Here is a 69,151-nt window from a genome sequence, read left to right as displayed (position 1 = left end):
AGCTCGTTCCAGGTGCCCAGAGGATGGTAGGAGGAATTCTGACTCTGGTCGTTTTGATTTTGTTGCCTTTAAGTTTGTATCCATTCTCGGGTGGGCTCTTGCTATGACGTGGTCCCTGGTAGCAACCTGCTCAGCCAGCCTCTTCCCCAAGAGTCCCAGCAGAAATCTTCAGGCTGGCTCACCACCGAGTCAGCCCTGTGTGGAGAGGTCTAGAAGACAGGTACTGAGCCCTCCCGAGTCCCTGGCTGCTGCTGTAGAGGGGTCCACAAGCCAGGTGGATACCAAGCGGAACTCTGGAGACTGAGGGGCAAGCACAGGGGTGTGAGTGGGTAGGCCGGGGTCACAGCTGCCCTCTGGAGCACGAGGCGGTTGTCAGTGCCACGCCAGCTCTGAGCTGCAGCAGAAATGCATGGGGGTCCCTTAACATGGCTTCTGCAGGTGTGCTGAGCCCTGGGGTTTTATGGAGAACAGTCAGAAGGGGAAGTGAGGTGTGGCGGGTACCAATGGCTTTGCAGTAATACAGGCCTGGAATCAAAGATGCACAGCAGGGAGAGAGAAAGCACATGCCCAAGACAGAGCCACTCGGCCACACTCAGGGGGCACCCATGTCACACTCTTGCCCCAGAGACTCAGGTCTCTCTCCTTCTGACCAGGCAGGGCTGGTCTAAACCTGAGTCCCCAAGGGCATCACCCTACAAACCATGTGATTCTCAGCCCTGCTCCAGGTCTCTCCCTTAAGGAGGACATTTTGCACCAATTGGCCGCACAAGCTGGTTTTACCTTCCCTTTCTGGCAGCTGAGGAGTAGAGAAGAGACAGAGAGAAGGGCTGGGAGATGGCCGCCGATAAAGTGTTTGCCATGCAGACTCGAGGACCTGAGTTTGGAGACCTGAATTTGGATCCCCAGGACCGACATACAAAAAGCCAGATGGCGCTTATGCCTATAATGCCAGCACTGTGGAGGGCCTGAGACGGGGTGTCTCCAGCCCGTCTAGCAGAATCGCTGAGCTAGACAAATAAAGTGGAGAGCGATTGAGGAAGATACCTGATGTCAACATCTGGCCTCTGTGTGCATACGAATAGAAAAAAAATAGGAAGAAATGAGGCGTAAAATCAAGGCTGCCCACGTTCTGGATCACTCTGCCTGGTTGGCCTCAGTTGTGTGAAGACCAGGGTGCTTGTCAATCAAACAGGAGTGCAGTGGGGTTGTATGAGACCTGGGGCTTCTGGGAGATGAAGGGGACAGCCCTGACCCAGTGGTTCAGGATCTTATACTACCCACGCAGAGAAATGTGGGGATTGGGGGAGAGGGGCAGTGAAGTGGAGGGGCATGGCAGGCTGGCCCTCATCCATCCAGAAGGTTCTCTGGAGCACTCACGCTCAGTGGCAGAGTGCTTGCCCTTGCACGGGGAGGAGGGGAGGTAGGGACAGGTCGGGTGGGCAGGTTTCCAGTGGAATGTGGAGCAAGCTATTCCAGGCAGGGAACAGCCGGGAACCAGGCTGGGGAATGCAGCGCGTGGCTGGGTGCAGTTCAGTCCTAGGGCAGGGCTGGAGGAGGGAGATGGGAGCTATTGAGGAATTTGGAGCTGGAGAGGAAGCTCTTTGTTGTTGTTGTTTTGTTTTGTTTGTTTCCTGGTTTTGTGAGACTGGGTTTCTTCACATAGTCTGGGCTGTCCTGGAATTCACTCTGTAGACCAGGCTAGCCTAGAACTCACAGAGATCCCCCTGCCTCTGCCTCTGCCTCTGCCTCTGCTTCTCAAGGACTAGGACTAAAGGTCTGCGTCACCATGCCCAGCTGACCACACCTGGTTTATGCAGAGTCAGGGGTATTGAACCCAGGGCCTGGTGAATGTTGAGCAATCGCTCTACCTAGTGAGTGGTATACTGAGCTCCTTCATGGTGTTCTTGAGATAGGGTCTCACAATGTAGCCCAGGCTGGCCTCAAACTCCACACCTGCCTTTCACACGGTCCTTCAGTTTGACTCCAGTAGACAAGATCCCTCTGTGGACTTGGACATAAGACTCTGAGAGGTATAATTCATGAACCACAGAATTGGGCCATTTTCAGCGTCCGGCGAAGGCCTGGGTTCCAGCTCCAGGATTGCAAAATAAATCACGATGCGTGGCATCCAGTTAATTTCTAGGAAGCAGGCCTTTAGATAAGAAAGTGTACAGGGCCAGGCATGGTGGTGCATGCCTGAAGCCCCAGCACTTGGATGATGGATGGTGTTCGAGGCCATCCTCAGCTACATTTCTAATTTGAGGCCAGCCTGGGCTACATAGGGGACTGTCTCATAACAACAGCAAAGGCAGAATCCCACAGTACCCTAAGAACCTGGTAGCTGGGTTGAGCCAGGGTTTAGATCCTGGGTCCTGGGTCCAGGCTCCGGTGATCCCGCGGAGGAGACTTCCCAGGAGGCCAGGCCTCAGGCTAGAGGCCCAGACTGCTGATGTGGCTCCTGGGGCCTCCAGGCATCTCCTGGCACCTATGCCCAGAGAGCCCCCAGGGAGCGGTTTATCTGAGATAACCCGAGCCACCCTACAGTCCCTTGTGGGATGAGTCTAGAAGGCCCTCTGATTGGCTTGATGACCCTAGTGGAAGGAACTGCTTCAAGCTTTCCAGCTGGGACGGGCCTTGCTCGGGCGGGCTGCCTACAGACCGGAGTCATGGCTGATAGAAACCCAGTTCTTCCCACTCTCCAGGTATGAATACTCAGAGGCAAAGCTGCCGCACACTTGCCTAAGACTCGCCTAAGCTCTAGGGGGATTAATGCTCACTACCACAAAAGAGCCGACCCTGCTCCAGGCCAGAGGAACCTCTCTACGATTTTTTTTCCCTTAAAATAGTTATTTATTTATTTATTTATTTATTTATTTACTATGTGTGGCTGTTTTTGTCTGCATGTGTCTATGCACACCGGAAGAGGGTATCAGATCCCATGGGACTACAGTTATAGACACTTGTGAGCTGCCATGTTGGGTGCTGGGAATTGAACCCAGGACCTCTAGGAAAACAACCCGTGTTTTTAACTTCTAAGCCATCTCTCTCCAGCCCTAGTTTTCTGTGTCTTGGCTGAACACAGCCACTGCTGGGGAGCCAGGGGGACCCTTCGTGTCAAGGTGGGTTTGCAGGGGGTGAGGGAATGCCTTTAATCCCAGCATTGAGATGGCAGAGGCAGGTGGATCACTGTGAGTTCGAGGCCAGCTGGATCTACGGAGCGAGATCCAAGACAGCCAGGGCTACTCGAGAAACTCTATCATGAAAAACCAAACCGAACAGAAACAAGCAAAAAAGAACTATCACTAGGTTCACTGGGGCGTGATAGTATACACTTGTAAACCTCGCACGGGGGGGCTGAGGCAGGAGGGTGTGGAATTGGAGTCTCCAGATCTTAAGACAGTTGACAGCTAATTCGGTAGGTTTTATGGCATAGCAGGGGTCTAAACAAATGTGGGGTACACTGTGTGGCCCTCGGGACTCTAGTTTGCAACCTTTGGTCCATGCCACTGATGCTGAGAGTTGGTGGAAAACTCCTACACATGCACCAGCACCCCATGCATAGGGAGCATGCCTCCAGGAACCCCTCCAGGATCCTCACTTATTGGTGTATTCGTGTGTCTCTCTCTTGATCCTGCTGTTCCCAGTTCTGAGTTTGAACTCAGACAGCAAGGCACGGAGTGCTTAGTAAAATGCTGGATGCCCTTTAATGGAGGACACTGTCTGGGGAGGTGGCCGGCCCTGGATGGTGTGGCCTCGGTAGAATATTACGCAACCAGGAAAAGGAATGAGGCTTTGACACAGGCTGTAAGAGGCTGGGCCAAGAAGTCAAACCCTGTGGGGTAGCCTCGCTGGGAAGGCGGTCTGCAGATGCTGAGTGGCCTGCAGGGACACAGGAGTCCTGTTTCTTCTCCTGCTGCCCACCAGTGGCTCTGACTCCAACCATGGGTGTGGGCAGAGCCCTCCCCTCCCACCTCGACCTTCCCCGTAGCTCAGCTGACCTGCCCGGCAGGCGGTGGTGTCTCCTTTCATCTGTCCCTTCCCCAGAACAGCCTGTCCAGGACAAGAATCAGCTCAGCTCAGCCTCCTGGAGCCCTTGGCCTCTCGGCCAAGAGCCACTGCCCTGTCTAGAGTCCCCTTCTCCCTGTGGGGTTGACGGGCTGGGGAGGGGTGTGCTGCCCAACTCTTGGCTTCTCATTCTAGAGCATCCTGGCTTCGGTGTACACGGACACTGGATGGCCTTGAAGAAATGGACGGCTTGGGATTTGGCTTGCTGGTTTGAGGGGGGCGGGGGCGGGGGGCGGGGGCAGTTCCGCTGTGTGGCTTGTGTTGGTACGTGCAAGGTCCAAATATCCCAAGTATTAGGAAACAGGAGGGGAGGGAGAGAAAGGACTGTTCAGTGGCACACACCTGTCACCCCAGCATTCCAGAGGCTGAGGCAGGAAGATTGACGTGGGTTCCAGCCAGCCTGGGCTGCAGAATGAGAACCTGTCTCTAAAAAGGAAATAGGGGCCCGGCCTCTTAGTTGGGGTTACTGTTGCTGTGATGAAACACTATGACCAAAGGCAAGTTGAGGAGGAAAAGGTTTATTTGGCTTACACTTCCATATCACCGTTCATCACTGAAGGAAGTCGGGACAGGAACCTGGAGGCAGGAGCTGACGCAGAGGCCGCTGACTGGCTTGCTCCCCATGGCTTGCTCAGCCTGCTTTCTTACAGAACCCAGGGATAGCCCCACCCACAATGGGCTGGGCTCCGCCCCCCCGCCCCCCCCCCACATCAATCACTAATTAAGCAAATGCCCTACGGCTGGATCTTTTGGAGGCATTTTCTCAACTGAGGTTCCCTCCTTTCAGATGACTCTAGCTTGTGTCAAGTTGACATAAAACTAGTCTGCATAACTGGCAATATGGCTCGGCAGGCGAAGGGGCTTGCTGCCAAGCATGACCACGGGGCTTGATACGCAGGACCCACGTGGTCAGGAGAAAGAACTGACTCCCGAAAGTTGCCCTTTCACAGCCATGCTCTCTGTAGAACGCTCATAGGCCCACACAATAAACAGGGGAGTAAACAAACCAATGCCAAGTGATAAGTATGGTGTGGAATATGGAGAACTGGGCCCCTTGGTGTGGCTGGTGGGAGCAGAAAACAGTGCATCCGCCGTGGGAAGCACTCTGGTGTAGAAAAGAGAATTCAGACAGTTATACCGAGTCTCCATGACACACAGCTGTTCACACACCTGGGCATATTGCTCAAGGATGGAAGACAGGTGCCCCCCCCACCAGGCTGGCTTCAAGTCTCTATGTAGCCCAGGCTGGCCTCATGCTCACTATGTAGCCCAGGTTGGCCTTGAACTCCAGGTACCCTTCCTGCCTCAGCCTCCCACGTGACAGGATTGGAGCCATGGACCGCCACACGCAGCTAATATACTTTAAAATGCTAAACTGCGGGTTTCATGTGTCTTACCACAATTTCTTTGGAAGACTGTCCGGCTCAGGAAGGAGGTGGGAAGAGTAAGTTTGTGATCGGAGCCAGGGCAGGTGACTCAGAACCGCACTGGGGTCGGTCTGTGTGACTCGCATTACAGACAGCTGTATCCCTTGCCCGGCTCTGAACTCCAGCAAGATGCCAGGAGCCCCTGGGGAAGAAGGGATTTGACTGGAGGGGTCTTTCTGTCACGGAAAGTGACGTGACTTCTTGTTAAATGAAAAAAAAAACAAAACAAAAAACGGTACCAAGAACAAGGTGCTTCCACACACCTTGACCGGATTAGCAGAGGTCTAAGTGAGACCATGGGAGGGGATCCCGGGGGAGAAAGAGCAACAGATGGCAGTCAGAGGCACCGTGGGAGGCACTCTGCTTGTTTGTAATAGCATCCTGAGTGGAGTGGGAGTCCGGGATGCAGGGCTCGCTCAGTGAAGGCGCTCGCCGAACAGGTGGCTGGCTTCCACCTCCAGAGGGAAGCATTATGGAAGATGTGCGGAGGCTGCTGCCCGGGGACCGAAAATAGTGACCTGAGCAGGCCGCCTACCTTAGGGAGGTGGAGAATTCTAGCATCCGAGGGGGGCGGGGAGGGGGGGGCTGTCAGGAGTCCCTTGACGGCGCATGTCTGCCTTCCTCAGGTACAGCTGCAGCCGGATGGAGAGCAGTGCATCTCGGACTCCGAGAAGGCTGCCCTGGACCTCAAGGACCCCAATCGCCCTCGGTTCACACTGCAGGAGCTGCGGGATGTACTGCATGAGAGGAATGAGCTTAAGTCCAAGGTGTTCCTGCTGCAAGAGGAGCTGGCCTACTATAAGAGGTGAGAGGGCAGGCCCCATGAAACAGACTAACTCTGGCCTGACCTCAGTGGCCACACCCAAACCCAGGCGCCCTGGTACTGGTGCAGCAGAGTCAAGCCTTCCTACAGATGGCCTAAAGGTCACACAGTCTCCGAGCGGGCCATTGCACAGCTTGCTGAGCGAGTTACCAGATGTCTGTCAGAGGGGCTGAGGAGACAGAAGGCTCCGTCAGGGAAGAGTTTACATTGCAAGCAGGAGGACCTGAATTTAGGTCCCCAGACATTTGCTGTGGTTCCCACCTGTTCTCCCAGCCCTGGAGAGGTGGGGACAAGTGGGTCCCTGGTGTAGGCAGGCAACCAGCCTAGCCAAATCACTGAGCTCTGGCGTCGGTGAGAGACCCTGTCTCGAAAAACAAAAGAGGGCACGGAGAGATGGCTCCGTGGGTAAGATCGCTCCGACAGAGGATCCAGGTTCAGTTCCTGGCACCTGCACCAGGCACCTCACCAGGCACCTCACAACCACCTGTGTGTAACTCCAGCTCAGAAAAATCTGTTGCCCTCTTGCACCTGCACACACATACACACACACACACACACACACACGCACGCACGCACACACACAAACACACACACAAACACGCACACGCACACACACAAACACACACGCACACACACAAACACACGCGCACGCACACACACACACGCGTGCGCGCACACACAAACACACACGCGCGCACACACACACACAAACACACACGCACACACACAAACACGCGCACACGCACACACACGTGCACACGCACACACGCACATACACAAATAAGAATACTAAGCCAGGGGCTGGAGAGATGGCTCAGAGGTTAAGAGCACGAACTGCTCTTCCAAAGGTCCTGAGTTCAATTCCCAGCAACCACATGGTGGCTCACAACCATCTGTAATGACATCTGGTGCCCTCTTCTGGCCTGCAGTCATACATGCTGTATACGTAATAAATAAATCTTAAAAAAAAAAAAAAAAGAATACTAAGCCAGAGGCCAGGCAGTGGTGGCGCACACCTTTAACCCCAGCATCAGGAGACAGGGGCAGGCAGAACTCTGTGAGTTCAAGGCCAGCCTGGTCTACAGAGTGAGTTCCAGGAAAGCAAGGCTACACACACACACACACACACACACACACACACACACACACACACACAAAAGACCTGTCTCGAAAAACAAACAAAGAATAAGAATAATAAAGAAAATAAACACTGGGTGAAGGGAAAGCCGGGAGAATGACCAGTGTGCTAGACGCAGCTCCAGCTCAGCTGGGGACAATGTGATACACAGAAAAGTAGGGCCACGGATGTTCATGGCTACTGCTAGCCCCCTGTGGGCCTGGTGCAGGTAGAGAGAAGGGGAGAGACGGATCTGGAGAACAGGAGGAGCTAGAGGGCTTCATGGCGGAGGAGGCCTTCCTTCCAGGTGGTCTAGAGCTCCAGTGTGGGGGTCATCGAGGGTCAGCTGCTTCCTGCAGAGGGGAGAAATCAAGGCACAGAATCAGCAGCATTTTGTGAAGACAGGAAGTGGGGGATGTTCTGCTGGGCTGAAACATCTGAAAATAGAGCGCAGTGGCACACATAGGTCATCCTAGTGCTCGGGTGACTAAGACAGGAGGATGGCCAGTTTGAGGTCAGTCTAGGCTACATAACAAGACACAATCTCAAAGGATTGGGTATGTTGGGACACACCTAAAATCCCAGAATCTGGGTGGTGGAGACTAGAGCAGTGGTTCTCAACCTGTGGGTCTCGACCCCTTGGCAAACCTCTAGCTCCAAAAATATTTACATTACAATTCATAACGGTAGCAAAGTCATAGTTATGAAGTAGCAACAGAAATACTTTATGGTTGATGGTGTCACCACAACGAGAGGAACTGTGTTAAAAGGTTGCAGCATTAGGAAGGTTGAGAACCATTGATCTAGAGGATGGGAAGATCTTCACCATTTTCTCCTGCATCTGGAGTTCAAAGCCCACGTGGGATACATGAGATCTTGTCTCAGAAAATCAAACCCAAAAAAGGACAGATGAAGGGCCGGAGATAGTGGAGGCCCCAGCGTGAATTCAGGACTCAGATCTTCAGAAGCCATGTAAATGCTGGGATAGGATATAGCCCCCCCTGTCATTCCAGCAGACCCCCAGAGCGTGATGGCTAGCAGGACGAACTTTAGCTGAGAGCTCTGGGTTTGAGTGAGATGACCCACCTCAAAGAATAAGGTGCGGGAGTAGAGGATGATTCCCCATCAACCTTGGGCCTACACACACACACACACACACACACACACACACACACACACACACATCTGTAGAACATGTCTGTAGACGTGCATACAAGCACACATACCATGCACATCGAAAGGAGGGGGTAAAAGAGAGAGGAGGAAAAGAGGACCTAGTACTTATCTTGAAACACCTCCCCTGGGCCAGAGGGACCACAGACTTACCCTCCCAGACCCCCAGGCAAAGTATGCCAGGAGAGACCCCGGTTGTCATCTTCCTAGGTCCCTTACACCCCATCGAGAAACTTTGCACCATATCAAACGATTCTGTCCACTTCTGGAATGTTCCAGTTCTCACAGAATCATTTTGACTTCTCTATTACATGCCTTCAGTGAAGAAATAGAAGAGGAGACTCGAATACCCCAACCTCCGCCCATCATACACCCAAGAACGTCCCCCCAGCAGGAGTCTGGGATCAAGCGACTGTAAGTGTTGGGCTTCCCACGTGACTGTGCCACCCGTGGCTCATCTGGGTTCCTGAGACCTCTGATTCCAGGTCTGGGCACCTTCTCAGGGTTGTACCTAACCACAGTGGCTGAGACCAGCTTCTCTGACCATTGTGACCTGGCCTCCCAGTTGTGGTTATCTCCCTGCTTGGACTGGACCGCCAGTTCTTGGGGAGAAATTTCAGGAGCACCTGGGAAGCTGGGAGGGGCTGGGGTCTGTGGCTGGTGCTCAGAGCTTGCTTGGGTGTACAAGGTGCATGGGATGTGGCTCTGGGTTTGGTACAGTGAATAATTTGGGGGGTGCTGAGAGGCTCAGGCATTTTCAGAGCTTGAGATGTCAGCTTTAAGTAGCTAGGTGGAGGGGCCCGTGCTTGAATCCCAGCATTTAGGAGGTAGAGACAGGAGGATCAGAAGTTCAAGGTCATCCTTGGCTACATAGTAAGTAGCTAAGAATAGCCTGAGCTATGCAAGATCTTAAAAACAAACAGTCCAGTCCAGAGGGCCTAGGTCCACCCCTTTTTGGGTTTTGTGATGATAAATCCCCTGAGCTATTATGTCTACATTGGTACATTGGTGCCACGTATATGCAGACTCAGGCCCTGGTTGGTATGAGACACATGCTAAAGGCAGCAGGTAGCTCCTGTGATCAGCTGGACCTTAAAACCCATCCAGGAGGACCTGGCGTTGTAGATCTCCTGGGTCCTCCTGGAAGTTTGCAGACATTTTCCTTGGAAAAGAACAGAGGGTCTTGGAATGGTGTCCAATTTAGAAGATCTGTGGGCCCTGAAGCCTGTCAGAGGAAGGGCTGAGTTCTTGTCCAGCCTTGTCAGGTGCCATTTTGTGCCCATCAGGAGGCTGCTGCGGGCAACTCCCGTCCCTCAGGTGGCCTTGTGGGGCCTCCCTCTGGTGCTAGTATGTGGAAGACTGTCATTTTCACGGGACCCTGGAGGCAACTGAGGTGTCTGAATGTGGCCATGCCGCTGTTAAGAGGCAGAGCCCTGCTGAGGTAGTACCTCAGAGTACTGTATTCAGGCCTTCTATAGACCTACCTCGAGGGTCAGGGGTGTCACAGCCTGGAAGGGTCTCCCTGGACCTGGGCCTTTGGGCTATTCTTACAGAAGAGGCCTGGGGCCTCTCCCCCAAACCCAGTAGAAGCTTTAAAAGAGCAGGCAGCATGGGGGTGGGGAGGAAGTGGGTGTTCGCCATACATTCTACCTTTTAAACTCCGGTGACCATGCTGGGAAATTGTTGGCTAGTTCTGAGCAGATGGAGTGTGGGCTGGTTTGTGTGATGGGCCCACTCCCTTGGCATCCCACTCACACTGGGCCCTGGGCCCTCCAACACTGAGGTAGCTTCCTGGAGCGCTGTTGTAGACAACGATGCTCCTCTAAGCTGGCCAGCCTGGCCCTACACCCCTGCTGGGTTTTGGAGTTCTTCTAAGAGAGATATAAATACTTCTGAGGCACAGAATCCGAAAAGCTCCCCGCTCAAGTCCCAGCACTGTTTTGACCGTGGGTCTGTTTTCCATCTGCCATCAAAACTCCACTCCGATGACTGGAGAGAAGAAATTGTCGGAGTCCAGGCTCTCCAGCCTGGTCCCGCATCGGGTGTGGCTGTCTCCTGGCTCCCTGTGCGTGGGCTCCGTCCCTCGCCATGCGCCTGCAAACTCAGACCCTGGACTTGGGTGGGCAGCCACCACCAGCCTTGGATTCTGTCTTCAGTAGGTGTGGTAGCTCACACCTGTAACGCCGGCACTTGGGAGGCTGAGGCAGAACAGCCACTGGTTTGAGAGACACCCAGACTACAGATGGGGACCATGTCCAAAAAAAAAAAAAAACCAAAAAACAAAAACGAGATTCCTTTTTCTCTCTGAAGGTCTAGAAAAAATGGAAGAGCGGGTGACGTTTGAGCCTGTTGTCCTGGCAACGATGCTGTATGGGACACTCACAGAAGGCGGGGCAATTGCGAACTGGAGGCCAATAGAACTTGGGGTTAGAGAAAAACGAAACAGAGGCCAGTGAGGTGGGTTAGCGGATAGAACACAAGCCTGAGGACCTAAGTTCGATTCCCCAGAACCCACATAAAAGTGGACAGAAGAACTGCTCACATCACACACACACACACACACACACACACACACACACACACACACACACACACACAAATTTTTCCCCCCAAGACAAGGTTTCTCTGTGTAGCCCTGGCTGTCCTGGAGCTCGCTCTGTAGAGCAGGCTGGCCTCGAACCCACAAAGATCCTCCTGCCTCTGCCTTCTGGGTGCTGGGATTAAAGGCGTGCACCACCACTGCCCAGCACAAATAGTTTTTTGAAAGTTGTTTTTTTTTCCAGTGTCAAGTTGGGTAAAATCTAGAATGCAGTGACCCTGCTTCAGCACACGAGCAGGCCTCAGCGTCTGCCACGCTCTCCCAGGTGGCTGTATTCCAGACCTCCTCTCCTCTTTAGCTTTGCCTCAGGTTGCTCCACAACACCTGGTATTCGTGAGCCCGACAGGGTTGTCAGCTCCAGAGACGGGAACGGAGACAGAGCGAGGCCGCACTTCCGGTCCATGCTGCACAGGTGGCCAGTTCTGTGGCAGCCAGCTTTCTAGGGGGGGCTGACAGGGGCAGCCATGGGGCACAAAGGGCTTTTGACCAGCACAGGGGACAACACTGGTAGCCTTTGTCCTCCTCGGCTGCTGACCAGGATCTGTGGCCTTTGACAACTTTCATTGGCGGGCTCTGCTAGAGCCCTTCTTCTCCATATTGTGACTTCTGTCCCTTTCTTCTTCTTTGGACTGTGTTTGACCTACAGCTGTGGACCCTTGATCCCAGCCCACACCTCTGTCACCCAACAGGTAATAAAGAACCACCAGGCACAGTGGAAGGGGGTAAGAGTCACGGAGCTGGGACAGTTATCCCCATTTCTCAGATGTGGAAACTGAGGCCCAGGGATGCCACAGACTCCATTCAAATCTGTCCAATTAGGAAGGACTCAAAGCTGGGCTTCTGAAGTAGGTCTTTTGTCCATACAACGTCCCCCTCCCTACCTCTCTCTTCCTCTCTCACATCCTCATGTCCCAGCTAGTGGCTGACTGCCCAGGGCCCCTTATCTCTCAAATGCACCCTGAGTCCAAGCCGTCAGACTTGACATTTCTGGGCTGGGCACAACAAGGGAACCAGAACCTCCCACTGCCAGTCAAAACAGCGCGCCTGAAGACGGTCCAAGAATAGCTTGTGACTGTGAGGCCACTGGCCTGAGAGGACAGGTTGGCACAGCCCAGGGAGGTCACAAGGGAGCCTCAAGTGACTCCAGCCTTGTCCCCAGCAAACCCTAAACACCAGTGTCCCTCTTGTGTGGTCCCCACTTCAGAGTCGATCCCACACATGCACGGGACGGCTTTTTCCGCTGGGCAGAGCCGAGAGGGGGTAGTCTGGAGGGGGACAGGAAGGCAGCAGCTGGCCTTAGGGACCGGAAAGGCTGGCCTTGGAGTATGCTCCGCCTCTGTCTGCAACAGTAAGGACGACAGTGTGTTCCGTGCCTGACCTTCTACCCCCACACCCCTCCTTAGCCAGGAATAGTTTCTTCGAAGCCGCCCATGAAATGCCAGGAGTTAACACTTCATTTGGTTTGAACCCTCCAAAAATACTCAGCAGGGATGGAGGCATTAAAACCATGTCCACCATAATTAAGATGCGCAAAGTTTGGCCTGACAGTCACAGGAGCAGCTGTCCCTCTCTTACTGATCCTGCGGGTCATAGTCGGTAAAGAAGCCAGATTCAGCCACCTGTCTGGAGTAAGCCAATGATAAGAACCAAGTTAATAATGAAAAGCAGAAAAAGAAGATTTATTCAATGTGGCCACATTGAGATGTACACACACACACACACACACACACACACACACACACACACACACACATCCATCTTCAGGGTCCTGAAATCAGGGTGAGGTTTAATTAGAAGGCAACAGATAGGCACATCTAAGCAGTCCCAGCCAAGGTGTGGTCCACCCCCATCACTGGCCCATCCTGCACTTGGGTTTCACCCTATGAGGTGGTCAGCTTTGTAAGTCTCTGGAGACAAGTACTTGCTTCCTGGGGAAATTCCCATTCCTTGTTTTCAGAGGCTGATGGTCAGAGTGAAAGACTGAAGTGTCTCTTTAAAATATCTTCATTATGGGGTTGGAGGGATGGCTCAGTGGCTAAGAACACTGGCTGCTCTTCCAGAGGACCCGGGTTCAATTCCCAGCGCCCACATGACAGCTCACACCTGTCTGTAACTCCAGTTCCAGGGCTTCTGGAACTATCCTCATACAGATATACGTGTCGGCAAAACACCAATGTGTATAGAAACTTTTTAAAAATTATATATTTAAGAAAAGTGTGTTCTACCACACCTCATTTAAAAAAAAAAAAAAAAAAGAATATCTTCATTTCTGTTACACCTCTATAGAAGTCGGGCTTGTCCAGGTGACCCGGAAGCAGTAAAAGGGACCATCTGTCTGGGATGCTCCAGATGACTCAGGTCTTCTTGCCATCAGTATGGCCCCTGTATGTGTAGGTGGGCAGACACCTCTCTAAGCAGAGTGATACATGGAGTCTAGGCTTCCTGCTTTGCAGAGACAGCGTTTGAGGAGCAGGGGCTCTGAGTGGGTGTCCCGGAAAAAGTGGGTGCAAAGTAGTGTGGCTTGGAACCCCCAAAGCCTCTTGTGCCCAGCAGCTAGCAGGAAAAAAAAAGTGCCCTTCCTTCTCAGTGTCAGTGTGAGTGGCCGTCTGGGTGGACCGCGGCTCCCAGCTCCTCTGTGATGGACAGTGAGATGGTGTAGATACAGGGAGGGACTCACAGACTTCATCTGAGTGTGTCTTGGTGATGACACTCAGTTGGCTGCACTTGTGAATGATGTTCTGGATCCCATCACCAGCACCGAATAAGATCTGGCGTGGTAGTCATGGTTATGCCTGTAAGCCCAGCCCCCAGGGAGGTGTAGAGGCACAAGGATCAGGAGTTCAAGCTAGCGTCAGTGGCATAGTAAGTCTGAGGCCAGCTTAGCATAAAGACTATCTCTACAGGCTGTGGTGGTGCACGCCTCTAATCCCAGCACTCCGGAGGTAGAGGCCGGGGGATCTCTGAGTTCGAGGCCAGCCTGGTCTACAGAGTGAGTTCCAGGATGGCCAAGCCAGGCCTACACAGAGAAACCCTGTCTTGAAAAGCTACAATAATAATAGCTCGGTTGAGAGAACACTCGCCTAGTGTACGTAAAACCTTGGGCTCAGTTTCAGTACATGAGCCTATAAATCCAGCCCCTGGGAGGTGGCAGCCTAGATATCATAAGTTCACTGTCATTCTTAGCTATGTAGTGAGATGGAAGCCAGCCTGAGATACAGGCCACTCTGTGTTGTCCCCACCCATGGGGAAAAGAAAGAGCCTGGAACGACACACCTCAGTATCTCAGTGTTTAGCCAGAATCCACCAGGCCCTGGATTTCACCCCCAATATATATACTAACAATAGTAAGACGGGTGCTTTTCAGCATGATTGGTTCCTTGAGAGAGAGACTGTCCCAGGTGGCTCGTCCTCTTGGGGTTAGTGACCTTTGGGCTTCCTTCGCCTATAGGAACATCACTCACCCATCTCTGCCTCTGTCCACAAGTCTGTGTCCAGATTTCTCCTCCTATACAAGGTCATCATCAATCCTTTTGAGACCGGGCCCTCTCCCGCACTGTGCCCTCCTCCAGCAGGGCCCTGTGTCTTCATGGGTCACATTCTGAGGAGGGAACATGGCGGGGCATGTCTCTGCCTGTCACACAGACCGTATGTGTAGCTCTCGGCGGCGGGATCTTCCTCTGGGGGGCGGGTTTCGTGGTCACACTGCCCTCTTTTTATCTGCTCTGTCTATCTGCTTCTGGAAGCAGGCTCTTTACAGCCGTCATGCCCATGGTGGCAGCTGGATTGATCCTTGATGACCCCACGTTGCAGCCTGTGCGAAGACTCGTGTCCCTCGTAGGCACTGTCTGTGTTTGGGGGTGTTTTTCTGGGTTTTTGTTTTGCTGTGCCTTTAGAGTGGCTGTGGTGCCTTCCGCCAGCCTGTCCCTTGTGGCCACTTCAGTTGCATGGCCCGTCACCTGCTTGTTGGCATCTCAAGTGGGTGTGGAAGTGTGATCGCCACTGTTGCTCTTGACCTCCACGAGTGCAGCCGGGAATGTCACCGATAATTCTTTCTGTCTCTTCTGTTTTGGCTCTAAAAAAACCACCTTGTCCATGATCCAGTAAAGAAGGTCCTTTAAGTGACGGGTCAGTAATCGATGCCCCCGCCCCCGCCCCCACCCCCCACCCTCGGGATCCAAGAGTGACACTAACTGCTTTCTCCCTCTCCGTGCTGAAGCTTTCTAAACAGCTTTGTCTTGGCAGCTGTTCGGTTTTGGTGCAGAAAAGTGGGGGCAGGGGGGTTGGTATCTGCAGGTGGCTTTCCTACGTCAGGCTGAGACGCCACAGGGAGGAGGCTGCAGTCGTGGGCTAGCTAACTCCGCGGCTGCTCTGTGTCAGAAAGAGCCCCCCTGTTCAGTGTGAACCCTCGCCTCGCCTTGCCGGCTCACACTCGCCCTTCAAAGCCCTAGAGAATTTCCCCAGGTGAACTTGGCTTAAGGATGAAAGAACATTCTATTCCTGCTGGAAAGGGAGTGTGGCTCCAGTAGCCCCGGAAGGGGAACATCCTCTTCACTAGACATGATTGTAACAAAACCCCCAGGACTTGGAAGTCAGCAAATGTGAGGAGCTGAGTTCGGATCTCCGGGACCCATGTCAAGTCAGATCCCGGAGCTCCTATACTCCCAGCTCTCCTATTGAGGGCAGAGCAGAGAGGAGATGGCAGTCGGTGAACGAGAGACCCTGACTCAAACAAAGTTTAGGGGTCTGCAGAGGGCTCAGCAGGCAAATGTGCTTGCTGCCAAGCATGACCCCCCGAGGTTGAGGCAGGAGGATCACAAGTGAAAAGCTAGCCTGGGCGATTTGTAGAGTCTTGTAAGATGACTGTCAGTGGGCGGAGGGTTGGTGAGATGGCTGATGGAGTAAACATGCATGCAGCTAAGCCTGTGGACCTGCGTTCAATACCTGGCACCTAAGATGGAGTGGATGGAGAGAACTGATTTCCTCAAGCTGACTTTAGACCTACACACATACACACACACTCACACACTCACTCTCACTCATACACATACACTCTCACACACACTCATACACACTCACTCACACACATACATGCTTACACACAGTCTCACATACTCACTCTCACACACAAACACATACACACAAGTGCATTCACACACTCACTGGAATTGTGGTTCAGTGGTAGAACACGTACGTACCTAGCATGTGTGGCTATGAGGGCTGGCAAGATGGCTCCGTGGATTGAGGTCCAGACCAGCAAGGCTGAGAACCCGAGATCAACCCCAGGCACCCACACAGTGGAAGAAGAGAACTGACTCCACTGTTTGTCCTCTGATGTCCATACAGGAACCATGTCACTTGACTGCCCACACACTCATACATACACATGAATGAATGAATGAATGAATGAATGAATATTAAGAATGGGTTTGCCTCAGAATCATCTCCTCACAACTTTCAGGTTCTTTCAAAGAGTCATTAGATTTATTAGAGAAATTTCTAGGCTGGGGCTGGGGCTCAGTAGGTAGAGTGCCTGCCTAGCATGCACAAGGCCCTGGGTTCGATCTCCTGCATCCCATAAACCTAAGCATGGTGACTCATGCCTGTAATCCCAGCACTTGGGAAGTAGAGACAGAAGGAGTTCAGAGTCATCCTCAGCTATGTAATGAGTTTGGAGACCAGCTTAAGGTACCTAAGACCCTATCTCTAAAAATGAGGGGGAAAAAAAAATTCCTGGGCTGAGTGTGTAGCTGAGCATAGGGCCCTTATACCTGGCCTTTGTGAGGACCTGAGTTGTGTCAATTTGTTTCGGGGTTTTTGATCCCCCAGTAGTAGCCAGGTGGAAGGTCCTGCCCACCCCCACCCCCCATCACATACATGCAAACTGCTCATTCTGTGTGAGCGCAAAGGATCTGGGACTGAATGACACCCAGAAGCCCCGGTGCTTTCTAGACTGCCGCTGACTGCATCCCCATACTGAGAATGGATCTCTTCCCTCAGTGTCTGCTCCTGTGTGTCCTAGCATTGAAAGAAGGGGGTAGTTAGAGCAGCAGCCAGCAAGTGCTTATTCCCATCTTTGTTTTTCTCTCCCCCTTCCCAAAGGTTTAGCTTTTTCTCCCGGGACAAGAAGCGCCTAGCCAACGCGCAGAGACCCATGCACATCCACGAGTCCTTTGGCCAGTGGGCGAACACCCACCGAGATGACGGGTACACAGAACAGGGGCAGGAAGCGCTACAGCACCTGTGACCGTGCCCGCCTCCTGGACCGCCCACCGCCGCCTGCCCCGGGTGGCTGCCTCGACATCGACCCCTCAAACGAACTGTCTGCTTTGAGGAGGGATGATGAGAAACTGATGCCAGATTCTAAAGAAGTGTTTATTTATCTGCAGGGCTACCCAGTTTATACGCAACGCCTCTGACCCCTTAGCACCTATATTTAATAAGACAAGGATCTGAAGCGAGACCTCGTTAATTTTAGTAACAAGCTTCCCGTGCTGAACACATCACTTACCACCTACCATGGCTGTCTGACTCCTAGGTTTAGTTGTTCTGTTTTCTTATGGCCTTTGTCATGTTAGCGAGAAGCCGTGGAAGGAGAGTTTTATATCATGAAGTTGCCCTGGTGGTAGCAGGTTGTACAGGATGTATGGATCGGACAGGCGGAGCCTCTAGTCCTGGGATGAGCCGCCCAACTTGGATGGGACACAAGAGAAAATCATCACAGTCCTCCCGGCCACCGGCTGGAAACAAACCTTGGGATTGTCACTTGCTGCTCGTGGTAAGGCTTAGAGGCCCAAGCAGCCTGTCCGAAGTGGTGTGCCTTGGAATCTGCTATGGGCTGCTACACAGTACTAACCAAACAAAGTTGTTTAGGATGAGACATCAGCGTGTTTCCTGTGTGTTTTTCCTGTCATCTTTTCTTCATGTTCCTTGTGTGACATACTGGGTCCTATGCAAAGAAGACAATGCCTTAAAGTGGGTTGGGTGATACGCTATGGCGGATGAGAAAGACTGGTATGGGTGGAAGGGCATCGGACAGGCAGGGGCTTGGGGATCACACGCCTAGCTCACCCACGGTTGCCATGGCTATCGGAAGACCTGGAAGCTGGCCCGTGTGCTTTCTGCTGATGCGCAGAGCAATCAGGGTTCAAGGCGTCAGACTTTAGCACTTCCTAAGATCATGGGATGGATGGGACCGTACCCAGTGCATTGTACTATTTTTGCTAAGACAGGGGGTAGAAAATTCGATAACAACTCATTTTTTTTTTTTTTTTTTAAAGCAAGGATCTTTTTATATGGCCCTAGCTGGCCTCAGACTCTTAACCGTCCTGTGTCTCCCAAGTGCAGGGTTGACAGGCTTGTGCCACCATGCCAGGCTCGGCTCCGGTAGCCACTTTTACTATTGTATCTGTGATGTGTGCGCCATGGTGCTCACGTGGAGCTCACATGACAACCCACAGAGGTCGGGTCTACCAACTGTGGGTTCTGGGGATTCAGTTAGGCTGTGTGACCTTTTTTTTTTTTTTAAGAGATCTGACTATATTGTATGTGTTTCTATGAATGCCTCCATGTGTCTGTATGTGACACAGGTACCTAGTGCCTGAGGCCAGAAGAGGGCATCAGATCAGATCCCCTGGAACTGGGATTACAGTCATGTATCAGCCACTGTGTGGTACTGGGAACCAACCCCAGGTCCTCTGCAAGAACAGCAAGTGCTCTCAGATGCTGAGCCGTCTCTCCAGTCCATGTAGCATGGACTTTTATGCTCTGAGCCAGCTTGCTAGCTCTCCAGTGGCAATTTTCAAGTCTTGAGAGCAGTCTTTGAGTTCACAGCACCTCAGCGGCCCAGCAGACCCGAATCCAGATAGTCAGAAGAAGGGAACACTGACCCTTCAGACCAGCTCCGGGTAGTCCAGGACCGTGGCCCTCCCATTCTGTCCTCTCCCTCCTGCTGAGGTCTCTTTTCAGAGGGCTGGAAGCCGTAGGCTACAGCTCACCGCCCTGCGAGACTGCTCTGCACCATAAATGCCAGCCAGGGGAAAGCAGGCCGTCAGCATTTCTGCAGGGAGCGGGTGATGCCCACTTGGGAGCCGCTGCCTGCTGACCCAGATGCCCAGCCTGCTGCTGGCTGGTTATCGCGGGCTGGACAGTTCTCCCGGTACGTGGCTTTTCTAGCCTGTTTTTATTTCAATTCAGCAAAGCCTAAACACGAAGATGGGAAAGACAAGGCACCCCAGGAGTCAATGTCGGTGTTACATCCAGTTCTTGTAGGTTATTGAGACGGGGTCTTGTTTTGTAACCCAGGCTGGATTCAAACTCGCTGTCCTCCTGCCTCAGCCTCCCCGGTGCTAGGATGAGGGTGTGTGCCACCGCTAGGCTATTTGAGGGCTGTAAGGCACTATCCCCTCTGCAACATTGAACCCCACCTCGAAGGGTGTGAGAAAGAAGACACACTCTTGATTATCCCGTCTTTCTCTGTTTTGACACCTGTTTCCACCGCCCCGGTGCTGGGAGGGCAAGCATGTGAAAGCATGTATTTCCACAGGGGACGGGTGACTTCTCATACAGCGGTTTCCCCTGTGGCCCTGTAGTGGAGCACTGCCCAGCATGCCATGCTCTCCGGTTCAAGCCTCAACACCGCAAAAGCACAGGCGCTTAGGTCCGCCTGAGCCTGGGTTCCGTACTGGAAAGGGAACTGGCCCAGCCTGATGGCCGGAGCCTCTGGGTAGTCTCCGAGCCTGACGCTGGCTCTACTTGCTCCTGTCCCTCTTGTCCCTGCCTTTGGCCCTGTCCTCCCTGAACTCCCTCTCGCGTTCCCAATCATTCTCGGGCCACACCCTGGCCAGCTCCCTCTCCGGCCAGCGCTTCTCTCGGCCCCTGTCATGGTCCCGCTCCCTGGGCCTGGGGTCCCAGTGTCTGTCCCGGGATCGAGATCGCCCCCTCCTTGCTCTTTTTCCTTCTCTGTGCGGCTCGTTCTTGACAACGGGCAGGTTGATGGGTTTCCGGAAAGGCCGGTCCCGGCCCCCGAACCTCAGCTGTCCAGATTCCTTTTTCCCACCCAGCCCACCGCCCAGCCGCCGAGGGATCCAGCCACGGAGGGTGCGCTCCAGCTCGTAGTCCACGAAGATCTCGTGCTGGTCGATGACCAGGCCGTCAGCGTCACGGTAGGCCTTCAGCAGGGCCCGCTCCTCCTTGTACTCGATGAAGGCGTAGCCCTTGGAGAAGCCGGTCACCAGGTCCCGAACTAGCCGCAGGCGCCGGATGTCACCATAGCGGGAGAAGACTTCCTTTAACTTCTCCTCTTTGGTTTGCAGGTTCAGTCGTGCCACAAACAGGGTAAGGAGGGGGTCTCCGGTAACGCCTTTGTTGGGTACGTAGCGGGCCAGCATGGCCCTCCACACAGCACGGTCATGAGGGTCTTCATCTGTACCATCAATGCTGCCAGCTTTAAGTGGGTCATATTCCTTGGCAATGGGCATCCAGTCGCTCATGTTCTAGAACAGTAACAGCAAGCAGGCATGAAGCTCCTAGGCTTCTCCAGCCTCACCACGGCTGTGGAAAGTCGTCAGTCACCCCGTTTTGTGGAGGGTGACTCTCACTATATAAGGCCTCCTTTATAGCCCCAAGCTGGCCCTGAACCCCGCATCTTCCTGCCTCACCCTCCCGAGTGCTGGGATTACAGGCACATGCCACCAACTTCACTGCCCATGATGAGGACAGTGGGCTCAGGACCAGGGTCTTTCTTCTCAGCTCCCGACAGGGTGAACCCATTCATGCTGACCAGGAGAATAAGTGAGCCCCACTGGAGCTCATTCCTCCTGACACATGATAGTTAAGTCACACTCCAGAAAGCTGCTGACTGCCCACTAACCCTTCAGACCCGATGCTGAAATCTGCTTACAACTGGGAGTCTCAGAAACACTTGGAGGCAGCTCCTTCCTAACAGCATCTTTCCGTGTCCCTAAAAATGGTATTAATACCTGGCCATGATAGTGTGCACATGTAGTCCCAGCACTCAGGAGGCTGAGGCAGGAGGATTACCAAAATTTGAGGCCAGTCTGGGCTACCTGTCTCAAAAAAACAAAACAAAACAAAACAAAACAAAACAAAACAAAACAAACAAAAAACCAAAGAGCTAGAGGCAGGTGAGATGGCTCGGCAGTTAAGAGGCAGTTCTTGCAGAGGACCCAGGTTCGGTTCCCAGCACCCATATGGGAGGCTCACAACGGTCTGTAATTCCAGTTCCAGGAGATCTGAAACCCTCTTCTGACGTCTGTGAATACCAGACGTGCATATGGTACACAAATATACATACAGACAAAATACCCATACACACAAAAATAAAGTTTAAAACAAAACAAAAATAAAAAAGTGGGCATGATAGCACACACCTGTCATCTCAACACTTAAGGAGTAGAGGCAAAAACACCAAGGTCATCCTGGGCTAGTTCAAAGCTGAACATCACACAGCCTTCTACTGAGTCGAAAAAGGAGGATAATACCAACTTGTCACTGACAACAAAGCGGCAGATAATACCAACTTGTCACTGACAACAAAGCGGCGGCCCTGGTGCCCTGGTCAGTGAAAGGATGGCACACATCCAGACAACAGCAGGACCACAAGTCAGGCTTCCCTGCGCTCTGGCTCTAACCCTTTGCTCTTTTTTCTCCCTGATGCATGGAATTCCTCCAGGTGAAAACCAGAACAGGCTGTTGTTAGGACCACCTCTCCCTGCTCTGGAATTCTCTGGACATTCCTTTGTGCTGAGCCATCAACTCTTGGGAGGAGAATGAGCTCTCTCATTCCATTGTAGGGTAGCTGTTAAAACACTGGAAATCCAGCAGCTTGGACCCAGCGCGCAGGTGGCGCCAATTGGTTGTGCTGAACTCCTGACTCCTCCCACCTGCCAGCAACACAAAGTCAAGATGGAGTGCGGCCGCTGTCACTTCGGCCCGGTTTTTATTTTTATTTTTTTTATTTATTTATTTTTCTTTAAACTCAAAACTGTTCTGGAATTTAAAATGAAAGAGAGACCAGGTCTCACACACCCCAGGCTAGCTTTGACATTCCTATCTAGTCAAGAATCCTTAACTTCTGATCCTCCTCGCCTCTACCTCCATGTGCCAATACTTGAAGTTTAGTGGGAGCCGGAGCTGGAACCCAGCGCTTCTTGCACGCTAGAAAACCGCTCTACCAAATGAGCCCCAGTCCCAGCCCTTCACTGAGTTTTGAGGTGGCCTCTCTTATTTGTGAGTAATTATAGCACAAATAAACTTCCGGGGTTATTTTATACTGTTTTCTGAGACAGGGTCTCACTATGGAGTCCTGGTGTCCTGGAACTCACGATATGCACCAGGCTGGCCTCCAACTCCGAGAAACCGGCCTGCCTCTGCCTCTCAAATGCTGGAATTAAAGGCGGGTGTTTTGTTGTCTTGTTTCGTTTTGTTTTGTTTTTTCTTTCGAGATGAGGTCTAAAGTAGACCCGGCTGGCAGGGCGTGGTGGCGCCACGTCTGTAATCCCAGTACTAGAGAGACTGCTCTGGGGTTCAGGTCACCTAATGAGTTGGGATACATGAGCTCTCCATCTCTAAAATAATAATAATAGTAGTAGTAGTAGTAGTAATAATAATAATAATAATAATAATAATAATAATAATAATAATAATAATAAAATAATAAGCCGGGCGGTGGTGGCGCACGCCTTTAATCCCAGCACTCGGGAGACAGAGGCAGGCGGATCTCTGTGAGTTTGAGGCCAGCCTGGACTACCAAGCGAGTTCCAGGACAGGCGCAAAGCTACACAGAGAAACCCTGTCTCAAAAAAACAAAAATAATAATAAACAAATAAATAAGTAAATACATAGACTGTCCTCACCGAAGGTGGGGAGGTCTCAGGAATTTGAGAAACAGGCAAGCGCAGCAAAAACCGAAAAGAACCACCCACCCCGGGCATGCGCAGTGGCGCCGAGGAAGCGAAGGCGGAAGTGCCGGTAGGAAGCGGGTTCCTCGGTCCCCGGGCCGGCCCGGCCCTGACGAGCGCAGGAAGCTGGTTCCGCGGTCCCTCACCCGGGGCCCGACTTCCCACCCAAGCCTCAGCCCCACTCCCTCCTCCCGGCCTCTGCCTCTGCCAGGCTTCAACATGGCGCCGGCCACGCGCGGACGTGGCGCCCTCCCGACCCCCGGGCCTGCGGGGCCACCCCCTCCGCCTTGACCCTGTTCCCGCCGAGCTTCCTTCCACTCACCTCAGCAAGTCCCGGGTTCTTCCCGCGCCGAGACGGAGGCCGTTTGCAACGCCCGTTTGCCAGCGACTGAGGACTTCTCACGCCGACCTCCGCCGGAACTCGTTATTGGCAGCAGCAGATTCGCCACAGAGAGCTGCTCTTTTTTTTTTTTTTTTTTTTTTTTTTTGCCTTCAGAGACAGGGGCTCACTATGTAGCTTTGTAGACCAGGCTGGCCTCGAACTCACAAAGATCCACCTGCCTCTGCCTCCTGAGTGCTGGGATTAAAGGCGTGAGCCCTTCTCCCGTCTCTTGAATTACTTGAAGGAAAAAAAATTGATTATATACATTCAGCAATCGGAAGTGGATATTTTAAGGATAAAGAGACTTCGAGTTGTTTTTCATAATAATAAGAACTTTTAAATTGTTTAGTTGGTGTACTACCGAATGCACAGTTCGTTTTCCGAGACCGGTTTATCTTGCGAATCTGGCTACACTGAATTCTCTCCTAGAAAACGTTGGTGATCTTAATGTGAAGATTTTCCGTACATTTCCCACAGTTGTACCACGCTCTAGACTTTAGAACTTCACCTTTAGTATTGGGCGAGGTGGGCACGCCTGTAATCTCAGCACTTGAGAGTTTGAGGCAGGAGGATGGCCAGTTACAGTCCATGCAGTGAAACCCGTCTCAAAGACGATGGTTCCAGGGATCAAGAGCGCTGGCTGCTGTTACAGAGGACCTGGGTTCGGTTCCCAGCACCCGCATAGTCGCTGACAGCACTCTGTAATTTCAGTCCCAGACGATCTAACGCCCTCTTCTGGTTCCCCCGAGCACTGCAGGCATGAGTTCTGCAACCAACCAACCGATACACATGAAATAAATGAATCAATAACTGTTAAAGGGGGAAAAAAAGAACAATTAAACTTAAAAAGAATCTTTCAACCGCCTTCCCTCCCTTTTTCCTGGGCAATCCTCCTGCTTACGAGTCCTAGGAATCCAGGCCTACAATTTTGAGTGGTTGACCTGAGCATTTTTGTTTGTTTGTCTTATGGAGACGGGTTTTTTTTTGTGTGTGTGTACCCCTGCCTGTCCTGGAACTCACTCTGTAGCCCAGGCTGGCCTCGAACTCACATAGATCCACCTGCCACTGCCTCCCCAGTGCTGGGATTAAAGGCACAGCCTGGTCTACAGACTAAGTTCTAGGACAGCCAGGGCTACAGAGAGAGACCCTGCCTTGGAAAAGAACAGAAAAATCGAAAGACAAAAAGTCCGTTACTGCTGATGCACACAGGCTCAAACAAGTGCTCCAGACACCACTCTTCCTGCACACGGCACCTGATCCTTCCCCTAAGAGTTTAAAGATGGACTCCTCAGTCTAGGTCAGCTCCAGAATAATGGCTGTTTCCCTGAATGAATGAACACGATGTCTAGAACCCAGAAAAGGGGCTGGAGAGATGGCTCAGAGGTTAAGAGCCAGGCTGCTCTTCATGAGGTCCTGAGTTCAATTCCCAGCACCCGTATGATGGCTCACAACCATCTGTAATGAGATCTGGTGCCCTCTTCTGGCCTGCAGGGATACGTGCAGACAGAACACTGTGTACATAATAAATAAATAAAATATTTAAAATAAAATAGAACCCAGCAAAGCCACCCCGAAGGAACCACTCAGGCAACAGCTGGTGTCACAGGGAGTCAGGGGACCAGGACGATTTGCCCACTGCTGGTGGAACATTCCTGTTTGTGGGTGTCAGCCCCCAACACTTCCAGTTCCGCTTTGATTCTGTGTGACCCCTCACCCACTTACTTGTGTTTTCTGTTTCCACTGTTTTCTTGTCCGACTTAACTCTCAAGGGAATCGTAGTTTTAAAGAAGAAGAAAAAAAAAGCGAAGTTACCAAGTTTCTGAAGAACCGTAGAGTATGTGGGGAGAGGAAAGAGAGCAGATTGAGTTGGGAAAGGAACGTACATCCAAGGCTTGGTGTGGACTTCTCAAAAGGGAGGGTTGCCTTGAAATTACTTTCTTTTGTTTGTTTCATTTTATTTATTTGTTTCTGAGACAGGATCTTTCTGTATAGCCCTAGTCCCATATTTCTTGGAACTCACTGTATAGATGAGGCCTTGAACTCAGATCCACCTGCCTCTGCCTCCTGAGTGCTAGAATTAAAGGTGTGCACCATGAGGCCCAGCTGTTTTTTACAGACCTGCCATATGTGTGCTTGTTTTGTGGTGCTTGGATTGAACCCAGGAGCTTGCACATGCTAGGTAGGTGCTCTGCTGTTAAACTACATGCCAAGCCCTGTTTTTTTTTTGTTTGTTTGTTTTTGGTTTTGGACTCTTTATTTTGGGAGAGGATCTCACTTGGTTGCCCAGGCTAGACTCGAACTCACTCTGTAGCCCAGAAAGGCTTTGAAGTTGGAAACCTCCTGTCTCAGGCTGCCAAGTGCCTGAGGCTCCAAGTCTGGACCACCAAACCTTGTAATGCATATGTTATCCTGTGTCTACTGTTGATCCTGTTTTTATTGCCTTGGTCCTAAATAATTGCGTAGAGTTGAACAACTTCTTTTTCCTTGTATTTGGCAATGAAAATAGCTTATGATGGAAATAACCTTGGTCAGCCAGGCGGTGGTGGTACATATTTTTAATCCCAGCACCCGAGAGGCCAGGCAGGTGGACCTCTGAGTTCGAGGCCAGTCTGGTCTATCAAGTCAGTTCCAGGACAGCCAGGGCTGCACAGAGAAACCCTGTCTCAGAAAAAAGAAAAATACAATAAATAACACTGGTTGAATACCTCATCTCTGTCACATGTGTCCTCAACAATCCACAGCAATCTTCTAAAACATCCTCATTCCCATTTTACAGTTGGGAAAACTGAGCCCCTATGTCAGGAGTAATGTGACCACAACACAGCCCACAGAGTGGCAAAGCCAGTGTTTGAACCTTTGCACTCCCCTCTAGACATCACTGTCCGGATGGATGCACCGTCAGTATGGATTCCAAATATTGCCCTGCAACTCTCAAGAGGATGAGGCAGGAGGATTGCCAGGAGTTTGAGAACGGACTGGCTAAATAGTGAGTCCCAGGCCAGCCAGAGGTTACAGAAAGAGATTGTCTAAATAAAAAGAAATACACACATGATTGAGTAGAAACAAACACCTGTGTTACCTAGAGGGCTTTGTGAGAAAAACATCCCTGTGGCAGCCTTGGTGTTTCTGAAGGGACATTTTGCGTTTCTCTTTTTCCCTCACTATTGGTGCAAGGGAAAGGAGCATCTGAGGCTTTGGGGCTGAGGACTGGACCTCGGGTACTCTGTAGAGCTCCCTCACCAGGCTACCTTTTCCTTCCCACACTTTGAATTTCTAAAAAGTGTCCAGGGGCTTGGGAGATGGTTCAGTGGGTAAAAACACTTGAGTCCACGTAAAAGCCTGATGCTGGAGTGGTGTCCACCTCTGTAATCCCAGTCCCCCTGTGGAGGCACAGGACGCAGACAACGAACAGAATCTGAAAAGGCTAACTCACCTGACTTATGCCAGACAGAAACAACAGCCCTGTCTTTTTTTCTTTTTTTTCATCATTTTATTTTATGTGTTTTCGCATTTTGCCTGCGATGTATGTTATGTGCGCTATATGCATGCCCGGGACTGGAGGAGTGAGGAAAAGGTATGAGATCATCGGGAACTAGAGTTACACATGGTGTGGGTGCTGGGACTCAAACCCTGTCCTCTAGAAGATGCTAAGCCAACTCCCCAGCCTCCCTGCCCACTGCTATTCTGAGATACCGACTCACTATGGAGCCCTGGCTGGAAGGCACCATGTTAAACCAAGCTGGCCTCTGCCTGCCTGCCTCTGTCTCCTGAGTGCTGGGGGTTAAAGGTATGTACCACCACATCACCCAAACCTTTGGGGTTTTTTTTTTGTTTTTTTTTTTTTTGGTTTTTCGAGACAGAGTTTCTCTGTGTAGCTGTGTAGCTTTGTGCCTTTCCTGGATTTCGCTCTGTAGACCAGGCTGGCCTCAAACTCACAAAGATCCACTTGCCTCTGCCTCCCCAGTGCTGGGATTAAAGGTGTGTGCCACCAATGCCCGGCAAACCTTTGGTTTTTATATCAAAAGTATCAATCCTCAAGGCAACACATTTTGGTATTTTGCTCTTATTTTTGTTTGGCTGGTTGGTTTTTGGTTTTGTAAGACAGGGTTTCTCTGTGTAGCCCTGGCTGTCTTGGAACTCGCTCTGTAGACCAGACCAGCCTTGAACTCAGAGAATCACCTGCCACTGCCTCCAAAGTGCTGGGATTAAAGGTGTGCGCCGCCGCCACATAGTTCACTCTTGAGGAAGCGCCCCTCGAAGCTTTAAAGGGAAAGAGGGGCTTACCTTTAAGGCAGGGTCTTGCTTAGAACTTCACAGACTGTTGCTATCTAATAATGCTCTCCCTCCCTCCCACCTCGAGGCCCTTTCTTAGAGCAAATGCCATTGAATGGAGCTGTGTGAGCTGAGTGTCAGCTCCTGATGCTGACCGGGTGCTGCCGCCTTTTCTTTTTACTTCTTTTTAATAACAGGAAGCTGATCTCCCTTTCCTGCCTGGGAACTCATCTATTCTGGACATTTCCTAGAAAGGAAGCCATGTGGCTGTGGCTGTTCACGCCGGCTTCTTCCCCTTTAGCAGCCGGGTTTTCAAGGTTCATTAACGGCGCCCCTTGCATTTTCTCGCTCACAGGTATTGAGATATAACTGGGTAGCCAACAAGATAGCTAGCTGAGTGCTAGAGGCCCCCATGCCACGCTCCACCAACTGCTCCCCATGCCCAGCCCAACGGCTGCCAGCTGTTTTTTGCTACACAATTGGAAAAACAAAAAAAAAACCTGCAATAGAGACCTGGATTTCCCCTCCCCTGGCATGCAAATTCGATAGCTGGAAAGCTCCAGTTTGCAAAGGGAAAAAGTTGTGAGCCTTTTTTTTTTTTTTTTTTTTTTAACCCTCTTTCCATGACCACCCTGGAAAGTCCGCCCCTGTCTCTATGGAAACCAGGCTTCTCACGCGCCCGTCACCAAGGGCGGAGCTACGGGTGGCTCCTCCCCCCCACCCCGCGGGCTACCAGGCCTCAGGTCCTCTGGTGCCCCTTTCTCGCTGCTTTGCTTCCCACGGTCCCTGTTCCGTGTCCCTCACATCTGGCGCACAGCTGTGCGGCTGCGCGCGCTTTTCCGTAGTCCGGTGCTTCCCGCGACTCGGTGCATTCTTCCCGGGGCCACCCGGACTGCGTGCGCAGGGCGCACGGCGTGGGCTCGGCCCAGCGCTAAGTTTTCTTGACCCCAGAGCCAGCGGACGCCTAGGTGACAGCAGCCCCAGAGGTCGCCGGGGTCGGAGTCACCATGGAGGAGCCCCCGGTGCGGGAGGAGGAGGACGGAGAGGAGGACGAAGGCGCCCTGGCCAAGAGCCCCCTAGAGCTGACCACCGACGACGTGTACGACATCTCCTACGTGGTGGGCCGCGAGCTGATGGCCCTGGGCAGCGACCCCCGCGTCACCCGGCTGCAATTCAAGATCGTGCGTGTGATGGAGATGCTGGAGGCGCTGGTGAACGAGGGCAGCCTGGTGGCGGAGGAGCTGAGGATGGAGAGGGACAACCTCAGGCAGGAGGTCGAGGGGCTGCGCAGAGCCGGTGCGTCCGGAGACCAGGTGAGCGGCAACCCCAGCCTCAGGCTGGAAGTTTGCCCGCAGTTGACAGTCACGGAGTACCTACTAAGTGTCCGACCCTGCCTGCGGGGTTCCGTGTCAGTCGCCTACTGCTCCGGATTTGAATTTACTTTCTTTCTTTCTTTATGTAAAAATGTTGTTTTAACCTTTACTTTTTTTTAATGTGTCCGGGCGTTTTGCCCTCAAGTGCTTCTGGGCTCCACATGCGTGCAGTGCCCGAGAAGGCCAGAAGAGGGCGTTGAATCTCCCACCATGGATTTATGGATGGTTGGGAGCCGCCATATGGATGCTGGGAATCGAACCTAGGTCCTCTGCAAGAGCAGCCTGTGCTCTTAACTGCTGAATTATCTCTCCAAATCCATTTTACTTTCTCTTGTAAAAAGTTTTTTTTTGTTGTTTTTTTTTTGTTTTTGTTTTTTTTGTTTTTTTTTTGAGACAGGGTTTCTCTGTGTAGCTTTGGAACCTTTCCTGGAACTCGCTCTGTAGACCAGGCTGGCCTCGAATTCACAGAGATCCGCCTGCCTCTGCCTCCCAAGCGCTGGGATTAAAGGTTTGCACCACCACCACCCGGCTTTTCTTTTTTTTGTTGTTTTTTTTTGGGTTTTTTGTTTGTTTGTTTTTTGGTTTTTTTTTGTTGTTTGTTTTTTGTTTGTTTGTTTTAGACAAAGTTTCTCTGTGCCTTTGGAGCCTGTCCTGGAACTCTCTCTGTAGCCCAGGCTGGCCTCGCCTGCCTCTGCCTCCCGAGTGCTGGGATTAAAGGCCTGTGCCACCGCCTGGTTCCCCAACCCCCTCGGGCCATCTCTTTAGTCTTGCCCACTGCATCTTTGACTTTGGCCTCCAGCAGTGGCTTCAAATGTTAGCACACTTCAGAACGACTTTCTAACAGTGATCTTGAAAAGAGACCTTTAGTACCTGACAGGCCAGTGGTGACGCAGGCCCTCAATCCCAGCACTCGGGAGGCAGAGCCAGGCGGATCTCTGTGAGTTCGAGGCTAGCCTGGTCTACAGAGTGAGATCCAGGACAGCCAGGGCTACGTAGAGAAACCCTGTCTCTAACAACAACAACAACAACAAAAGTTAAAAAAAAATGATAAATAAACAAATCAAAGAGATAGCACTAAAGCCTGGAATTGCTAGACTCCGTGGGTCTGAACAGGGATCTAAGAAGCTGTGTGGGGGTGTGTTGTCGTTTCTGTGGTTTAGGGTTGAAACACTGGGCAGTGGAGGGGCCTGAATGTGCTGAGAAAGTGTTGTACTGCTGAGTTACACAGCCCACTCCTTTCTTCATTCATTTTTGGTTCCAAGGTAAGATCTCTCTCTTTCTTTCTCCTTTCTTTTTTGTAAGCGGGGTCTCACTAAGTAGCCCTCAATGGCCTGGAACTTTCCATGTAGATCAGAGTAGCCTCAAACTCCCAGAGATCCTCCTACCCAAGCATCCAGAGCGCAGAGATGACAAGCATGAGCCGCTATACCCACAAAAGTTCTAAGAAAAGACTTCCTGTAACTTCACACACTCTTTCTCTCTCTCCTCCCCCTCCTCGATACATGGACATATATTGTTTCACTGGTCTATTTTTTTCTTTTATTTCACTTACAGCTTTCTCATTTTGTATTATTCAAGGCAGGGTCTCACGCTGTAGCTCAGGCTGGCTTCGAACTCATGGTAAGCTTCCTGCCTCGGTCTTTCTGAGCATTGGAGTCAAAGGTGTGAACCACCACTACTGCTGGCCTATTTCACCAGCTTCTAAGTCCCAGTGATGATTGTACCTGCAGAGAGACTCTGCTTCCACAGCCGTCCTGGGTGATGGCCAATAACCTCCGTCATAGCCGGGCCTTGGAGACTCAAGAAAAGTTTAACCACTTGTCTTTCCCCGGGTTGCTCAGCCATAGTCAGGCCATTTGGTGCGAATGGTCTTCAGGCACAGGGAAATGGAGGAAGTTGCATTGGGGCCTGGGAACTGTAGTTTGCATGGGGCCCCGTGATTTCCCCCTATGGGGCCGAGGGGACAAGTGTCACAGGCACCAGATGAGGTAGCATATTTTCTTCCTTAAATACTGTCTTAACTCAGGGTGTGGGGAGTGTGGGGGTGGGGAACCGGATGTGGTGATATGTGCCTGTCGTACCAGCTTGGGAGGCTCAGGCATGATGGTTGGGCGTTTGTGGCCAGCCTGGTTGGCTATATGGCAAGCCCCTGCCTCCAAGAGAAAAAAGGAAGGAAAGAAATTAAAAAAAAAAAATTCACTGACTACACAGTATATTAAAATATCCTGTTCTTTTTTATTTTTTTATGATTTCTAAATTATTTCGACTTGTGGTCAAATACATGTAACATGAAACTCATTTACTACATCTTCACTTTTTTTTATTTTTTATTTTTTAGTTTTTCGAGACAGGATTTCTCTGTGTGATTTGGTGACTGTCCTGGATCTCGCTCTGTAGACCAGGCTGGCCTTGAACTCACAGAGATTCACTTGGCTCTGCCTCCCAAGTGCTGGTATTAAAGGCGTGGGCCACCACTGGTCTGGCTCACTTTATTTTTATTTTATTTATTTTTATAAAGATTTAGGGCTGGAGAAATGGCTCAGAGGTTAAGAGCACTGGCTGTTCTTCCAGAGGTCCTGAGTTCAATTCCCAGCAACCACATGGTGGCTCATAACCATCTATAATGAGATCTGGTGCCCTCTTCTGGCCTGCAGGTGTACATGCAGGCAGAACCCTGTATACATAATAAACAAATTAAAAAAAAAAAAAAGATTTATTTATTTATTATGTATACAGTGTTCTGCCTGGATGTATGCCTGCCCACCAGAAGAGGGCACCCGATCTTATTATTACAGATGGTTGTGAACCACCATGTGGGTGCTGGGAATTGAATTTAGGACCCCTGGAAGAGTAGCCAGTGCTCTTAACCTCTGAGCCATCTCTCCAGCCCCAGCTCACTTTATTTTTTGAGACAGAGTTTCGCTGTGTCCTAGAACTCACCTCAAACTGGCCTCAAACTCACAGAAATCTGCCTCTGTCTCTCAAGTGCTGGATTTGTTGGTTTACTTTAAAAATGATTTTTTAGATGTATTATTGTGCACCATGTGTGTGCCTGATAGATCCCCTGGAACCATGGTTGTGAGCCATGGTGTGGGTGCTGGGAACCTAACCTGAGTCTCTGCAAGAGGCATCTCTCCGACTACCTACTTTTTATTTGTATTTTTTATGTTAATTTTTTTTTTTTTTAAACCATGGAGAGTCTGGACTTCAGGGCCTGGCTCACACTGGACATGTGCTCCACCATTGAGTGGTTTCCCCAGCCTTCCTTTGCCATGTTCAAGTATATTGTTCGGTAGCACCAAGTTCATTCACATATTTTTTTCTACACTTTTTTTTTTTTTTTTTTTTTTTGGTTTTTCGAGACAGGGTTTCTCTGTGTAGCTTTGCGCCTTTCCTGGAACTCACTTGGTAGCCCAGGCTGGCCTCGAACTCACAGAGATCCGCCTGCCTCTGCCTCCCGAGTGCTGGGATTAAAGGCGTGCGCCACCACCGCCCGGCTTCTACATTTCTTTATTTGTTTAAGGCCAGCCTGGTTTACAGAGTGAGTTCCAGGTCAGCCACACAGAGAAACCCTGTCTCAAAAACAAACAACCCATTCCCCGCAAAGAAAACTGGGGGTTTTGTTTGTTTTTTCCTTTTTCTCTAAGTAGGCTAGTGGTATGCTGAGCACATTGCTCTCCTAATCCACACCCCACCACACCCCACCACACCCCTCACCATTTTGTTTTGTTTTTTGTTTTTTGTTTTTGAGGTAAGGTCAGCCCTGGCTGTCCTAGATCTTGCTCTACAGACCAGGCTGGCCTTGAACTCACAGAGCCCCACCTGCCTCTGCCTCCCGAGGGCTGGGATCAAAGGCAGATGCACCACCACCACATCTGCTCCTGTTGGTCTTTTATTCCCTGGATTCAGGATGGGTCAAACATGGCCCTAGTGCCCTTCAGCCACCCAAGGGGTGAGTGACTCAGGAAGTTCTGAGTCAGCATTCTATTAAAAAAAAAAAAAAAAAAAGACTATGAGGAATGTCTTTGTTGTTTAATGAACTTGGAAAAATTCCACCGTCCTGTTATCAGCCGTGAGAGTTCTGAACTGAGTGTCCACTGACGCAGGACTGAGGACGTCTGTGCACTGCGCTTGCAAGCTTTATCTTCACCAGAGGTGATGGAATGTAGACAGTGAGACTAGAAACACAGCCCCAGTGTGGCCGTGTCCCGTGGGAGTCATGTGGATCTTCGTATTACATAATACACGTGTCTTGTGTCTTGTGTCTATTTTGGTTCAATATATTTTCTTTCTTTCTTTTTTTTTTTTTTTTCGAGACAGGCTTTCTCTGTGTAGCTTCGGAGTCTGTCCTGGATCTCGCTCTGTAGCCCAGGCTGGCCTCGGAACTCACAGAGATCCGCCTGCCTCTGCCTCTGGGATTAAAGGCGTTCGCCACCACTGCCCGGCTTGGTTCAATATATTTTCATAGGTGTTTTTGGGGGGCTGGGGATGGAACCCCAGCTTCACACCTGTGAGGTGGGTGTTGACCTTTCAGGATCTTCTTTGGCAGTGCATTTATGTTTATTCCATGAGTATGGGGGTTTTGCTCGTGTGTGTGTATGGGCACTACACGTATATGTCTAATACCTTCGGAGGACAGAAGCGGGTGTTGGGTGGTCTGGAACTGGGGTTATAAATGATTGTGAGCAGCCATGAAGGTGCTGGGTACCGAGTCTGGGTCCTCTGCAGGAGCAGAGATTACCCTTCACCGGGGAGCCATTTCACCAGCCCCCGTCTGGTTTCCAGGGCTGCCTCTCATCCGTACTGGTTACCTATCTTTTTGATACTGAGCAGTAGGGGGAGCTTCCACCTGTCGTGTCCTTCACCTCCGTTCCTCAGCTCGTGTAACGTGCTCCTCGGTCATACTTCCTCTGCTCCAGTCCTGGCACCCGCTGCTCTGAGGAAACCCTGGGTCTCCTCTCAGGGAAGGGTACTTTACCAGCCCTCCGGGCAAGCCTGGGCTCAGCTCCCAGGGCTCCTGGGAGCCACCGAGCCGACCTTTCCCTTGAGGGGTGGGTGTGGCCCAGCGTGGTAACTGACCCTGTTTGTTGTTGGCCTGTCGCCTTTCAGGTGAACCTGGGACCCGACAAGATGGTAGTGGATCTGACGGACCCCAACCGGCCCCGCTTCACTCTGCAGGAGCTGAGGGACGTGCTGCAGGAGCGTAACAAGCTCAAGTCGCAGCTGCTGCTCGTGCAGGAAGAACTTCAGTGCTACAGGAGGTGAGCTCCCTGCAGCGGCCGAGGGTGCGCAGCGGCGCATTACACGCATGCGCCTGTGTTTGCGCATCCGGTTTTCTGAACACCCACGATGTGTGCCAGGTGCACAGCTGCACACCCACCAAGTGCACAGCTGCACAGCACTGGATAGTGCCGGGCCCTTGGTAGCAGAAGGTCCTTGATAGTTTAATAGGGAGCCATGACCAAAAGAAATCCAGGCAGGCTGCCAGGTGGTGGTGGTGGTGGCAGTGGCCCACGCCTTTGATCCCAGCACTCTGGGAGGCAGAGGCAGACGATTTCTGTGAGTTTGAGGCTAGGCTGGTCTACAGAGCGAGATCCAGGACAGCTCAGGGCCAGACAGTAATCCTGTCTCCAGAAACAAAACCTAAAAAATTAATAAAATAAAAAGAAGTCCAGGTTGTGTGTGGTGGCACATACCTGTAATCCCTGCACTCCAGAGGTGGAGGCAGGAGGAGTATAAATTCAGAGGCCAGCCTGTGCTACATGAGACCCTCTTCCTTTCTTTCTTTTTAAATTTTAATTTAACTTTATTTTACCTGCATTGGTATGAGGGTGTTGGATCCCCTGGAACTGGAGTTACAGACAGTTATGAGCTGCCATGTGGATGCTGGAAATTGAACCCAGGTCCTCTAGAAGAGCAGCCAGTGCTCTAAACAGCTAAGCCATCTCGCCAGCCCCATGACCCTCTTTTTTTTTTTTTTTTTTTTTTTTCTTCTGAGACAGGGTTTCTCTGTGTAGCTTTGATGCCTTTCCTGGATCTCGTTCTGTAGACCAGGCGGGCCTTAAACTCACAAAGATCCGCCTGCCTCTGCCTCCCGAGTGCTGGGATTAAGGGCGTGCGCCACCACTGCCCAGTAACCCTCTTTCTAGGAAGAAAAATAAAAGAAGTCCATCCGTGTGTGGTCAGGCATATCTGTAATCCCAGTAAGTCTTCAGGATCATGAGTTCAAGGCCGCCTGGGCTATAGAGTGAGACCCTGATTCAAAACAGCAGTGGTCAGGCTTGGTAGAACACTCCTGTAATACCAGCACGCAAGGGGTGGAGACGGGCAGATCTCTCTAACGTAAAGGCCAGCCTAATCTGCATGTGAGACCTTGTCTCAAAGCACAACAACAACAAATACCTTATTTTATTTATTTTGGTATCAGGGATGGAATCCGAGGTCTGCTGTTGTACCACTGAACTAAACCCCAGAGAAAGAGATCCGCAGTACAACTATTTATTCACCCCTGCTCTCCCATTTCCCCAGTGGCCTGCTTCCACCCAGAGAAGCTCCAGGAGGAAGAAGAGAGAAGGATGCTGTGGTTACCATGGGCAACGGTGAGAAGGAAGAGAGGACCATCATGAAGAAGCTGTGAGTCACCTGGATGCCCCCGTTACCACTAGATCATGACCATGAGATGCTGTGGGTTGAGGGGAGGCTGGCCAGCCCTGGGGTGGGAGGTTCTCCTCTCCCGGGGTGTGGCTGCAGCCAGTAGGAAATTTTCATGCCACTTAGTTATAGCTGTAACCAATGCTAGGAAGAAGTCTGAGCATGGGACATATCCTGGCAAGGTGTGGGGAAGAGTCTGCCTCTCCCTGACTCAAGTACTTTGAACCATAATGTTATTAATATCATAACAGTTATTCATAGGGTCACTTTCTTTCTTTCTTTCTTTTTTTTTTTTCTTTTTCTTTTTTTTTTTTGGTTTTTCGAGACAGGGTTTCTCTATGTAGCTTTGCATCTTTCCTGGATCTCACTCTGTAGACCAGGCTGGCCTCGAACTCACAGAGATCCGCCTGCCTCTGCCTCCCAAGTGCTGGGTTTTGTTTATTTATTTTATTTATTTTATTTTTGGTTTTTCGAGACAAGGTTTCTCTGTGTATACCTGGCTGTTGTGGAACTTGTTCTGTAGACCAAGATGGTCTTGAACTCACAGAGATCCACCTGCCTCTGAGTACTGGGATTAAAGGGTACACCACCACCGTCTGGAGTGGGTTTTATTTTTATCTGGAGTGGGTTTTATTTTTATCGAGGCCCAACCAATAAAGTTGGTTTAAAAAACAACAAGTCCAGCCGGGCGGTGGTGGCGCACGCCTTTAATCCCAGCACTCGAGAGGCAGAGGCAGGCGGATCTCTGTGAGTTCCAGGCCAGCCTGGGCTACCAAGTGAGTTCCAGGAAAAGGTGCAAAGCTACACAGAGAAACCCTGTCTCGAAAAACCAAAAAAAAAAAAAAAAAAAAAAAAAAAGATTTATTTATTTATTATTTATACAGTGTTTTGCAAGCAAAAAACCCATACACATAAACTAAAAATAAATACAACTGCCACCACTGCCCGGCATAGGGTCACTTTCTAAGGTTTCACCTAGCCATGGACAACCAGGATCCAAAAAAAAATTTTTGTGTGTGTGTTTTTGATACAGGGTGTCTCTATGTAGCTTGGGAGCCTATCCTGGAATTCGCTCAGGCTGGCCTTGAACTCACAGAGATCCTCCTGCCTCCACCTCCCAGAGTGCTGGGATTAAAGGCGTGTGCCACCAACGCCCTGCTGGACCCGAAAATATTTAATGGAATATTCCAGAAATAGTGAGTTTTCAGCAGGGTATGGTGGTGCACACCTTTAGTCTCAGCACTCAGGAGGCAGAGGCAGGCAGATCTCTGTGACTCTGAAGCCAGCCTGGTCTACAAAGGGAGTTCCAGGACAGTTCAGTTACACAGAGAAACCCTGTCTCAAAAAAATAAAGAAAAAGAAAAAGAAAAAAAGAAAGAAATAGTGAGTTTCCAAGTTTCCAATTGCGCACTGTTGTAAGCAGTGTGATGAAATATCTCGCCTCCCACCATGTCCAGTCTGGGATATGAATCATCTGGTTGTCTTCTTCAAGCTGTCGACACCCTCTGCCGGGTCACTGTGTAGCCATCTTGGTCATGGGTCAAGGGGTGGCCGTGTGGCGGGGTCTATGTTCTAGTGAACCTCCTGTTAATAGGGGCTTCGAGGCAGGAGAGTCTTGCTGGCAGCTTGGTATGCCAAAGAGAGTCTATCTATAAGGGATTTCTCCTAAAAAGAGGAAGGCGGGGCTGGAGAGATGGCTGGCAGTTAAGAGCACTTACTGCTCTTCTGATATAACAGGGTGTGTTAGGGTTTCTGTGGCTGGGATGAAAGATTGTGAGCAAAAGCAATTTGGGGAAGAAAGGGTTTATTTTGCAGTCCATCATCAAAAGCAATTAGGGAAGTGTTGTGTGGAACAACTTTTCCTGGGGAGAGGAAACACATGGCTGCTCACTCCAGATAGGGATCCCATGACAGATCAAAGTACAGACACCACCAAAGTCCAGCTTGGTCAACCATGAGTTTTAGTGGGGTTATTTACAGAAGCAGAAATGATTTAAGAACATCTGCATTACCAAAGCTCACTCCAGTATGAGTGACAGCTCACCAAGCTGGGAACCTGGCACAACAGGTTGGAGTGTGTCCTTTCCAGGTGCCTCAGTTGGTCTAAACGGCTTCCACACAGCTCAGCTAGTCTGCTCTCAGAGTCTCCTTTGCAGTTCTGTTCATTAACCTCAGAGGGACTCTCAGCTTTTATTGTTTACTCTGGCGGGGAAGGGCCTAGTGAATCTGGTCAGTTTCAGGGACTTCCTGAAGCTCTTTGTATTGTTTGCCATCCTGCTTTAGGAGCGTCCCTGTGGGATGGAACCTGGAGGCAGGAGCTGATACAGTGGCCATGGAGGGGTGCTGCTCATTGGCTTGCTCGTCATAGTTTGCTCAGCCTGCTTTCTTATAGAACCCAGGGCCACCAGCCGGGGATGGCACCACCTACAATGGCTGGACCCTTCCCCATCAGTCACAAATTAAGAAAAATGCCCTACAGGCTTGCCTTACGGAGCCAATTTCTCAATAGACGTTCCCTCCTCTCAGATGAACCTAGCTTGTGTCAAGTTGACATAAACTTAGTCAGCACACAGGCAATATGTTTAACCAGAAGATTCCCAGAGTTGTACACAGTCGCAAGCCCTTGTATGTACTTAACTATGTAGTCCCTAGAAATTCTGATTCAAGTAGCAGAATCCTTCACCTTTCAAATGTTGATACCTATTTCTTCCTCTTCTATAATGGCAATGGCTAGTATCTCAAGCTCTGCCTCCTGAGATTATGACCCCATGTATAGATTCCCTGAAGCCTAGGTTTCCTAACATGTAAAATGAGGATAATAGAACCTACCTCTCCTTCCATCATAGGGAAATAAGTGATCACGCACTCTTTTCTGATACTGATTTTTATATATATACTTAAATACCCCCACCTCCTTTTTTTGGTTTCTTTGAGACAGGGTTTCTCTGTGTAACAGCCTTGGCTGTCCAGAAACTTGATTTGTAGACCAGGCTGGCCTCAAACTTACAGAGATCCGCCTGCCTCTGCCTCCTGCATGCTGGGAATAAAGGGGTGCGCCACCACTGCCTGACTGCCCCCTTTTCTTTTTTAAAGATTTATTTATCATTATTTTATGTGTATCAGTGTTTTGGCTGCCTGCCTAATGTGCAGGGTGTGTGTGGTGCCCTCAGAGGCCAGCGGAGTACATCAGATTCCCTGGAACTGGAGTTACAGGTGGTGGTGAATCGAACCCAGGTCCGCTGTAAGAACAGCAAATGCTTGCTCTTAGCCACTGAGCCATCTCTCTAGCCCCTTTTTAATTTTTTTTTTTCGAGACAGGGTTTCTCTGTGTTGTTTTGGAGCCTGTCTTGGATCTCACTCTGTAGACCAGGCTGGCCTCAAACTCACAGAGATCTGCCTGGCTCTGCCTCCTGAGTGCTGGGATTAAAGGCGTGAGCCACCACCTCCCGGCTTTAATTTTTGAAGAATTATGTATATGTACATGTGTCTATATGTGAGTTTGCTCTCTTACAGCTAAGCCATCTTTCTAGCCCCTGGTTTTTCTTCTGTAGCACTGGGGAGGAAGCCCAATGGTCTCTCTCTTTTTTTTTTTTTTTTTTTTTTCCGAGACAGTTTCCTACTGGTATTCGCTATGTAGACCTGGGTGGCCTTGAACTCACAGACATCTGCCTGCCTACTCAAGAGACTGTGCTGAGTACTGGGAATAAAGACATGCATCACCATGTTTTGTTTTGTTTTTTGTTTTTTTTGAGACAAAGGTTTTTCTATGTAGCTCTGGCTGTACTGGAACTTGCTCTGTAGACCAGGCTGGCCTTGAATGCAGAGATTCTCCTGCCTCTGCCTTCTGTTGCTGGGATTAAAGGTGTGCACCACCACCACCTGGCTCATTTTTACATTTTTTTTTTTTTTTTGGTTTTTCGAGACAGGGTTTCTCTGTGTAGCTTTGCGCCTTTCCTGGAACTCACTTGGTAGCCCAGGCTGGCCTCGAACTCACAGAGATCCGCCTGGCTCTGCCTCCCGAGTGCTGGGATTAAAGGCGTGCGCCACCACCGCCCGGCTTTACATTTTTAAAATGATTTATTTATGCTTATTTTATGTGCACTGGTGTTTTGCCTGTATGTATGTCTGTATGAGGGTGTTGGATCCCCTGAAACTGGAGTTACAGGCAGTTGTGAGCTGCCATGTAGGTGCTGGGAATTGAACCCCGGGTCCTCTGGAAGAGCAGCCAGTGCATACACACAGAAACATACACTCCTACCGGGTGGCGGTAATGCACACCTTTAATCCCAGCACTCAGGAGGCAGAGCCAGGTGGATCTCTGTGAGTTCGAGGCCAGCCTGGTCTACAGAGTGAGATCCAGGACAGGCACCAAAACAACACAGAGAAACCTTATCTCAACAAAAACAAAACAAAATACATAAATAGAACCTGCCTCCTCCATTACATGTTACTTTTATGTATATGACCTCAGGGTCAACCAGTGCCATTGGAAAGCCGATTTGGGGATTCTTCCCTGGGGAAGATTTTTGTGTGTGCGCCTAGCGTTCCTTAGTTTGTTTATTTATTTATTTTGGAGGCAGGGTATTTCTATGGAGCCCTGACTGCCCTGGAACTTGCTATGAAGACCAAGGCTGGCTTCGAGCTGAGATTCCCTTCTCTCTGCCTCAACTTTATCCTACAGTTTAGTCATATCCTCTACCACTGAACTGTATTCCCAGGCCTCTTTTTATTTTTGCATTTTAAAAGATTTTTGAGGGGCTGGAGAGATGGCTCAGAGGTTAAGAGCACTGCTTGTTCTTCCAAAGGTCCTGAGTTCAATTCCCAGCAACCACATGGTGGCTCACAACCATCTGTAATGAGATCTGGTGCCCTCTTCTGGCCTGCAGGGATATGTGCAGGCAGAACACTGTATACATAATAAATAAATAAATTAAAAAAAAAAAAAAAAAAAGATTTTTGAGACAGAATCTCACTAAAAGTTGCCCAGGCTGGCCCTGAACTACTGATCCTCCTTCTTGTACTCCTCAAGTGCTGAGATTACAGCTGTGTGTCACTACCACTACACCCAGCTTGAGGTCCCGTTCTTCATGCAGGGGGAGCACAATGGGGCTCTTAAGGTGGCAAGTAACATGACCATATTCACAGTGAGCTCTGCTGTCTGCTTTCTGGGGAAGCTGGGGGTATTTCTCCCTTTTCTGTATATCTTGGTCTAAATGGAGCCTCAAGAAGGCAGAAACCACTGGTTTCTTTCAGCCTCTCCTTTGGGAATTCTTCAAGCCTATTCACTGGCATTTAGGCCAAATAAGGCAAAAGTAAAATGTCTGTGGCCAGGAGGCTGCAGATTCACAGCAGATAAGCTCACTAAACTGGAGGAAGGAATGGGGGAATAGGTGACGTTTTGAAAGTACGTCAGGCTAAGGATTTTTATCTTTGTCTTGAGAATAATTGAGGAGCCAGGGAAGGGTTCTGTGCCCCGTGTGAGTGGACCAGGGCCAGCAGAGAGGGGGGTGCACTCACCTGTGTGGCTTGGGTGATCATCAGTCTTTTGTCTTTTTGAGACAGGGTTTGTCTGTGGAGCCCTGACGGTCCTCAACTCGCTCTGTAGACCAGGCTGGCCTTGAACTCTGCCTCCCGAGTGCTGGGATTAAAGGTGTGCACCCCCACCACCACCCTGCATGGGTGGTTATCAGTCTTAACAGCTCTTACGTATTCTTTGCAAAGAGTTGTCTTAAAATTATAGGTGATAGTGAAAAGCCATTTACTCCCTTTACCATAAAATCCCTAAAAACAGAAAGCAGAGGCCACTGTCTAGCTGGAGTCAGGAAGCCAGCTGCTCACTTTATCCACTTTGACCTGTTCTTAAATCTCCCGGGACCTCACATTGCTCATCTGTAAAACAGGAGTATTAATCAGGTTAACTGTGGAACTGATATAACTGTGAAATAAGCCAAAGATGGAAACATCTAGAACAATGCTGTCTCATTAGAAGTCCCGAACAAAAGGTTTTGTTTTTGTTTCTGTTTTTTAACTTTATTTTGGTTTTTCGAAACTGAGTTTCCCTGTGTTATAGCTCCGGCTGTCCTGGAACTCGATTTGTAGACCAGGCTGGCCTCAAATTCACAGAGATCTGCCTGTCTCTGCCTCCCAAGTGCTGGGACTCGAGGCATGTGCCACCACCACTACCCGGCACAAATTTACTTTTAATTACATTTATTAGTTTGGTTGTTTATTGGTGCTCATGCCACAGCAGATGTGTGGCAGGTCAGATAGTAAATTCTCTCCTTCCACCATGTGGGTTCCAGGGATCAAGCTCAGGTTGTTATGTCAGGCTTGGGGCAAGCCTCTACCCACTGTAACATCGCACAGGCCTCCGAATGGATTGAGCCCACGGCCTGCAAGCGTGGTTTTCACCTTGCTCTCTCTTCCTTTTTCCCTCTACCCAGGTTCTCTTTCCGGTCAGGGAAGCATACCTAGCGTGAAGGCCATGGCTACAGTGACCCTCTGACTCAGGAGACAATTGCCAGGATGTCCTCTGGAACCATCATTCTGTGCCATGTTTCTGCTCTGGGCTTGCTCACTGGTTTCCCCCAGAGTAGTCAAAGGAAGATGTTCTCACGACTCATCTGCTCCCTAGGGACAGAACTGGACAGCCACCACGCTTTGGCCATGACAGGTGAGGCAACTCCAAGAACTCCAGAGAGCAAAGGAACACAGAACATGGCCACATCCTGCCTCCACACATGGAGAGGCCTCTGGCCTATACAGCCTGGTCCAGCCTCAGTGATAGTCCGGTCATTGATATGTGGCAGAGAGAGAGAGATGAAAAAGTGGGAAAATATGGACTTGACTTCACTGATATTTGGTGAATGCTGTTTTTTTCTCATACAACTTTATATGACTTTTGTATTAAAGTAAAATGACCTTTATACTTTCTACTTCTGTCTCAGAGTGGTCTATTTAAGATGGGGCAATGCCTGAGGGCATACAGCTCATGTGTATTTCATGGAACCCAAGTGAGGTGTCAGCCAGGGAGGTGAAGTCTCTACAGACTGAAGGAAATACCAAAGGTCTGACTCAAAGGAGACTCAAGGCTTCTGCGCTCAGAAGTGTGCAAAAGTACTTCTCATTGTATTACTAAAGCAAGCAAAACATTAGGTGTCAGATCCCTTCGAACTGGAGCTACAGGCAGCTGTGAGCTGTCATGTGGGGGCTGGGGATTGAACCCGGGTGCTCAGGCAGAGCAGTCGTCAGTGGTTCTGGACGCCCACCTTGTTGAGATGGGGTCTTTCCCCCTTTCTATTTTTGCCATGTACTCCAGGATTGCTGGCTTGAAGCTTCTGGGGAATTCTTCAGTCTCTGCCTCCATCTCCCTATCAAAGTACTGCCCTATGTAGCCCTGGCTGGCTTGGAGCTCACAGAGATCCATCTGCCTCTGCCTCCTGAGCACTGGGAGCAAAGGCGTGTGCTGATCTACCCAGCTTTCGGTGTGGGTCTCAGAGACTTGCTGCTGCTACTGCTGTAGAGCCCTAGCTGACCTGGAACTATGTAGAGCAGGCTGGACTTAACTCACTGAAACCCCGAGTGCTTTTACAGAGAGCCATCTACATCCAGCTTAAAATATCATAGCATTCACTAGCTATCAGCTTCCAGCACTTGGAAAGTCTGGAACTATTGTTTACTTTTAAGGGTATCTGCATTGATTATCACGTGCTGAGCACTAGTCCAAGAGCTTTTTGAGCATCAATGCATCAAATCAGCCCTTATTACTACTATTACTGCATCAGTGTTGGGCAGGAAGAAACTGACATGCGACCACTAGGTCACAGAATCCTCTTCTCTACAAGGGATGATGTGACAATGCCCAACGGATGAGTCTTGGGAACACCCTTTGAGGGCCATGGGCAGGCTGTTCCTATTTGACAGACATGACCTCTACACCATCTAGTCCCAACAGGCCACAAATACTGAAATAACAAAGTCAGTCGTCATGACATGTGACTCGGATAGATGCAGCTCTCCGAGGTACCAGGTGATGCTAAAAAATCTAAAGAGTTAAATCTACAGCCGGGAACGTTGGCGGACACCTTTAATCCCAGTATCCTTGGAGGCAGAAGCAGGTAGATCTTGAGTTCCAGATGGCCAGGAATATTCCACAGAGGAACCCTGTCTAGGCAAACAGTCAAATCTACCGAATTTGAAATGACAGTGGAGCCGGCCGGTGTGGAGATGCACACCTGAGATCCCAGCACTAGGGAGATGGAGACATAAAGATCAGCTCAAGGTCATACCTGGCTACATAGCAGCTCCAGGGCAGCCTGGGACACGTCACAAAAGGAGACAGTCATATTAGCTACCATTCAGGACATGTGCAACACACTAGTCATTACCCAGAGGCTCCATATGCATTACTTAACATTCCCAAGAGCCCTCTGGGCCGCCCCCTTTATATAGGTCAATCAGGAACCAAATTCTATAAAGGCTGCTTCAATTCTGGTTCCTTCTGACAGACCTCAAAGTCTCAACAGGAAGTCAGATCCTAGGGTCTTCTCTACTTGTACGCCACAGTATGTGGAAAGCTCAGAATATAATTTACGGGAATTGGTGCTCTCCTTCCATGTGTGGGTTCCAGGGATCGAACTCAGGTAGTCAGGCTTGGTGGTGAGAACCTTTCCAGGCTGAACCAGCCATCTCCCCCTCCTATTACAGTCTACCTCCACCTCATAAAAAATGAACAACACATAGGTGGCCTTGCCTGGCAATAAATATTTTAATTTTTTTGCTTTATTTTTATGATGACAAATAATTTTCAAGTTTATTTCCTTTTTTTCTTTGCTATTTAAATACAAAGCTAAGCCACAAACAGGTACAACCAAGACATTTTCTCTCACAGTTACACCCTCCTTCGGATCCTCCTCCAAGTCTGACCACTGACCGGGCTAGCAAGGGGTGTGGGGAAGACTTTCTTAGGTAGCACCATCCTGAGGCTGGGGGACAGGGGGAGGTGTTGGGGACGAGGGGAGGTTCTCATACCTGGCTCCAGAGCCCCAGCCCCTGGACTGAAGGTGAACGGTTAGGATTAGTCCTTCCCAGGAAGGGAGAAGGAAGCCATTTACTTCTGCTATCACAGGTAAGAACTTCACTATCATCCTGGATCTCTGGCTGCCAGGCACCCTAGAGCCAGCACATCTGATGCCTGATGCTGGCAGGGGTCCTGGGCTGGCACCATTCCCACAGGATACTAGGGGTTCTGCCTTGACAGCAGGTAGAGAACTTTCCACACAGCAGAATCGGGGTTGCGGGTGGGGGGGTGTATGGGCTTAGTAATTTCTGGTCCCACTACAAAACCTTACTTTTGATTAGAATAGAGTACCATCTCCAATCTTCTCTACACAAACCAGCCAGCCAAGCCAAAAAGATAAAAATAAAGGAACCCCAGAAGAAAAGAAAAACGCAGTCATTTCACTCCCTTCAAAACCTATATACATATAAGTTGTTTTCTGTGGTTTTTTTTTTCCATTTTTTTTCTTTTTTTGATTTTTTTTTAAACGTTTTGGTTTTTTTATTTTTATTTTTATTTTTAAAATAAATTCAGTGTTCACATTTCTATAAAGAATTAATGCAGTTTCAAGGAGACCTGCCCCGCTGGGGCAGGAGAACAGTGCTTTTCCCGGCCTGCCTCTAGTCTGACTGCCCACCCTGATGCTTCAAGGTGCCTGGAAAAGCCGAAAGCCTGTGGAAGAGGTCTGTTCCCGGCTGGGCCTCCGAGCCCCGGGCTCAGTAAGCTTTGGAGAAAGCAGAGGGGAAGACTAGCTTACTGCGAAACGTTTGTTAAAAAATATTCATACACGTCAATGTGTACGCCTGTCAAGATGCTGAAGAGAACAAGAGCTTGGAGACATCCTGTCCAGGCTGTGCGTGGGGGATGGCAGCACCCTCACACCCGCCTGTCCTTGGACGTGGGGTACGGGGGAGTCCTGGCTTTCATCTTGGGCAGAGCCCAGCTTCCTAGTTCACGTTCGACTCCATTCTCTAAAACCTGTGCCGAGTCTTAGACTGCGCGGGCGGGAAGCACAAACGTTCAACTTGTATGCAAAAAGGTACAAAAACAACTAGAATATAAAAGTTTTGGTAATATAAGGCCATCTGTTCAAGTCCACCTTGGAAACCTGTAACAGATATTTAAATACTACATGAAAAGGCATCTTTAATATACTTTTTAAAAACATTTGAAGTAATTTAGCTAAGAGTAAGTGTGTGTGTGTAAAAAAAAAAAAATCATTTCCCTTTGAGGGCACTTTGTCCTTTGAAGGAGGCAGGGTGGCAGGGAGGCAGGGAGGCAGGGAGCCGCATGGTTAATGCTTCAGCCACGGGTAGGCCTCGATGGAGGCCTTGCTGCGGTCCCCATAGTCGTACAGGAGCTCCTCCCCAGCTGCAATGTCTCGGGAGGCGATGAGGATGAGGTGAGGCACACCATCGATGTCGTGCAGTTTGGTCTGGCAATTCCCACACTTACTGTGATTGATCAGCCTCCCCAGGCGGTTCGTTTCGCGAGTGGCATCCACGCTGGTGTGGTGGGAGAGCGAAAGCGGGTTACAACGATAAAGAGCCTTTTAACCCGGCTGGGACCCTGCGCCATGCGACTCTGGTGGAATGTCGACTGGCAGCCTCATTAGGAGGAAGACAATTTAACTCCAAAGGCTACTTGGGAGAGAGAGCCCAGACCCTCCTGCACGGAGAGCTTGGGGACAGAACCCAAAGAACTCTCTGTGGAGCTGAAGTAAGTTAACTGTAGTGCTTCAAAATATATAAACAGATTAAAAAACCATCAGCTCCCCTAACCTCGGCCAGGAAGGAACGATGACCATTTTGCAGAGCTGCTGAGGCAAATGCCCAGAGGGAAAGGCTCTGGGAGCTACTGAGCAGGTTTCTAGGCGATAAGTCCCCTCCCGCCCGAGGACAGCTCCAATCTCAAAACCTAACTGGGGAGGCAACAGGCGCCCATCTCACCGAACATGGAGATTGCAAACACTTGCAATCCTAGTGCACAAGAGGCCACCGGGCAGGAGGACGGCTAAGTTTGAGGCCAGCCCGGGCTGCATATTGAGACCTGATCTAATGGTAACAAGGAAGGCAACTGATCAGAGGCTCGGGAGCGGTCCAAGGCAGCAGCTCTCTGCCTCTCCTCCACTCCGCACTCACACAGTGTACTCACCAGTAGGTTTTGCTCAGATACTGAAAATAGTACATGTAGCAGCCTGTGGAGGGGTCTTGTGCATACAGAGCCTCTCGCTTCTTGGCGTCGGTGATCTCAATGAGGTCCCCATGGTATTCGACCACAAAGTCTCCCCGGGAGAACTGTTTGGTGGCGATCACACCCCGGCCTTTTCCATCAATGAGATCAATCTGTCAGGAGGTGACAAGACAGCATGAGTTCATAATAAATGTGAGGTGTCACCAGGTACGGTGTCTTCCAGGGAGCTTGGACTTGTTTTCTTTTAAACCAACTTTATTGGATGGGCCTCAATAAAAATAAAACCCACACCAGATGGTGGTGGTGCACCCTTTAATCCCAGTACTCAGAGGCAGGTGGATCTCTGTGAGTTCAAGATCATCCTGGTCTACAGAGCAAGTTCCACAACAGCCAGGTATACACAGAGAAACCTTGTCTCGAAAAACCAAAAATAAAATAAAATAAAACAAAGAAACAAAACCCAAGCCGGGCGGTGGTGGCGCACGCCTTTAATCCCAGCACTCGGGAGGCAGAGGCAGGTGGATCTCTTTGAGTTCGAGGCCAGCCTGGGCTACCAAGTGAGTTCCAGGAAAGGTGCAAAGCTACACAGAGAAACCCTGTCTCAAAAAACAAAAAAAAAAAACAAAAAAAAACAAAACCCACTCACACTGTGTAATGGCTCAATGGCCTTTTTTTTCCTTTTGGTTTCTCTGTGTAGTTTTGGTGCCTGTCCTGGATCTTGCTCTGTAGACCAGGCTGGCTTCAAACTCACAGAGATCTGCCTGGCTCTGCCTCCCGAGTGCAGGGATTAATGGCGTGTGTCACCACCGCCTGGCTGCCTTAATGGCTTTTACTAAAAGTACCGGGTCTAGCTTCAGGTCATTCCCATCCCACGGTGTAAAAGAGCTCCTTTAAGTCCATTACAAAAGTACATTTCATGCTAGGATTCCAGCCGAAATCTAAGTGGGCAAAACACCATTTTGCAGATGAGAAAACTGAGGCTTGGAAAGGCAGAGTCACGGGTCTAAGACCACAAAGCTCGGAAATGGTGACAGTGGGGGCTCTGTCCATAGGCTCTCTGCTTGTTGGGGGGGGGGGGGAAGAGGCGGGCCTAGCGTCCCGAAATTCTGGGACCCATCAATAACGTCTAGTGTTTCTCTTCACACTTGCTACAATGGAGTCACAGAATGGATGGCTGATCAAGGGGCCCAGGACTAAGTCTGTGAGTCTAGGTTACCGGTGGAAAGGGAGGGTTTTGACCCTTGGCTCCTAGGCCAGATCCCTCTGCCACCACCCACTGGAGTACAGCGGTACTCCCCCTCACCCAAACCTCACGTGTATAGAACACACTGAGAGTTTGAGTGTGGCCCTGTGATGCGGCACATGCTTAGCATTCACAGAGCTGGTTCAGCCCCCAACACCAACAGAAAGAAAACAAGATCCACCAGGAGAGAAGCAAGTGCCTTAGGCCTGGCCATGGGAAAACAGTTTAGAATAAACTTCATCTTCTCCTTATCTTTTATTTGTTGTTTTCTTTAGGGCGTGAGTGCTAAGGATTGAACGCAGGGCTTTGCCCATGCTAGACAAGCATTCTATCACTGAGCTACACTCCTAGGCCTCTTTTTGTGTTGAAATGACTCCACAGACAAGCCTTCATCTTATGACTTTTCTTTCTTTTTGGTTTTTTGAGACAGGGTTTTTGTGTAACAGCTCTGGCTGCCCTGGAACTTGCTCTGTAGACCAGGCTGGCCTTGAACTCCAAGAGATTCGCCTGCTTCTTCCTCCCAAGTGCTGGGATTAAAGGCATGTGCCACCACTGCCTGGCCTGATTTTTATGATTTTAAAACTATCCTTCCTACCTCAGCCTCCTAAGCAGCTGGAATGAAGCCTTTGCCCCTTTTTTAGTTCACCCAGGGCCAGGTGCAGTGGTGCACGTCTTTAATCTCAGCACTGTGGAGGCAGAGGTGGCCTATGTGCCGGGTCTACATAGCGAGTTCCAGGACAGCCAGAGCTACCTAGTGAACGAGACCCTGTCTAAAACATAACAAACCATCCAAAAAAGTTCTTCCAGGGGCTGGAGAGACCGCTCAACAGTCGAAAGCACTCAGCTCAGTTCCCAGCACCCACACCACCACACTGGGCAGCTGACAACCACCTGTAACTCCAGCTCCAAGAGATCTGACACGTGCTTCTGGCCTCTGTGGGCAACCCCACCCCATTCACATGAAACAGGAAGATACACACACGTGTATATATAATAAAAAGAAATCCTTTGTAAAGATTGCATTTGAAAATGCGGCTGAAAGATAGTGCAGTGATTAAGAGCACTTATTTTTTTTTCAGATTTATTTATTTATTATATATACAATGTTCTGTTTGCATGTATTTCTGCAGGCCAGAAGAGGGAGCCAGATCTCATTACAGATGGTTGTGAGCCACCATGTGGGTGCTGAGAATTGAACTCAGGACCTCTGGAAGAATAGCCAGTGTTCTTAACCTCTGAGCCATATCTCCAGCCCAAGAGCACTTATTCTTGCATAGAACCTGGGATCAATTCTCAGCATCCACACGGTGGGTCCTAACCATCCACCACGAACCTCCAGTTCCAAGGAATCCAATGCCGCCTTTCTGACTTCTGTGTGCACCTCGCCAAATGCGGTGCATAGACATACTTACAAATAAAACACCCATCACACACACACACACACACACACACACACACACACACACACACACACACAAAAAGCCCGGATGATGCCTCTGTGTGCCCTTCCTGACACGTCTGCCTCACAAGAGCTTGTGTGTGTGGCTCTCTGACACCCTGAAGGCGTAGTAACTGCCAGTGACCATGTGTAGTCCGGGCAGCTTCGTGGCTGCTCTTAGCCACGGGCCAGCTAGGTGGCGAGGTCTCCACCACCGTGCTGCGATGCTGTGGCCTCACCTTCATGCCTTCTTCCTTCCCGCTCTCAATCAGCTCATCAATTTTCTTCCTTTCTTCAGACTGGGTGGAGAGGAAATAAAGAACAGTGTTAGCATTCGCTTACCACGCTGAGGCCAACCACCTGGGACACCAGAGCCCTGAGCACAGCTCCCCTCACCCACGCTTGGTGAGCAATCCACCATCTAATTTTGCCGGGGACAGGAAGGACACTGCTCTGGCCCGCTATACTCTAAGCCTTTGTTTCTGAGACAGGGAATCATCGTGTCAGCCCAGGCTGGCCTTGATCCTCCGGCCCCAGCCTCCAGAGTGCGTGACTACAGGAGGGTAGCACCAGACCCAGCTAGTCTGGATCTTAAGTGTCTCCCAAAGGTCCTTGTGAGAAATGCATGCCCTGTGGTGCTATTGGGAGGCGCTGAAATCATTAAGGGGTGGGACCTAGTGGTCATCACTGGGATTGCACCCTGTATGGGAGGGTGGGGCTCCTGCCTAGTCTCTCATTTTCAGCAATGAGGCAATGGTTTTGTCCCATGTGATCGATCCTCCATGATGCGCTGCCTACCCGGTGCCACAGGGGTCAGCTCTAAAACAGGAACAAAGAATCAAGCTTTATTACCTCAGGTATGTGTTACAGAGCCTTGTCCTGCACAGTACTTTTAAAAACTGTTTAATCCATCATCTAAAAATCAGGACTCTAGAGCTGGCAGCTCAGTGGGCAGAGGCATTTGCTGCCAATCGGACCATCTGGACTTGATCCCCAGGCCACACGGGAGGGAACCAACTTCAAGACATCCTCTCCGACCACCACACCCAAACCACGGCACATCAACGCCCCAGCTTCAAGCAGGTGAGTAAATGGAAAATCTGGACTCTGACTTCATGTGAACTCCTCATCACCCAGGAACTGGGCACAATGACCTATGCCCACAGTCCCAGCTGCTCAGGGGGCTGAGGCAGGATGTTCGCACATTTGAGGGCAACTTGGGTTACACAGTCAGTTCTGGGCCAGCACAGGGCAATGTGGTGATGCACATCTTTAATCCCGGCATTCCCTAGGAAGAGGCAGGCAGATCTCTGTGAGTTCAAGGCCAGCCTACAGCCAGTGCCACACAAAGAAACCATGTCTCAAAAACAAACTAAAAAAGTGAACAGGAAAGGGGGTGGAGGGTAGGGTACCAAGGAGATGCCGCCTGTTCACGTACAGATTAATGCCCGGCACTACCACGTAAACACATAAAATGGATGAATCACCAGGGGCCGATTACGGGCGGCACCTGTGAGCAGGACACATCTGGCTCCACTGTCCCCCAGCTGACTGACAGTTCCCTTGGAGGCCACATTCACATCTCTGAGCTGCATCTGTGCCTCCCTCCTACGAACAGCGAAGCTGGGGCAACACCCACGGGGCAAGCTCTCCTCCCCCTGGCCCTCGTCACCCCGGATCCCACCGTGGCCTCTCATTACACAGGACGCTAGGGAACAAGAGAGAGCCACGGAGAGATACCAGATGCCCCAAATCAATCTGGCTCACCAGCATGGAGGCACCTTCTGGCAGATGGCATCTGTGGAAGCCTTGCCGCCTGCTGAACTCACACCCTTGCTAGGCAGAGCCTGGGACTAAGACAGCTGGCCAGTCATTCAGCCCACACCCACACTCTGATAGGCCCCGAGATACGTGATGGAGACAATGATGAGTGAATGAGACCGGGTGACAGCCACCTCCCTAGTCTCAAGGCTTCTACTCTAACTCTGGACTCCACTCCCTCTGCTTTTATTTATTTATTTATTTATTTATTTATTTATTTATTTATTTATGTATGTATTTTATGCATACGAGTGTACTGTCTGCATGTATCCCTGCAGGCCAAAAAAGGGCACCAGATCTCATTACAGATGGTTGTGAGCCTCCATGTGGGTGCTGGGAATTGAACTCAGGACCTTTGGAAGAGCAGCCAGTGCTCTTAACCTCTGAGCCATCTCTCCAGCCCCCGACCTCCATTCTTTACCTAGTATCAGAGGAGCCTTTTGAAAATATATTATCATTGTTGTTGTTATTATTATTATTATTATTATTATTATTATTATTATTATTATTATTTTAAAGACAGGTTCTCTCTATGTAGCTCTGGCTGCCCTGGAATTGGACATGTAGGCCAGGCTGGACTCAGAGGTCTGATTGCCTTCGTCTCCCACATCTAGGAATTAAAGTTATGCACTACCACATTTGGACCTCTTGAAAATCGAAAAGAAGTCCCAGCATTCCAGTGTATTCAGCTAACAGTAAGCATCAATGCTGCTTCCCTGGGAGTGACGAATTTACAGAAGGACTCACGATGTTAATGATACACAGGTCCCTGGGAAGCATCTGCATGACCTCCGTTATTTTTCTCTGGATCAAGAATTACTGAAAACTTTAGAATTAGGTTTGTACTCTGTGGTGAGGAGCTCAAATCCCTCTGTAATAGACTCCCGGGTGAAGAGACCATGGGAGCATACCACCACGCTCACCCGGATGCTGCTTTAGTTTACACCTTCTCACCATTACCTTTTCCTGTTTTGAGACAGTTGAGGCTCTGCCTCCTGAGTGCCGGGATTAAAGGCTTGTGTAACCATGCCAGACTTTTTCTTATGTTAGGTACAAGATTATGTATACAAGCCTCCCCATCCCCCCTCCCCACCAGCTCTGTAGCCGGCTCTTCCAGAAAGCCAGGTCTCCAGCCTCCAGGCGCTGGAGCAGCTGTCCCTCCTGCCTCGAGTGACCTTTCCCCTCATCCATCTGCCTGCTGGTTTCCTCCTTTGCTCCAGAGCGGTCACGACACCTTTTCAGAGAAACCGCAGACTCCTGGGGACCAAGGAGCCTTAGGCTCCTCACTCGACCAAGCGACTCTGGCTCACTAAGCCCGCACCCAAAGGCACGCAAGGTTAGTTCCCGTCTTCCCGGCAGAACTGCTGACTGCACCTGGGGGTTCATGCACGGCAGCCAAGGACTCTCGTGCCGCTCTGTGGCACCAGCTGCCTAAGTCCATGGTTAACAGCACAGGGCCTGAGATTATTCACCACAGAAAACCCTAGCGAGGACAGAGGTCGGCAGTTCTGGACGGACACACACCACGTGGCAGTTCATCAGTCCCGTGTGTAAAGACGACAGTTGGAAGAGGTGTGGGATAACCCAGGTGGGCAGCTGGGGATTTTCCTTCTGAGCCGAGGAGAAGCAGGCCAGGAGTTTGAGGCTTGCCAAAAGCCAGTCCTGGGTTTCTCAAGGATAATTTAGGCATAGCCAAAGCAGGCCAGGATGCAGGTGGAGTGGGGTGAGACAAGGCCTGAGTAAAGGTGGACAGGAAGGAAGGAGGGCACCTCACGGTCCTCAGGTGATATCAGAAGGGAGAAGGAAGCCAGGGCACTGTCAACAGTTATTATAGTCCTTGCTCCGGTGTAGTTACCACCCACCAATGGGCAGACCAGCCGCCAGCCAGCCAGCCACGGGGCTGGGAGCACCTTAATGGCTTGCTCTGTGCACAAACCCTATGGCTCAAATCCCTCCCTCCTGCTCTGAACTCTGGACCTGGCTTTGCCTTGCCAGCTTTTTCTTCAACTCCATGAGGTGCCCCAGAACTTGGCATTTTGATTTCACTCTTGGCCACTTGGTCACGTAGGGTATCTCTTGACCCACCGACTCAGTCCCCAGCCTAGCCGAGTTGGTCAGGAAGAGCACCCCCCCCCGCCCCCCCCAGGCCTAGCTGCTCCATCCAGCTTTCTCTGCAGTCAAGAGAACAAGGACCCTGCCAGCAGCAGTCACACCCACACGGTCCTGGGCAGCTGGCACTTCACTGCCGCAGCCAGCAGCAGGGGCACGGTGCTCCTTCAGCAGTGCCAAGACAAACAGCAAGGGGCACAGCGTGGCTCTCGCTTGTACCCGTTCCTTGTCTAGTAACAGGGCACACACTTCCCCCGCCTGCGGCTTATCTGCTGCAGGAAGCAGGTGACCTGCAGTCACCCATGTCCCTCCAGAGCCTCTGTCCTCCAGATACAAGAGCCTGGCTTTTAGCACACAGCCTCGGCGGCTCCCACCCAGCAGCCCCCCAACCCCCCGTGGGGCCTGCCATGGCTGCTGCCTGGCTGGGAGGAGCTCTGGGCTCTGTGGCCTGGCACCTCCTCCACTCTGCAATGCTGTCTTTGAGTGACCCAGCACAGGCTCCCACTGCCGGCAGGCAGGCGGGCGGGCGGGCGTTCATAACAGCTCATTCTTGGCCAAAGGACACTGCCTTTCACAAGAAAGAAAGCCAAAGCTATTGGGGAAGCAGGGAGGGAGGGGGGAGCAGACCCTCCCCACCCCCTCTTTTGGGCTTGTTTTTTAAATGAAGCGGCATCGATGAAAAGAATAGAGGATGACAGAGCTGTAGCTCAGCCTGCCTCGCTGACGACTCCGAGGCTGAGGGCAGCTCTTCAGTGGATGAAATGATGGCGCACTCGGACCAGTGCCCTCTTCCCTGTGTGGAGGTGACCCGGAGCCTCCAGAGTCAAAAAGACCTGCACAAGAGTGGGAGCAAGGAGGCATCTGGCCATCCCCTCGGGGTTCAGAACAGAGAGGCAATAACCACACCCCGCTGCTCCAAATATTGACAGGCTGCCCTGCTGGGAACTGTGTACACATAGGTGTGGGGCCACACGGACTGGACACAAGGTGTGTGGGTGTGTGTGTGTGGGTGAGAAAGAGAGAGAGAGAGAGAGAGAGAGAGAGAGAGAGAGCGAGCGAGCGCGCGCGTCTCAGCTAATTGTCATTTGCACTCTCACATCATTATAGAACAAGAAGGCTCTCGTAGCCCAGGCTGGCCTCAAATTCTTTATGTAACCTAGCCTTGTGCTCTTTTTACTGTTTGTTTGTTTTTTGAGAAAGAGTTTCTCTGTGTGTAGCCCTGGTTATCGGGAACTCACTCTGTAGACCAGGCTGGCCACAAACTCAGAGATGTACCTGCCTCTGCCTCTGGAGTGATGGAATTAAAGGTGTGTGCTACCACACCCCGACTGGCCTTGAACTCCAGCTATTTTATATTTCCCCTCCTCAGCGCTGGGATTATAGACAAGAGCCACCGTCTCCAGTTTATACAGGGATGGACTCCAACTGAGCTGTGTGTCTAGCTCAAGGAAGCCATTTGATTTGCGCCTTTTGCTTTGAGACAGGATTTTATGATGTAACCAAGGGTGATCTCAAACTGGAAATCTCGTGAGTGCTGGGATCCACACACATCTACCACAAATCTGTTTCTTTAGTCTTTATAACCACTCACCAGCAACAATCTTTTTTCTTTTTCTGAGGCAGGGTCTTGCTATGTAGCCTGTCTGGCCTGGAACTTGCTGTACAGACCAGGCCGCTCTCATGAGAACTTAAATCAGTTCTCCCAACTCTGTCTTGAATACTAAGTAGGTGCTATGTCTTCGTGCGTGGCCTTTACCACTCTATTTTATAGACAGGAGAGTGTACTACATCAAGGTGTATCTGGCTTGAGCTCAGCCATCAGTAAGTACTTCCAAGTTACTGATCTTTAGAAACTTCTAGATGGCAGAGACGCTCCTAAAAAAACAGGCTGCTTCCTCCATGTTCCCCCAGGTTCCAAAGCCCTGCCAACACACCCTGGAAAAGCTAACCTGAATCTCTATGCCCTGAGGTAGGTACAGGTTGCAAAGCTCCCCAGATGGGGTCTTAAACCAGTCTCCTGCTCCACAGGAAGGCTCTGATAGAGGAAGAACAAGACACACTCCGGGCTCCACCTACACACAAAACCCACAGGCCGCCTAGTTCCTCCCAGCTGCAGCTGACCAGACCCCTACCTGCAGCTCAGCTTTGCTCTTCCTGGAGCTCCTTCGCACCGGGTAGAAATCCGTGAGTTTTCTATTCTGCTGTGTTTTCCCTTGAGACCTGGGTGAGAGGGGAGGAGGAGAGTAAACACAAGCCGCCCTGCCCCCAACCCCCGCTCAAGCCCAGACCCAGGAGGCCACGCCCTTTAGGTGGTCCTCAAACCTTCATGCACTGGGACCTGACGGCACATGTGCTCCCCTACCTAGGTGGGCCCCAGTTTCAAGGGCCACTCATCACTCCTCTCTAGCGGAAGAGACAGGGAGCCAGGCCTTGACCCCTGGACCCACCACCCAGATACAGGGAAACACCAGAAGTGTGATGATTCGGGAGAGCGGCCTGGCAGTGGACTACACAACCATAATGGGCACCTGAGCCAGGCCACAGGAACCAAATGCTCTATGCTAGGAGAGGGCTCCAGGATACTTACTTTTTCCGAGGGGCCTGCTTGCCCTTCAGGGGCTTTTTCGGGGCCTGCTTGGCAACCACTGTATTGGTAGGATCACATGATGGGGGTGGAGTTTTTGGAGGTTCTGCTGCTTCAGATTTTTGGTTTGGAAAAGGTGCCAGGGGACCTCTCCTGGCGTCTTTGATCTTCTGTTCATCGGACTTCACGGAGCTTCGGATTGTATTCCCAGCATTTCTTTTCTCTGCAGTGGGTGTTGGGTGGGGAACAGGGATTTACTCTATGCACTGGTATCGCCTGTGTTCTAAGACACAGCACCATGGGAGTGTCATGAAGTGGCTGGAGGCGGTGTTCACTACGGCCAATCAGGCAGAAGTACTTGGACCTATGTTTTGACCGAATACTGGAGAGAGGAAATGGCCCTCTGTATGCGGACATAGGAGACAGCCTGTGGTCATGTGAAGAACTGTGGCTGGTAATGCTGGCCTGGGTGCTCAGCCAGCAGTTTTCAGACACTGGGCTGCAGAACCCAGGAAATAAGCTCAATTCTCAAAGCAAGAGCTAACTAGCACTGATGGGCGGCGCAGTGAGGGGACAGAGCCCCAACTCTTTTCCCCACTCACTGCCTGGCAGGCTTCACTTCAGATGCTTAGCCAAACAAACCCTCTCTCTAACAAGGTAGAAGCACCAGGTTCCCCGGGATGGCACCTGGGCAGACCGGCTTGCATCCTGTCAAGAGGCACACGGCAAAAGGCCTTACTGACAACAATGTGCAAGCCCTATGCTGGTGAACCATGCTATTTTTAAAAATGCATCTAATGATTTACTTTTTAAAGTAACTAACGAAGATACTACCCAGAGACAGGAGATGGTACAGCGATTTTTGGAAAAGTTAGGCGGTTTCCTCACAAAATTAAACACGTAATTAGCATATGACCCAGCAATTCCACACTCAGACGTCTACTCAAGATGATTAAAAACACATGTCAATGCAAAAACCTGTACATGAAATGTGGTAGCTTATGAATACTAGCCAGACAGACAGACGACCCGAATGCCCATCAGTGGATGGACAGTTAAACAAAATGTGGTCTGTTGACGCACGGGAAACGATTGTGATTCAGCCATAGAAAAGCATGAAGCGTCGATACACACTACATACAACATGGGCAGACTCTGAGTGAAAAGGCCAGCCACAAAAGGCTCCAACAGCCTATGACTTCATTTGCATGAATAGTCCACAGCAGGCAGAGCTGCAGACCCAGAAAGGAGGTTCAGAGCTGCCTAGGGCTGCGGGGGATGGGGAATGCAAAGTCAGTCTTCGTGGGTGTGTTCTTGGTGGGGTGATGAAAATGCCCTGGACTTAGACAGAGGTGGTGGTTGTGTAACTCTGCAGACACTAGAAACCACTCAACTGCACACTCTGGAGGTGGGGATGTACAGCTCCCTAGGGAAGAGCTAAGACCCTGCATGGTGGCACATGCCTGTAATCCCAGCACACTTGGGAGGTGGGGGTAGAATACAAGTTAAAAGCATCCTCAGCTGCATGGGAAGTCTGAGGCCAGCCCGGGCTACAGATCTTACCTTGGGGGTGGGGGTGGGGGAGACTCAGGTCTGGGGTGTAGCCCAGGGGTAGAATGCTTCCCTACATGTGCCAAGTCTCTGGGTTCTAACCCCAGCTTTATAAAATAAGCAAATAAACTTTGATATCTGAATTATATCTCAATAAGCAAAAGAGGAAAAAGAAACGCATCAACGGTATCCAGGAAGTTGGACGTGGGGAGCTCAAGAGCTGGCTTAGTCAGTAAAGTGACTGCCACATAAACACGAGGATCTGAGTTCGGGTCCCCAGCACAGGCATAAAAGAAGCTGAGGAAGGGGGTGCCGGGAGGACAGGCAGTGGACAGCTTAGCAGGTAAAAGCACTTGGCACCAAGCCTAATTACCTGAATTTGATCCTCGGGACCTTCATGGTCGGAGAAAACCGAATCCTGTGAACCCCACAACCCCGCATGGACACAGCAGCAGCACAGAAACACCGACCCACAGACATGCACACATACAAAACGAATCAATGTAATTAAAACAAAAAACTCGGTCCAGATCAGCCCCGCTCCCTTCCATCCTCCCTTCTTGGCAGGAGGCAGGTGTAACCCTGGGAGTACACAGTGTCCGTTAACACCTGTGACATGTGTCTGTGCCACAGCACAACTGGGCGAGAGCCTGACCTTTTTCAGAAACCCCGATGTACACGCCGCCCCAGATTCTAATCACCGTCATTTGGCAGCACTAGGCACCGGGAAGCCCCGGCTCTGAGCCCCCGTCACCATATGGACAACATTCACTCTGCTCAGTTTTGGAAGGGATGCAGGGCGGCTGCGGCCTCAGACAGTCCCTTGCCCACGCCTGGGTGGCAGATGCCCTCCTATCAGCTACAGGCACAAGGATGTAGAAAGACACGGTGATGGCAGTGTGGTCGAGCCGGTAGCGGTAACATCAAAGGCCCTTCTACACCCATGACGTAACGACTTGGGCGAGACAGGATTCCTTCTCTCTCAAGTGACAGATAGGACAATTGGGGCTCACAAAAGAGCTGCAGCTAGTCCAAGCCTTCTCCTTCCTTCCAAGTGGCAGCTACAGTCAGAACCTAAGCTATTCTGAGACTGATTCAGACAACAGAGCCCTGTGCATGGGGGTGGAAAAGAAAATTCAGCTGAGGGCAGGCCCCTTCCACAGGCACAGCCTTGGAGCTGGGGCTTTAGCACTTCTGACCGTTTCTGTCAGGGAACACACAGCTTTCTTCTCCTATAAAGCCGCCGGCAGCCAGGGGGAATGAGGAGGCGTGGGGGTGGCCAAGAGCCTCAGACTCCCCAACTAAAGCTTTGAAAGGGACTATCCGGAAGGAAGGAAGGTTCTTGGAGGGTTTGCCTTGTTATTGGGCTAAGTAGAATTTTCTTTTTGTGGTGTTAGGAGTGGAACCTAGGGCCTTACACTCGCTAGGCAAGCCACATCCCAACCCTCCCTATTCCGGGCCGTGGGGTGGGACAAAGTCTCATCCTGTAGGCCAGGCTTTGAAATCACTGCAAGCCTGATTTGGCTTTCACAGAATTTCCCAATAACCATGCATTCTTGATTTAATCTTTATTTCTTTCCTTTTCTCTCTCTCTTTCTTTTTTTTTTTTTTCAAGACAGGGTTTTTCTGTGTAGCTTTGGAGCGTGCCCTGGAATTTACTCTGTAGACCAGGATGGCCTCGAACTCACAGAGATTCACCTGCCTCTGCCTCCCAAGTGCTGGGATCAAAGGCATTTCTTTCCCTTTTTGGTAACAAGCGCTCAGGATCAAATCCAGAGTCTCACATGCTAGGTTAAGTATTTTACCACTGAGCCCGGCCACCAGCCTATATTCAGTATTTAACTCCAAATCTCACACACAGCGCATACTGCTTTGGAAAGTAACAGAGGACACCTGAATGGAAAGAAACTGTAGAAATGGGGTCAGGGCCCGCCACACAAGGAAAGTGAGTCGATCCCCCGAGCTTACTTCACACCGCAGTCGCCTGCTCTGTACAACCTGGACTCAACTTCTCTGGCATTCTTAACCATCCCAAGCCTCTCCCAGCGCAGGCAGGCCGGGGTGTTATTTTTGCATGACATGCCTGAAGGATATGCTAACTCTTGTGAAAGTCGGAAAAACCTGTCAGACCACAGGACACATCCTACCCTTTCCACCAGTGCTTGCTTCTCACTAGTGAGAAGGAACATGGTTAATATCTTCTCCCTCACACCTGGCCCTGGGAAGGGGTGTGTGTGTGTGTGTGTGTGTGTGTGTGTGTGTGTGTGTGTGTGTGTACACACACAACCTGCGGAGCGAAAAGCAGAACAGGGGCCATTTCAGGGCTTACCTTCTCGCTTCCTGTAGATCCCAGCTAATGGCTTCCCCTGGCATCTGACCTCGTGATGTGCAACTGAGTTCTCTTCCTGAAGAGGGGAGCGCATTCCAGAGCATTTGTTCGGACTCATGTAGGCATAGATCTTTGACTGCCCGGCAAACACGTTCTCCTAGAAAGACAAACATGTATTCTGAAAGAGGCGTGAAAACAAAGGCAATCTCATAGCATCTGAAGGAAGAAGGGCAAAGAAGAAAAAAAGACAGATGTCATCACCACTCCAGGACAGGCCGACCCGGAGATGCCAGAGCTCCGGCAGATTCTGAAGCCCCAGACCTCAGGTTTCTGGCCACGTGTACTCTCTAAACCCGGTACCTAAGGAAGTCCGGCCAGCAGTGGACAAGACAGCACATGAAGGTCCGGTCCGTTTAAGGAAAGAGCGAACCTACCCAGCAGCAGGGAGGTCAGAATGACCCAGGAAAAACCCGACTCTGGATCTGACGGGCTGGGCTGAGTCAGGGGTTAACTCCCCGGGCTAGGGAGTCAGCCACTAGCACAGAAACAGCCCTAAGGGAACCTGATGAGCCGCTGAGTGGTGCGGTCAGCTGGGAGGGCTTGTGTACTGCCTCAACCTTCTTCGCTGGCAGGCCGGCCGGGCCTGGCCCCTCTCAAGCCACTGCAGCTCAGCGCCTCCCAGGACTGTGGCTGAGTGATGGGGTAGGCCAATGAGAGCTCAGGCTCCGGGCCAGCGCATTTAGGGCGGTCACTCCGCCGCTGCAAACCGCACCTTGGCTGCTAACACGGGGGCAGGCTCAGCGGGGGAGGGTCGGTACAGGTCACTCCTGTGCTGGTGTCTTTGGGTGTGGGGCCCCTCCTCGGAGTGACCACATCCAGGAGGAGGGCTCTCCCAGAAACAATGCAGGGCCTGGCTGCCACTGAACACCTAATCAAGACACTCTGGTGACTCTTGAGGGGCGCCAAGCAGGCCCCCCCCCCATGCCCTTGGGAAGGCAGCCACCTCCCGGGACCCTAGGTCTCCGGAGGGACTGAAAACGCTACAAGGCCACAGTCAAACTTTTCGAGGTCAGCCACTGCCAGGGTCACGGTGGAGCGGGACTGCCACTTCTGGCCAAGCAGCAGATAAGGAAGCTGCCCCAAGCCGGCACCACCGGCGGGCGCCGATGGGGGGGGCCCCCCCCGCTGCGCCCACGTGCGCGAGGCCCGGGCCCGGTTGGCGCGCTGCTCAGTGCGGGGAGGGAGCCTGCTTACCCCGTCGCTGCGGGGCCTCCCCGGGCCCCTCTGCTCCACCATCTCCGGGCCCGGGGCCGTCGCCGCCGCCACCGCCGCCGCCGCCGCCGCCGCCTCCACCGCGCGGGGCTTGCACATCTTCCTGCCTGGAGAAGGGGGACCCGGGGGAAGCGGGGGAGGGGCGCTCAGGGCGCGGCGGCGCGGGCAGCGGGACCGCGGGGGGCCCGCCGCAGCCATGTCTCCAAACCCGCACGCAGGGGGGCCCGGCTGCGCCGTCCCAGGGCGGGGGGGCCGAGCCCTCGCCGCGGCGCCCTCCCACCCCGGCCCGGCCGGGGCCCCCTGCGCCCGCCCCACCCCGCGCGCCCGGGCCCGACACACCCACCTGCAGCCCAGCTAGGCCCATGGCGGCGCGGCCGGCGCCCTCGCCCTCGCCGCGGCCCGGCCACCAGCGCTGCCGCCGCCGCTGCTGCTGCTGCTGCCGCCGCCACCAGCGCCGCCGCGGCGCCCCGGGGAAGGGCCGGCGGCGCCCCACGGCGCCCGCTTCGCCCATGGCCCGTAGCAGGCCGGGCGCCCGCGCGCGCCGCAGCCGGGGCCCGGAGCGAGGCCGGGGACGGCGCGGGCAGGGGCGGCGCTGCCAGGCGCCTGCGGGGCGGGCGCGAGGGCGCGCGGCGGCCAATCCCGGCTCGGCGCGGCCCCTCGCGCGCGCGCCCCCGGCCACTCCGCGCCGCGGAGACTGCACGGCCCGGCGCGGAGCCGCGTCGGCATGCGTGCGATGTTCACGCCAGCCCCGGCGTCCACCCTGTTGGGCATCCCGATGGAAGGTGGGGAGTACCCAGGGGTGGCCGCAGAACCAGGAAGTGATGGGTCCCCGGTCCTAACAGGCGTTCGGCCTGTGGCCGGTAGGAGGCCCAGGGGAGCCGGAGAGCCCTGCCTGGCCTTGATAAGTTTGCTGGGGTCCTTCTTCTGCCATGCAATCTTGTCCACGCCACAGAACAACCCGGGGAAGACAGACACCGTTATTACCTCTTTCCTAAAGATGGGGAAACTGAGGCTCAGGGAAGCGAGGGACCTGGCCCAGTTCTTGCAAAACAGTTTTCAGCCCAGGCCAACAGATTAGGGAGGCCGTTACAGATGAAGAAATTGAGGGTGGGAGGAACAATCGGTGTGGCAGAAGGGTTTTTTTTTTTTAGCAGGTCACCCACCTAGTGCTCCTGCGGCCCTCCCTGTAAGAAAAAATGCCTCGGTAGGCAGAGTTTCAGGCACCCTGGTGACTGTCAGCTTAGCTCACTGCCTTGTGCCGCTCTGCTGTGCCTGTGTTAGGGCATGCGGGCTCACGGCCAAAGATTCGCTGGATTTGTGCAAAGTCATAGAGGCAAACAAGACACTTGAAGGTACCCAGCTCCTGCCTTACAAGAGCATTACGACCACAGCTAAGTGACTTTGCAAGTCTGGCCCTTCTAGGTCTTGGTAGCTAAACCCACAGAGTCTTGTGTTCCATAACCTACCCGAGGGGTCTTCCAAAGTCTACAATAAAGGGCTGGCTGTTCGGGGCCTCCTCTGCACCTTACCTCCTGTTAAAAGGCCTAATACTGAGAAGGGTTACAGGACAAGCCATTCTTAGAACATTAACACCTTATCAGCTGTCTTTAATCAATAACTTTCAAAGTTGGAGGCCTACCCCACCCTCCAACTTCCCATCCCTCTGCAGAGCCTGCCACACTCCATTACTGGAGACTATCCAGAAGTAGAAAAGATTCCCAGGGGACACTCAGACACCCAGGTTAAACCACGCCGAAGTGCCTCCACATCTGAGGTCACACAAGATTTATAATTTGGAGTACAAAAACCCTTCCAGTTCCACGCTTTTTGGCTGCCCGTCAGCCCTCAGAAGCAGGGCATGGGTACCTATGAAAATCATTCCGTGTAGAGGCCGCCCACGCTTTCCCTGCACCTGTATGTAACAAATATCCTATCAGCAAACAGAGCTAAAGATATGGCTCAGTGGTAGAACACATGCCTAGCACACACAAAGCCCTGGGTTCAAACCCAAGTATTGCAAACAATAACAAACAAACAACATGAACTATCCCACTGGGAACTAGATATGGTGGCTCCCACCTCCAGTCTCCCCTTGGTAAGCTCAGGCAGAAGGGTTACAAGTTTGAAGCCTCTCTGGACTATAAAGTAAAACACTTGTTTCCAAAAAAAAAAAAAAAGAAAGGAAAAAAAAAAACCAAAACAACAAGACAGAATTAAAAACTCTACTGTTGCCTAAGATTTCAGAGAACTATAAACTGACAACGATATCACCAATAGCTAACATAGCCTGAGTGTTTGCGTTAGGACCTTTAATATGGCATCATTCAATTAAAATTTCTGGTTATTATTATACTATTGCTCCCCTTTCACCCCTATGGAAACAGGCTCGGGGCAGATGACTGATTTGCCTAAGAGTACTACGACAAGGAAGAAATGGGCCCAGAATCCACTTCTGTTGTGCAATCACCGTTTACCATAAAGAACGGGTACTGCGTCTCTTGAATTCAAATGCCAGCATGTAAATCCATTTACCAGACATTCACTGAATACCTACCTGCTTCCGGCCCATGTGTACACAGCAGTGAACGTACAGGCAGCTGGAGGTCAATGAGGCCGGGTGGGGTGGGGGTGTGAGAGGGGCCTTGTAGGCCGCAGTGACAAGTCACGTGATAAAAATCTGTACTCTTTAGTTGCTGAGAGATGATGGAGGTGAATCGTGTGGAGATGATGAAGTGGAAGAAAGGAGAACAATTTGAAAAGGGTAGAAGAGGTGGAGAAAATAGATGAGCTGACCATCCTCAAAATAACGTGTACGGTGGCTCACTCCTATAACCCCTACACCAAGCAAAAGTAATATACTTGGGTTGTATATACCTTCCTGACTCTAAAACAACCCAAAGCCACAAGACACTCTTCAAAACCAAAGAGAGGCAACCTGGTATGTGAGTAGTCTGTTCAAATGACACAGTAGGACTCTCGAGGTGACATGAATTTCTTTTCTTTCCTCTGCCTCCTCTTTTTTTGGGGGATGGTGGTGGTGGAGGTAGGGCGTCTCATACAGTGGCCTAAGCTGGCCTCCAACTCTCAGCAATTCTCCTGCCTCCGTCTCCAAACTTCTGAGTCACCACCCCTGCTCAAGGATGGACTCTCTAGGGGCTAAGGTTGAAGCTCAGGGGTACAGTGCTGACCTAGCATGCCCCTGGGTCCGCTTTTCATCTCCAGCATCACAAAAACAAACAACCTCCCCCAAAGTGATTTTCAGGAGGAAAAAGCCTGGTCTTTTCATTTGATGTACTATAAACGATGTGTTATTTACAACTCTTAACGTCTAATTCAATAATTCATAATAATACACATGCACCAGGCCTAGCAGTACCCTAACTAGTACCCAGCTACTTGAGAAGCTGAGGCAGGAGGACTGTCTGAATCTTGGGCCAGCCTGTGCTACATAGTAAGTCCCTGTCTAAAATCAAAACCTAAAACAGGCTTGGGCCAGGGATGGTAGTATACATTCTTATTTCAGCACTCCAGAGGCGGAGGCAGGCAGATCTCTGTGAGTTCCAGGCCAGCCTGTTCTGCACAGTGAGTTCCAGGCCAGCCAGACCCTGCCTCAAAAAAAAAAAAAAAAAAAAAAAAAGCCGAGTGGTGGCGCACACCTTTAATCCCAGCACTGGGAGGCAGAGGCAGGTGGATCTCTGTGAGTTCAAGGCCAGCCTGGTCTACAGAGCGAGATCCAGGACAGGCACCAAAACTACACAGAGAAACCCTGTCTCGAAGAAAAAAACAAAAAGAAGAAGGAGAGGATAAGAAAGTTGTTTGCACAGCAAGTGTGAGGCCCTAGGATCCAATATCAATAACACACACACACATGCACACACACACGCACACACACGGGTAACTAGGTCAAAGGGGCACATAGCTAATGATGAGGGTCCTAAACTTCACTGGGCAGAAGCTAGACAACTTTGCCCCTGAGCTTTGGTTCAGAAAGGGAGGCAACGGCATAATAAAAGACACAGCATGGAGAAAAGTCTGTGACTTCAGACTTCACCTTTGACCTCTGAAGAACGAAGTAATTTCTATAGATGAACTGAGATAATAAAATGTTTGGATCTCAATAATAATTATTCCCATATTTCAATAATAGTTTTCTCTCTATAATTTAATTACATCACGGGGTTTTGTTGTTGTTGTTGTTTTAGTTTTTTGAGACAGGGTTTGTCTGTGTAGCCCTAGTTGTCTTGGAACTTGCTTTGTTGACCAGGCTGGCCTGGAACTCAGAGCCCACCTGCCTCTGCCTCTGGGGTGCTGGAATTAAAGGCTTTCGCCACCCTGCACACAGCTCCATCAAATCAACTTTTACTGGCACTCACACACTCCTTTTTTTTTTTTTTTTTAAATGTACTGGTGTTTTGCCTGCATGTATGTCAATGTACTACATATGTGCCCTTGGAGATCGGACTGGTTTTCTGTGATAGTATAGAGAGGTGGCTCAGTGGTTAAGAGCACTAGCTGCCCTTCCAGAGGACCCAGGTTCGATGCCCAGCACCCACATCTGTTCACAACCCTTTGTAGCTCCGGTTTCAGAGGGATCTGACACCCTATCCTGGCTCCTGTGGTCACCAGGCACACAAAACACCCATACAGATTAAATAAAAATAATAAAGTCTGAAAAGTTAAAAAAAAAAAAACGTTTTGCGGTAATAGGCAAAGTGAAGTAGGGAATCATTTTATATCAAAGTTACTCCAACAATTTAAATGTGCTTTTAGATGCTTATTTTTTTTCCAAGAAAAATGTAGTGTTAAACTGGGCATGGTGGTGTATACCTGTAATGCCTGAACTTGAGAGGCAAAAACAAGTTGGTTACCAGCTTGGTCTACATAACAAGTTCCATTTCAGTCAGGGCTACTTAGTGAGACTCTGTCGCAAAATAACGAAAAGGAAAAGGTGCTGGAGTTGAGCTAGGGGAGAGAGGGGGAAGGATGAGCCTAGTGTTAATTTCCTCTGTTAACTGGATTATGAACACTTTAACGTGGTTCACTATGCCTCATTTCTGGTTAGCATCTGAGGAAGTCTTGTCCCCAAAGACCCTATAAGAATGCTGGGAGAATAAATGATGCAATAGAGTTCAGAGCAAGCAAAGGAGACCAATAAATATTCCCTTAATAAGTGGAGACAAGCTATGATTATTGCTATACAGAGCACATTGCATTAAGGGAAATTCCCACTAACACGTTCGGTCTTGGCATTTCAATAAAAACGCCATGCTCCAACTTAAAAAACAACAACAAACAAAAAACACTCCAGTCACGCTCAAGTTTTTGGTTCTTTCGCGTGCGACACAGCGGCTAGAAATGACCAGCCGCTTTTGTCCTGATGGAAAATTGTATCTTCAAAGATGGACTTTGCGGCCGCACGAGTCCACCCACGCCATCCCCCTGTGGGCTGAAGTTCTGCCCGGCTTCAGGGTGAAGGGCTGTTCCGCCAGGCACTAGGGATGGGGGGGATCCGATTCACCCCGCGAAATGGACCACTGGGACCCAACCTGACCCCGCGGTGCAGAGCCGATTCAGGGGAGCGCACTGCCTGAGATACCACTCAGCAATCTGCACCCTGCCTCGGGGTCACCTCCTCCGTCGGCCAGGCTCGTGGCATCAATAACAACCGTTCCCTGGAGGGGCGCTGCGCTCAAGTTTCCAAAGAGCTTTGGCATAGGGATACACCAGCTCCGGGGAGACTGGCTGAACCACAGGCGCACACTCGTCCAGACCGGACAGCGGTGACCGACACACACGGGGAACGGTCTCCGGGAGCACCCAGGGTCCCGTGTCCCTCCGGATCCCCGCGCTCCACCATAGGTGGATGCTTGCGAGCGGCCGCTCCGGCGCCGAGCGCTCCCTGCAGTGCGGCTTACCACCAGGCAGTCCCCTTGCGCTGGCCACCCTAGCAAATACCTCTAGCCATGGCTGGGCTCTGTCAGCGCCTGGAATCTCCCGGGAAACCCAGCTTTCGAAAAAAGTTGCAACAACTGTAGCCAACTGCTCCCCCGGTCCGCGGCTGCGGGTGCTGATTGGTGCGGCCTCCCGCCCTTTCGCGGGCTGGCCGCTGTGATTGGCGCGCTCGAGGCCAAGGCCCGCCCTTCTCCCCGCCTTTCTGCAGGGGCAGGGCCTTCGGCCAGGTGGGGGTGAGGGCTTTAAATTTGATCATCTCCTAGCACTGATTGGCTGAGCTAGAAAGACTCCTCGGCTGCTATTGGGAGGGTGGGGCCTTAAGCTCCTCCTTCTCCTGGCTGAAGCTCCGCCTCGGGTTTGTTCAATCTCCCGTTGGAGAACCAGACCTAGAGGTGGACCTGAACAGGAACTTCCGGTTTGCGGGAGGCTTGACCGGAAACCAGACCTTTGACCCGTCAATCTTTCCTTATGTTTTTGGGTCGCCTAAGGCGTTCAGAAGTTTGCCATCTCCACCACCTTGACGTCCACTCTCAGTTTGAGCTCGTTCATTCGAGTTCCCACGTTGGAAAGGCTTACTGAAAAAAAAGTATGTTCTTCCAATATGTACTCTGTGGGTAAACTCAGAATTTCAAAATTTAAACCCCCAATCACCTGCCATTTTACAGATGGGGTAATAGACTATCCAGGATATTTTTTTGTTTTGTTTTGTTTTCCGAGTCAAGGTTTTTTTTCTGTGTAGCCTTGGCGGCCCTGGAACTCGTTCTGTAGACCAGGCTGGCCTTGAACTCACAGAGAAAACCGCTTGCCTCTGCCTCACGAATGCTGGGATTAAACGCGTGCGCCACCACCGCATGGCTAGTTATCCAGGAAATTTATTTTTTTGCCCAGGATCAACCAACCGTTTCCCTTTAGGGCCTGGGTAAATAATCAGGACCGACAGTTTGCTGCATAGCCCCCTTGACTCCAGAAAAGCAATGTACCCGAGGTCCCAGATACACACAAGTGTCCTGAGTATACTTGGCTTTAGACACAGGGAAGGGATCACTACCTGGTTTTTTTTGTGTGGACTAAGAACATTTTGCTTCTTCCACATTGTCAAGGATCTTGCCATTGCACAAAGATAGCGGGAAAACAAAACGAAGTGGTATGGAATCCAGCATGTGCCTCAGAAGTAGGGCGTGTGCCTAGGACACACCAGGCACTGAGCTGAATCGTCCCCCGGCACCAAGAAAGTCAAAACAAGTGAGGTGGCATGGGTCCAAACACTTGGCAAAGTAGAAAGTGGCACTTTCTCATGACCTCACTCTGTGCCTGTGATGGAGCACTTCAGCCTTCTGGCTCTCTGCTCTCTCTGCTGTCAATGATAGGGTTCAGCAGGACTTGGTGGTACATGCCCTCATCTCACCTACTCTGCACATGGAGTAAAATGACAAACTCAGGCCCCCCTGGGTTATGGAGCGAGTTCAAGAGCAACCCGGAGGAATTGGTCTGACACTAAAAAGTAAGAAAGAAAGCTGAGGATATTAGCACACTGGTATTTGCTTAGCGGGTTCAAACCACTAGATCAACCACGAGTACCACTACCTCCCACAAATGAAAACATTAAGCTGTAAGCTCCTAAGGAGCCTTGCAACTTCCATAAATATGTAGAGGTTCTATAAAATTTATAGCTGTTGGGGATTTAGCTCAGTGGTAGAGTGCTTGCCTAGCAAGCACAAGGCTCTGGATTCAGTCCTCAGCTGGGGGAGGGGGGTATTATTAATTCAGATCTAGGTGTGATGGCTCATATCTGTAATCCCAA

The 69,151-nt window shown here is 51.0% G+C and overlaps 4 protein-coding genes across 8 annotated transcripts in view; 2 read left to right on the top strand and 2 right to left on the bottom strand.

The window, feature by feature from the left end:
- Window positions 1–18,086, top strand: part of Rilpl1 (Rab interacting lysosomal protein like 1) — a 35,285-nt gene extending 17,199 nt beyond the window's left edge. The window contains exons 5-7 of one of the 2 annotated variants that reach the window (XM_059249308.1): window positions 6,119–6,297; window positions 8,927–9,019; window positions 17,304–18,086. In XM_059249308.1, the coding sequence (XP_059105291.1) occupies window positions 6,119–6,297; window positions 8,927–9,019; window positions 17,304–17,448 (417 nt within the window). In that variant the 3' untranslated portion in view covers window positions 17,449–18,086. Of the gene's footprint in view, window positions 1–6,118; window positions 6,298–8,926; window positions 9,020–14,950; window positions 15,213–17,303 lie in introns of those variants that run through there. The other variant, XM_059249309.1, reaches the window with a different exon arrangement.
- A 1,855-nt stretch (window positions 18,087–19,941) lies between these two features.
- Snrnp35 (small nuclear ribonucleoprotein U11/U12 subunit 35) lies at window positions 19,942–23,544 on the bottom strand. Of its 2 annotated transcripts, none has more exons than XM_059249346.1 (2): window positions 23,445–23,544; window positions 19,942–20,695 (listed from the first exon to the last, which is right to left on the bottom strand). In XM_059249346.1, the coding sequence occupies exon 2, from the start codon at window positions 20,690–20,692 to the stop codon at window positions 19,952–19,954; it is 741 nt and encodes a 246-aa protein (XP_059105329.1). In that variant the 5' UTR covers window positions 20,693–20,695; window positions 23,445–23,544; the 3' UTR covers window positions 19,942–19,951. The 2 variants fall into 2 exon arrangements, with proteins under 2 accessions (XP_059105329.1, XP_059105328.1); XM_059249345.1 differs by lacking the exon at window positions 23,445–23,544 and adding an exon at window positions 23,078–23,273.
- A 4,937-nt stretch (window positions 23,545–28,481) lies between these two features.
- On the top strand, window positions 28,482–42,735 carry Rilpl2 (Rab interacting lysosomal protein like 2). Its single transcript, XM_059249045.1, has 4 exons — window positions 28,482–29,089; window positions 34,259–34,410; window positions 35,678–35,782; window positions 42,244–42,735. The coding sequence occupies exons 1-4, from the start codon at window positions 28,784–28,786 to the stop codon at window positions 42,272–42,274; spliced, it is 594 nt and encodes a 197-aa protein (XP_059105028.1). The 5' UTR covers window positions 28,482–28,783; the 3' UTR covers window positions 42,275–42,735.
- Window positions 42,736–44,986: 2,251 nt separating this feature from the next.
- Window positions 44,987–67,482, bottom strand: Kmt5a (lysine methyltransferase 5A). Of its 3 annotated transcripts, XM_059249027.1 has the most exons (8): window positions 67,354–67,482; window positions 61,381–61,505; window positions 60,127–60,283; window positions 56,250–56,469; window positions 55,795–55,882; window positions 49,972–50,031; window positions 47,013–47,203; window positions 44,987–46,363 (listed from the first exon to the last, which is right to left on the bottom strand). In XM_059249027.1, exons 1-8 carry the CDS (start codon window positions 67,361–67,363, stop codon window positions 46,153–46,155), a joined length of 1,062 nt encoding a protein of 353 aa, XP_059105010.1. In that variant the 5' UTR covers window positions 67,364–67,482; the 3' UTR covers window positions 44,987–46,152. The 3 variants fall into 3 exon arrangements, with proteins under 3 accessions (XP_059105010.1, XP_059105009.1, XP_059105011.1); XM_059249026.1 differs by lacking the exons at window positions 61,381–61,505; window positions 67,354–67,482 and adding an exon at window positions 61,742–61,909; XM_059249028.1 differs by lacking the exons at window positions 61,381–61,505; window positions 67,354–67,482 and adding an exon at window positions 60,561–60,809.
- Between the last annotated feature and the right edge of the window lie 1,669 nt (window positions 67,483–69,151).

The sequence above is a fragment of the Peromyscus eremicus genome, chromosome 23, assembly GCF_949786415.1.
Source record: "Peromyscus eremicus chromosome 23, PerEre_H2_v1, whole genome shotgun sequence".
Classification (NCBI taxonomy): Eukaryota; Metazoa; Chordata; class Mammalia; order Rodentia; family Cricetidae; genus Peromyscus; species Peromyscus eremicus.
Note: the sequence above shows the minus strand (reverse complement) of the source record. Positions and strands in the feature narration are given on the sequence as shown.

Coding starts and splice junctions, on each gene's coding strand:
- Snrnp35 (XM_059249345.1), bottom strand. CDS start 23,155: ATGCCCGGGGTGGGTGGTTCTTTTCGGTTTTTGCTGCGCTTGCCTGTT. Junction 20,696..23,077: donor CTGAGACCTCCCCACCTTCG/GTGAGGACAGTC, acceptor TTACTGTTCTAG/AACATGAGCGACTGGATGCC.
- Kmt5a (XM_059249026.1), bottom strand. CDS start 61,909: ATGGGCGAAGCGGGCGCCGTGGGGCGCCGCCGGCCCTTCCCCGGGGCG. Junction 50,032..55,794: donor AGAGCAAAGCTGAGCTGCAG/GTAGGGGTCTGG, acceptor CTCTCCACCCAG/TCTGAAGAAAGGAAGAAAAT. Junction 46,364..47,012: donor TATCTGAGCAAAACCTACTG/GTGAGTACACTG, acceptor CCACCACACCAG/CGTGGATGCCACTCGCGAAA.
- Rilpl2 (XM_059249045.1), top strand. CDS start 28,784: ATGGAGGAGCCCCCGGTGCGGGAGGAGGAGGACGGAGAGGAGGACGAA. Junction 29,090..34,258: donor CCGGTGCGTCCGGAGACCAG/GTGAGCGGCAAC, acceptor GTCGCCTTTCAG/GTGAACCTGGGACCCGACAA. Junction 35,783..42,243: donor AGGACCATCATGAAGAAGCT/GTGAGTCACCTG, acceptor CCCTCTACCCAG/GTTCTCTTTCCGGTCAGGGA.